Raw genomic sequence first — 60,039 nt, 5'->3', positions numbered from 1 at the left:
GCCGCAGTGGAGGGGTATAAAGTGTTACCCTTATCCGTCAGTGCGTCTGTATTTCTGTTCGTACTTACGATCTAAAATTACTTTCCGTTCTCTCACTTTAGCCAAATGTTATGAAACTTACATTTAATGCTCAATTCCACAAAACACAGAACAACTGTCAAACAAGTCCTAACATGATTTAATTCAAACGAAAAAACAAAACAAAACAAACAAAAAACCAACCACCGATTTTTTTGTAGTGTTTTCTTAAAGACTGGTCTGTGGGTGTTATTTGGACTCACGAAATCGACTTTAACAGTCACAATTCGAACAGAACATTGACATTAACAGTGCTTATTTGTTTCGAACCCCCCTGGCTACGGGTATGGTCCATCTACATCACAAATCTTCAGAAATATACGTTTACAGTTTACCGTGAAGTAACATGAATATTCGACATGAATCCAAAACACACCGTTTTGGCTAAATTGTTCTCATACGGCACATTTAGTTTACCGACATACAGTACAGGGTTAGTTTAAAAAAGCACAATGCAATTCCATGGAAGTTTTATATTGACAATATAATATTTCCATGGCAATTTCTTGTCCTAGTAGCATATTTTATTTTGAAACTAGAGTAGTTTGGCCATGATCAATACCGGTGTATGCTCTTTAATATAACATGTATAAATTTTGCAGTTGACTGAAACTTTTATCTTTCATTCTAACACTTCAAAATAACCACATGGAAACATCCCACTTTCATCATTTGTTTCTGTAGCTTATGTTCAGCATGTTCTGTAGACAGAGAATCTGAAAATGATCATATATACGAACTAATCATTATGAATAATTTTATGTATACCTATCCCTTGTGATTTTTTTTTCGAAAATGGTATTGGCCAATCATATAATAATTTAGATTTTTTTTTTTTTTTTATCAAAAATCAAGTTTAAAAAAAAAACGATACTTAGAAATATTATATTTTTTGTTTGTTTCAGTTACACATTATCTAACATACTGTCCACAATTTGACAATTTCGGTCGGATAAACATTTTCCCGAGTGGTCTCAAAGACGAACAAATGTGCCCATTTGATCTTACTCTTGCTTAATATTAAATTTTCTATATCAAATAAAAAAAAACAGCCGTAGCCTAAACCTGTGAAAATAATCTTATTAATTTGCGCCTGCAGCTTAAAATCATACTTTTTCAATACTTCACTTTTAAGATAAATTATAATAAGACATTAGATAGGGTTTATATACACACTACATTCTTGTTCATGTACTTTTTTTTTAAATTATAAGAAAAGTGTTCCTACCTTGTCCACGGTGGGTATGGTTGTCCTGCGAGAGAACGTACTGTGCTGGTGATTTGGTCCTGACGGGTGCTGGTGGGTCCTGATTCTGTGCTGGTGGGTTTGTTTACATTGTATCAGAACGGCAATAAAACGACTGTTTTGTTGCTAAATTTTTCTCTGATGTGTCATAAGTACCATGCAAAGTATATTACAACAATATTATATTGCAAAAGTCGTGCAAGTTCGTTAAACGGAATTGTCCTGACGCTGTGCTGGTGATAAGAAAAACGGTCCTGGTTCTGTGCTCCTATGTCCTGGTTCTGTGCTTTAATATTTTAGTTAAAAGTGGCATATATTCAAGATCATTGATGCTGTACTGTTATTGACTAATTAGCTGTTGTCTGCTTTCTTGAAATTGACATTGTTGTGAATCTGTTTACTGTTATTATGAGAGAAAAAATACCCCTATTTTTTTTATTTTTTTTTTAAATTAACTGTAATCTTATTTATTGGCCTGTTAATGGAACCCTTCTTGCCCCCTTTTAAGATAAGAAAATATGTTTACGATTTTCGGGATTACGATCATTTTGCAAGATCACCAAAATACGTTGTAATTTATACAATACTTAATATGAAGTAGATGATGTGGTATGTTTGTTGTCAATGGACAAATTTCCATAAAAAACCAAAGGAAGTATGTGTTAACAACAATACGTCATCGTACGACCTTCAACAATAACCCATAAAATAAAAATGTGAAAGGTTTTGCATAAAAATGGAGAGCAAAATATAGAACAAAGGACTTTCTGAGCGTTTGAATCATGTCTTTAGCAGCTTAAAACACATTTGTTTGTGAACAATTGAGTGCTGACTATAAGAATGACAATAGTATTGCGGGTTTGTTTGTTTGGTGTTTTTTTGGGAGGGTGGGGGAGGGAGGGGGATAAGTTAGAGCGAGGTTACAGTGAAAGCTTGGAATATTTTCCCGTAAGATTTAAAAGTTGTACTGTAAAAGAAAAATGTATCTTATAAGCCTCGGTCACACCTTACCGGATAGCTTGAACGGACGCCTAACGGATAACTTTTTCTCAATCCGTTAATGTCCGTAAGACGTCCGTTCTTATCCGTTAGGCGTCCGTCCATATCCGTTGCATGTCCGTTAAGCGTCCGTTTTATCCGTTGACGTCCGTTCTGTCCGGTGGAAAATTTTGAGCATGTTCAAAACTTTGAACGGACATCCAACGGATAAAATGTCCGTTGAACGTCCGTTATGCATCCGTTTTCTACGGTACTCGTCCGTTTTGTATCCGTTACGTATCCGTTATGCATCCGTTGGAGATCCGGTAGACAAATTCACCAACGGATGTCTACCGGACGCTCAACGGATAAAACGGATGTAAAACGGACATTAACGGAAGGATAACGGATAAAACGGATGCCTACCGGATGTAAAATGGACAAATGCCAGTTGAAATTTCTCATGGTTTATTGCCTTTAATTTTTAGATGGTTTATTGCCTTTAATTTTCAGATTATTCTGTTCATCCGTTTTATCCGTTACGATTCCGTTAGGTGTCCGTTTTATCCGGTACTCGTCCGTTGGATGTACGTTCGACGTCCGTTCTGTCCGGTACGTATCCGTTTCACGTACGTTCAGTGTCCGTTTTGTGTCCGTTTGGCATTCGTTACATGTTCGTTAGTACACCAACGGACTCCCAACAGATAAAAATTTTGTCAACGGATAACTTTTTTTTTATCTGTTAGTCGTCCGTTCGAGCTATCCGGTAGGGTGTGACCGAGGCTAAAGCTATTAAGAATCACTTGCTGTAAGATTTTTCCAACATATTTTTTTTTTTTTTTGTCTAAGCGGTTATCAGGTATTTGTTTTTCGAAAATTCGATAGAACACTAAAAAAATCACTATTTTATGAAAGGGCAGGCTAGAATATGTCAGAGAATGAAGACGAGATAACCTAGAAAACACTAAAAAAACTAAGATTTCTTAGCTTTTTCATTTCAAAATAAATATTTTTGATAAAGAATTACGGGGGAGGAAGTGAACAATGTGTCCTACTTTTCTATATTTAAATATTTTTCATGAATAAAAATCAAATGTGCCTTGATTATACTGATTGAAAATGAGTAAATGGAAAAAATACCCAACTAAAATACACTTTTATTTTAATATTGGTAATATCACTAAGCTTTTAAGTTTTGTGTGTCAAACACACCATCTCTGTAGTAATGACTCCTTACTAAGATATTTCACTTCATTCATTTTTTTCTGCATTTTTTTTATATTGTGAATTCATAGAATTATTATATTGAAATGTAGCTTTAATTTATATTTAAAAAAACTGAATCTAAAGCCAGATATATCAAACATTTTTGTTTCCATCTATCCGTTTTCAGGACTTTAACAATCAACATAAACACGCCTGGAAAGTAAAATGCGTACTCGGCTGTCTGTAATCGACGATTTTTAGACACCCAAGGCTCCTAAAAAAACAAGCCGTGGTGGGGGTTCAAAGATGTACTTATATCAATATTTTATCTTTTCGTGTACGGTTTATGACAATGTCAATTACGAAATGTGCAAACTGCAATAGTATCAAAACAGCACAGACAATGAATAATAGAGATATAATTTTGTACATATATCAAGGGGAAACTTCTTGCAAAGCATTATTATTTATAGTTCATTATTGTATTTAGTAGAAAAAAGAGAATTTAGTGAAAATAAAATCACTATTTTATAGAAAATTCAGACCTTTGTATAGAGATTTTTGTTATGTTTAGCATGGGATCAACACAAGGGTTCATTACCGAGTAAAAAAATCGAAATGCCTATCTACCTTGCACATTTCAGAAAATTCGGATCAGATAACGAAACTGGGTCCAGCAACATTTATAAGCAATTTAAGATTTTGACCCTCACAGTTTCCATTCACCACAAATATTCTTGTTACAACGAATCATTTTAAATACAAAAATACCAGTTGCAGCTTTTTGTTTATCTATTAATATATGTATACAGATAAAGTTATGAAAGGCAGCAGGGTCATCAGGGTGAGGAGTCCATGTCATCTGAAATAAATGCTAAGCATAGATCTAGAAAGCGATAGATAATCATGACATTAAAAAAACTCTCTTCATTTCGACTTTTTTCGAACAAATTGACACATTAAATGAATTATATAGTATTGTGGAATTTTTAACTTATTGTAGATACTATATATTGTTATCTGATATTGGACGAAAGATGTTGCCCTTTTATGTTATTATGTAATACAAGTTAAGATCATTTGAAAACACATATTAAACAGCCAAATGGATGCACAAGAGCTAAAATAGGAGTCATAGATCCTGTTGGCAACAATTATCTGCCCAATTTTATTGATTTTGTAACATTTGTTTCAAATATGAGCAACTTCTTATCCAAAATCACCAGCACCGTATCAGGACCCACCAGCACAATGACAGGACCCACCAGCACAGTATCAGGACATGAATAAATTGAGAAAATGCTAAACTTTAATAAATTGCAATGTTTTTTCACAAAATTGTTTTGTCGTGTGAATTGCGGTATAGAAAGCGGACTCTATGAGCATTTTTGTTTTATTTTTTTCATTTCGAGATTTTCTGAAAATGAGCATTTTTGTGTTACGCTTACTGAAACAGTTTAGAGGGTCAATTTTTAATGGTTTATATATGAACCCATAAGAAACGAAATTGAAAAATCTCAACTGTTTTCTTCCATTTTTTATGAGTGAAAACGTCAAAAATCATCATTTTCGTCTTTGTTTACATTTTTTCATTGATCACCAGCACCCGTCAGGACCGAATCACCAGCACAGCACGTTCTCTCGCAGGACAACCATACCCACCGTGTTGTCTCTCTTCGTCTCTACATCTGGTTCTGTAATGAGTAACCCCCTAACCGAGCCTAAGTATATATACCCACGTAAATAATCGTATGTAGTACGTTTAAATGTATTGCGTATAGATCAAAACGATGGCGAAACGTTTGTTATAAATATAGATATTACAGGTAATATGACAAATACTGAAATAGTACAAACATAGATATGATTTCGTCATTGTCTGTCATTGCGCAATATAGAATAAACACAAAAACCCAATAATCTTATATTTAAATTAGAAACGCTAGATATCTTTTTTAAATGAGACACTATAAAATATTATATATTTTTTTCGTATTAAATAAAGAAATCTGATGTAAATCTGAAAGAAAAGACGTATTGCATCCATTTAAGTTACTATTCAATAAATATGATTCATTATCATTCACACTAGTTTAACAAAATGTTTTAACAATAATAAGACAGTCAACCTACACATGCTATACATGATGTATGTACTAAACATGCTAAAGCCAGCATTAGTTGATAAACATTAAAACAAAGTTTAATGTATTTGTATGTAAAACATCATGACCAGTACGCAATGATTGTAGCTTTAATATCATTATCAAACGGTTAATAGCAGACATTTTTTTGAATACTTTATTTCTATTGTGTATACAACTGTTTCCTTGATTCCTTTGGAAAGAGATTCTTTTTTTCATGATCCAGCTAGTTAAATGTATTTTTTTTTTATTTCTTACCAAGTCAGAGTGGTCATCATCATCCACCCCCCTAAATAAAACACAAAAAAAACCCAACTAAAAACAACAGCAACAACAAATGATCGTTTTATTACAGGACAATACAAATATTACTCTTTTCAAGTGTGAAAGAAATATTTATTGAAAAGAAGATATTTTTGATACATACCGAAATTATACATAGAAGCTGTTCTAAAGTAATTTATCGGCATTTTTAAAAAGCTTATTTATACCTTTTAAACGATTGTTGAATGTATAAAGTTTAACATGATCAATAACCCACTTGGAGCCTCTTTATAATAACAATATCTTCCTACTACGTCACAAAATTATCATATATATTGACATTTACATTTTACACTCGGTAGTTAAGGTTAAAGTACAAAATCAATAAATACTATACATGTGTATTCACCCATTGTAAACAAACAGTAGTATTTATATACATACATAACACGCGTTCACATTCGTAAAATAACATGGATTTTCGTACAAATATAAAATGGAGATAGATATTATTGTATAAAATTGTGATTAAATGTAAGAAAATTGAGATACCAATCGATTTTCTCTTCTGATACCGGCTTTATTTTGCGATGGATAACGTTGAGTTGGATTCAAATATGAATTTTCATTAAGTGAAAATATTCGTAAATTGTCGTTTGGATGAAATGAGTAAGACATATAAAACCCGGACTCTTCCTGGTGGCATTAAAATTAGAACAAATATATTAGTAATTGTGGTAATTCTTGGAAGTGAAGGAAATATTTACAGGTAATACCGGAGATTAGCTCAGTTTATTAAAATGTCGCTATACGAAGATGATTCGGAAGTGGAACACGTTATCCCTGTCAGTTTACAAGTGGATGCGAGTGTTGAACATAGAGACGACGATAGTGAACAAAGTGAATCACAACAAACTGATTCGGAACCGAGCCAGTTCAAAACATGTGGGACACACCCCTTTTCTCGAGGAAATACGTTCGGAACACAATGGAATCCAGGAAGTCACGACCCACGATCGTTTGCTAGTCAATATGGTTGGTATACACCGATGCCCCCGACTATTAACATTTTTGCTTGTCCTCCACCACCGCCACCATCGCAATACAATATGAATGGTTACACCTCGGTCTTTCGACCTCGGGTTGTATCCGCGTATCCTAGGGAAGCGATACCTCAGCAGCAAGGTTACGCTGTGAATGTGCCACCGAATATTCCTCAACCACCGACATATTTTCAAGAAAATCAGCACCATCCACATATATCAGGGGTTCAAACACCTCCACCCCCTGATTTGTCGGAACCATTTCACTGTGAAGAATCGAAAGCCAACACAACTGCTCCTACATTGATACGGACAAAGACTGACCATGTTGACAGTAGATTTCATCCCTATAATCATGATAATCACGACACTTCATACCAGAGAGTAAAAAGGGAACCAGATCGTCCTATAGAAAAGAAAAGCTATCTGTTTGTTGATACACAGGATTTTGATGCTAACGAAATATCTATAAAAGTGAAAGATAAAACTCTTACAATAGAAGGAACAAAATCAACATCACAAAATCATGGAAGAATTGCAAGTATGAAACAAGAATTTACATTTACAAATAGCAAAGACGCGAAAAGTACATCATGTACATTTCATCCAAATGGAACATTAGTTTTGCAATTTAACCATGAAACTGACATTACCAAGGACAATTCTCATACTTGTAACACCACATCGTAAACATATTTAGCTTATTTAATCTGTACATGTCTCATTCAGTACTGTTTTACTCAGGGAATCGAAAATTGATTTCGTGTGCAATTTAATTTATTTACATATAAGATAAATTTACTCTTAAATCGAATAAGTCGAAGAGGTGGAGGTAGAGTTAAGTTCTACTTAAGAGGAATGGGTGGTTAATTTTTTTTATATTTGATGCGTTTTTTGTCATATTGTTTTTTTAATTTACATTTGCACTATTGTATGATTCTTTTTAACTTTGTATGCATATTTTATTATTGCTAGGTGTTGTCTAATTATATATATGCATGAGGAAGCTTATACAATTTTCTCTGACGAACCAACCAACTGATAAATTATGTGATCACACCCTGTTTATTTTCATTATTTATTATTTGTTATTAAATTGCTTTGTACTTGGAAGTTTGATTTATTGTTTGATCACTGTAATGTTTAGAACTCACGTTATTTCTTAAATTTCATCTTTTATTTATACATTTAGTAAGACCAAACTAACTGAATTTCAATGTTTTATGTAAGTTCTCTCCTATCTACTTTCATTTTCGGTCAAAATCGATTCACAGACACAAACATTTTTCACAGGCAACGAACATGAGGGTCTATATCGGGTTAACAAAATAGAAGACACAAATCTCTGTGTTTTCTCTGTCGTAATTTACAATGTTTTTGAAATGTTGTTTCTATTTTTTTTTAAACATCTCCAATCTCCTTTAGTTTTTTGGTTGAATTCCTGTTGTTCAGTTTACAGTTTTCTATCTACGGTTTTGTGTACTGTAACAGTTGATTATGTTTTGGTCTTTCTCTTTTTAGCTTAACACCTAGCCGAAATGGTTAATTAAGCTTTTTCATCACTTGGTGTCCGTAGTATGTAGTCCGTCGTCACCGTCCATCGTCGTCGTTCGTCGCCGTTAACTTTTACAAAGATCTTTTCCTCTAAAACTACACAGTCCAATTTATCAAAACTTGGCCACAATCATCTTCAAAAGGGTATAGAGTATAAACAAATGTGGATGATGACCCCCTTGCTAACCAATATTACCGACATGGATAGACTGAATAGAGCTTAGGGGTAAAATGCAAGTTTTGTCTTTTATAAAAAATGTAAGGTATAGAGAAAATTTGATCCCGACAGGGGCAAACATGTTCAGAATGATGAGACTTACATATTTCGCTATGAACGATTTAAAAAACAGCTTAATATCTGAAAATATATAATGGATGGAGAGGTTTTCTTTTTTAAGAAAAATCAACAAGACAAAAACTATTTCTTTTTTAAGAAAAATCAACAAGACAAAAACTATTTCTTTTTTAAGAAAAATCAACAAGACAAAAACTACAAAACTGCCCAATTGGTCGACATCAATTGCCCTTTCACAACAAAGTATTATTTGTTTTAGTTTTTGCCAAAGTTCTTAAAATACCCTGCTATAGATAGCAAAAGTGATTATGAAGACAAGATCTACAAACAAGTTTACGGTCTTAAAATCGTCGGGCGATCCCTTATTGAAATTATTGCCCTTTTGATAATGTTTTTTACATGTTTTTTCCCTTTTTGCCTTAGTTCTGAACAACTACAATAGCTAAATAGGAATATAAAAATAGATAGGAACATAATGAGAAAAATAGAAATGATCTACAAACATGAAAAACTGCCGAAATCATCGATCGACTCCTTGTAATCTTGAAAACTGTAAAATGTAGATCATATTAGACATTTCAAATAACAAAAATGATCAGCAAGACAAGGTCTACGAATAATAAGAATAATAAAAAATGTAGCGAACTTTGTGGTTTACTCTATAGAAAAAGATTTTTTTTGTCATATCTTTTATTATACTCCACAATATACGAGAGAGTCCATTTTTGAAGATTCTCTTGGACCTAGGTGAGCGACATAGGCTCTGTTGATCCTCAATGAGTCTATTAAGGCAGCATTATAAGAAATAAAAGGATAGCTTCAGAGAAAATATTTCAGGAGTAAACTGGAAATAAATCATTTAATCAAATTGAACCTTGATTCAAGGATACTATGATCTTTAAATTTGATCCGCCATTTTCTACATTTAAAAATGCCTGCAGTGCCAGGTCGGGATTGTGACAGTTGTCCATTCGTTTGATGTGTTTTATTAGTTGATTTTGCCTTTCGATTTGAATTTTCCTCGGAGTTCAGTGTTTACTTTATTTTTTTTTATGTCGTTTTGGTAATACATGGCGAACTTTGGACGTTGATAAAAGGGGGAAAATATTTGATCTTGATTTAAGCATGTTGCGTCAGATTGCTCTTCTGGTTTTCAGCCATATATTTCATATTGTATTTATAATGAATCAGAACTCATTAATTAAGCAACTAACTATATCTGCATGGAATATACATGGTCTTGGTGACAAATCAAATGATGATTTTTTTCTTAACAGTATAAAAAGTGACATAAATATCTTATTAGAAACCTGGAAAGGAGAATGTAAAGAATATAATATCCCTGGCTTTAATACCTTTTCTAAAATAAGAAAAAAGAAGAAGAAAGCAAAAAGACATAGTGGTGGGATACTAGTATACTATAAAAAAAATATACTCCAAAGGGATTTCCCATATTCAAGAAGGTACTAATTCACAAAACAGGCTATGGCTTAAATTAGACAAAAATTTCTTTGGCCTTACATATGACTTATACTTGTGTGCTGTTTATACCCCCTCTGTAAATTCCACTCATTATGAAAACGACTATACTCAGCTAGAAAAGGAAATAAGTACATATTCAAACAAAGGACACATTGCCTTAATAGGAGATTTTAACTCCCGCACTAGCAGTCACCCAGATTTTATAGAAAATGATGACCCAGATCTATTTAATATACATTCTCAAAATATATTACCTCAAAATTATGATGTGGATCAATTTTTAAAAAGAAATAACCAAGATAAAATACTAAATGCACAGGGTAATAATCTTTTAGAATTATGCTTGTCATCAAGACTACGTATACTTAACGGCAGATACATTGGTGATTCTTTGGGATATTTTACATGTTTCACGCCCAATGGCTTGAGTACAGTAGATTATGCTATTGTAAGTAAGAGTCTCCTGACCTCAGTAATATACTTTAAAACTAATGAAATCAACTACCTTTCAGATCATGCACAAATTGAAATATTTCTTAAATGTAATATAAGTGAAAAACAGTCTCTGTTTCCAGAAGACAAATGGAAAACAATGAAATCTTATAAGTGGAACGATAACTCCAAAAATATATTAATTCAAACCCTATCTTCTGAAAATTTTATAAACGAAATTATAAACTTTGAATCAAAGAAATATAGTGAAAATCAAAATGGGATAGATCAGGCAGCTAGTGAGCTTGATTTAATTTTATGCAACTTAACAGAAAAAACTTGTACACTAAGACATGTAAGAGGTATACCAAACTTTAAAAGAAACAAAAAAAAGAAACAAAAATGGTCAGATAATGAAGTATATGAATATAAAAAGTCAATAAATGCAGTTGGAAAAGAATTAAGACAAAATCCCTTTAACTGCTCACTGAAACATAAATATTTTTGTTTACTCAAATCATTTAGAAAGTTAACAAAACAGAAAAAAATAAAATATAAAAAGAAAATCTTTGATAAACTTTCAGATTCGATGAATAAAAATCCTCAGGAATACTGGAAAATACTAAAATCACTAGAAAACAAAAATACAGATGGAGATGATGATTTAAAAGAAATGTTAAAGGACAGTGAAAGCACAATTAAACATTTCCAAAATCAAGGAAAGTTTTCAAAAATAAATAATGATTTTCAAACCAAAATTGAGCAAAAGCTGAAAAATATTGAAGATACTATTTCTTTTAACCCGGAGACAGACAGGCCTATTACTTGCTCTGAAATTAAATGTATTTTAAAAAACTTAAAAAAATGGAAAAGCGAGCGGTCCAGATAGTGTGTTGAACGAGGTAATTAAATTTAGTAGTCCAGTAACTACCAAAGCATATGCCAAACTATTTAATCTTATGTTAAAAACAGGACACTATCCAACTTCATGGAATTCTGCATACATAACTTTAGTACATAAATCTGGTGACAAATGTAATCCAAGCAATTACAGAGGAATTTCTTTAATTAACTGTATATCCAAATTATTTAGTAGTATCTTAAATCAAAGAATGATTAAAACTATGGAAAAAAAATTAACTAATGCCCAGTTTGGATTTAGAGTTAATCATAGAACTGCAGACAGTGTATTTATCCTTAAAACTTTGATTAATAAATATATTCATAAAAATAAAAGAAAACTTTATGTCTGTTTTGTAGATCTTAAAAAGGCTTTTGATTCCCTTTGGAGAATTGGAATGCTTTATAAATTAGCTAAAATGGGTGTAGGGAAACATATGTTTGAAATAATAAAACAACAGTTTATTCATACTGAAGCATCTATAAAATATAATGATAAACATTCTAGATTCTTTCCCATTGACCGAGGAGTAAAACAAGGGGACAGTATTAGTCCCACACTCTTCAATTTATTTATTAATGATATAGTTGAAAATTTTGACCATAAAGGTTCAAAACCCTTGAGAATATTAAATTCTGATATAGGAAGTCTTTTGTTTGCCGATGACCTTATAATTTTATCCGAAAGTAAAGAAGGTCTTCAAAATAGCTTAAATAACTTATCAAATTACTGTGAAAAATGGCAGTTATGTCTAAATACTAAAAAAACAAAAACAATGATCATTGAACAAAGAACTACAAAACTGGAACCATACATTGTAAGGTTCAATAATGAAAAAATTGATAACGTTACTGAGTATAAATTTCTGGGCACTCTGATAAAAAATAATGGAAATCTAAATGCAAGTTTAACATATTTAGTCAAAAAAGCTAGGAAAGCTCTGTTTTCATTAAAAACACATGCAGCCTTTTTGGGAAATTTTCCTGTTAATGTATCCTGTAATCTTTTTGATTCTCTTATAAAACCAATTTTAACATATAATGCTGAAATATCATACATGGATACATATCAATCTTATTATAGAGCAAAAGGCAGATTAAAATCCCAAAACAAAGATATAGATAATTTCCAATATTTGGATAAGACTCCCTTCGAAAAGGTTCATGTTAATTTCTGTAAATATATTTTAGGTACTAAAAAAACATCTGCTAATTTAGGTGTTAAAGCTGAACTTGGTAGACAACCAATAGAAAAATATATAAAAACACAAGCAATTCTTTATTGGGCTAGATTAAATACTGAAAACATAAACCCATTGCTAAAAGAAAGTTATATATTAAGTAAACACATTGATTCACAAGGAGTTTATACTTGGTCCACTTTTATAAAAGATTCAACACAAGAAATGAATATTGATATACAAAAAGTAATGTCCTGTCAAAATATGGAACAAGTTAACAAACTAAAGACTTGGATTAAGAATATTACAAGTAAATTTTATTCAGAACTACTGGAAAATAAAATAAATAGTTTGAACGAAAATAACAAACTTTTTCTTTATAAAAATATTAAAGTCAAACAAGACCAAGAATTTTATCTAAAATATCACAATTTTGAAACTAGACGTTTATTTACAAAAATTAGAATTAGTGACCATAATTTGCTCATTGAGAAGGGCAGATATCTAAAAATACATCGAGACAATAGAACATGTCCAACTTGTAAAACCTTAGAAGATGAAAATCACTTTCTCCTCCACTGTCAAATTAATAATGTTTTACGTATAAAACTTTTTAATGACATGGCAATAGATAATCCTATGTTTCCAAATCTATCTGATACTGAAAAACTAGTAGTCCTACTAAATCCTTCTAATATAAACCAAGTGAAAAAAACAGGTTCCTTTATAAAACAGTCTTTAGAGCTGAGGACAGGGGACTCTTAGTTACTTTTACTTGTATATATATAGATATGTGTGTGTTTAACTCAGTTATTTTATTGTTGCTGTTACTTTTGTTTATGTCACAAGTATAATGTTACTTATATGACAAATAAAGATTATCTATAAGGTACCGATGCCAATAAGGTGGACGTCGATCCGAATCAAACATATATTTCAGTATATATAACGTAAGGCTTATACAAATATTTGCATAATGTAAACAATATAAAAAAGAAGATGTGGTATGATTGACAATGAGACAACTGTCCACAATAGACCAAAATGACACAGACATTAACAATCCGACCAAAGAGCAGAAAACAGCACAAGGCCACTATAAATGGATCTTCAACACAGCGAGCAATCATATAGTCTATATTCCAGTTCCGTAATTAACTCTGTTATTAGCGATACATTTGTTCGAGTTGTTTCCCTTAGAAGGGATATCTATAAACACTAGCAACTTTTATTTCTGTAATCTTTAAGCTTTTTTTCAAATTTTCAAAATTCTCTTCATCTGTTTTAGGCTTCAAAATTTTGATATCCCTAGTAATTTTTTTTATTAATATAATTAAAGGCATTAACATCGCTTCAACTTCAACTAATCTTGCTTTGCATGGTTACGCTAGCCAATATTATCCTGTCTAGAAACTGTCTACAAATTGTTCACTGATCTCTTTTCCCATATATTTAATGTTTCACTAGTTGTTTAATGAAATTATCTTCTAACTATAAATAAGTGACCAGAGTATTTAATACAGACTTCGATAATACACAGTGGCGGATCCAGAACTTTTCCTAAGGGGGGCGGGGGCCCTCTGACTGACCTAAGGGGGGCCCTCTCCAGTCATGCTTCAGTGATTCCCTATATAATCAACCAAATTTTTCACACGAAAGGGGGGGGCCCGGACCCCCAAGGCCCCCCCTGGATCCGCCTATGATACTGAATATGAATCATTTATACTAGCAAATATTAAAAAAAAGTTGTGTAAGCGAAGTTAAATCGTATGTTTTTGTCATTTCGCATTCACAACGCCTTTGTTCATCAGAGGTCCATTTTCATAAAGATACAGCGTAGGCCATCGCATGCTATCAACGTATCTTCCATCGCCTCCTTCGATCTCTACCTCGTCTAAATCTATTTGTTCACTCTTATTCCATTTGAATTTCAGAAACATCGGTGGCTCCGTAACACACATGAGCCAGCAGCACTCTATACTTTTCTCGATAAAGGAAGTGCAGACTGACAACTGAACATTAGCAATGTTGATCTTGTTTGACAATGTTTCTACGAATGATTTGATTAATCCTGGTAGATATTTCAAAGCATTTTTTCTTCTATACTCTATCAATGGTTTGACAACGTCCGACGGTAGGGACGTTTTTATATCATTTATCCCGACGGTCGGATGGAATAACTGTGTGATTGTGTTAATTTGAGCATAAGCTTGCTTTCTGCATTCATCATAAGCCTCGTGAAGGATATGTAGCAAAATCTCTTTAGATTTAGCATCGTCAAACTCATTTTCTTCAATAGCCGCCAAGCTATCGGTATACTCACTTTCATAGAGATCCTGCAGCTTTATAGCAATTTTGGAAGGACGTATTGGATCTGGTAAGAACGATAAATTTGTGTTATCGTCAATTACAACAGAAGTAGCTATGCTTGTTTTGGCAGCAGCTTTCTCGTTGAGTGAATCATCGACAGTTTCATCAGTAGTATCAATGCTTGCTTTGGCAGCAGCTTTCTTGCTGAGTAAATTATCGACAGTTACATAAGTGGTATCCATGTTGGCTTTTGCACCAGCTTCCTCACAGAGTGAATCATCGCCAGTTTCATCTGTAGTATTAATGATTGCTTTGGCAGCAGCTTTCTCACTGAGTAAATCGTCCAAACCTGATGGTGTACTCAGTAATTCAGGTTCAATATGCGACGTCCCAACAAATGACATTTTGGGAACATATTGTATATAACTATCATATTTATCAGATTGTATTTCATGTCCAGCTATGGTTGCTCCGATAGTCGCCGATATATATGAATTTAATGGTACAATGAATTCATATTGGGGAAAGCTATCTTGAAAAACTAGTTTTGTCATAATGTATCTCGAAAAATCCCCAACAAGAATAACTTTGTGGATGGTTGCTTTATTCAAAACAGTGATTTCCCTTTTAAAATGATTCAGCAAAGGTTCCAATGCGTTTTGAAACACCTCATGTATTACTGTGCTGTCAATGCACAGAAAATCATTCTGTAATCGAAATCCCTCTTTCCAGGAGTTTGTTATATGTTTCCTCATATGCCCTAATACAGATATCGGAAGTCTAATTTTAACAGAATCACATGGTTTCATTGAAAGACTTTTTAGTTTCTCCTCAATATCATAGATTAATTCGCACCTAGATTTGATATCAGTCAGATCATTAAAAATAGAACATCCTAATCGCTTTGTCATCACGGTTTCTATATCGGCGATAACTGAGGATATGCCAATTAAAATTGTAAGAACCTGGGGGTATATCTGAAGAGCTTTATTCGGTCTTACTTGTGTTAAGGTACAATTCAGTATGACCGTACATTTTGGTAGACTTCTATCTATTTCATCTTTTTTAAATGGTTCAATGTGGTGGGTAAAAGATTTGATGGCAAGGCTCTCTCCAATAAGAACGAAGTTTTCCTCACATATACCCGCGGTTAAACACGCTTCATGAAATGTAAAACGTAGATCAAACTCGTTTTTATCCGGATAAACTACCACCCATAGAATTTCATTTTCCTCAAAAATGATAGCATTTTTCATGACTTTTAAATCAAAGTGTTTTTTGAGGTAAGATACTGAATGCTTTATCAGGGTTTTTAACAAAACGGGATCAGAACGATTCGTAGGTTTCACGAACATTTTGCCATTTTTTCGATACCATTTTGTTTGACAAAGAAAATGTTGAAAAAAATACACATCAGATTCTTTCGTTTCCTCAGTTAATGACATGTACTGAACTTCTGCCTCGTAACCAAAACTCTCAAAGCCCTTTTCTGCATTGAGAAGTATAGACGTTGGTGTTTCTTCAGAAAGCTTTTTCAAATATTCCGATTTCCATCTACAAGTTTTGACATGGTTAGGGTTGTCGTCAAAATCTGATTTAGTAGAAAACGTGTATCCTGAATATAGTTTCCCTATGTTCACTCCAACAACTAAAATTGATCTGTTCATGTCTGAAAGTTAGATCAAAAATTGTCATTTTGTGGTTATATCTAATACATTTGTATCCAATCTGAAGAAACGTATACTTGTTATACTAACTTATAGCATACGCTATATTCATTGTATTATACAAGGAACGTCATTTTACTTTGAAACAGAACTATTAGATGTTTGGTGCATTATTCATACATGACTTTTGTTTTGATTATAATGACATGAGAAAGCGCTTTGACAAATAATGATAATAAACACAAATAACAATGAACAATAAAGGTAAAGTTATCAATCATGTAGAATCATCATTGTTTTCTTAATATAACACAAAACAGAGGAACAGAGGAACAGCGGGCTATACAGGCATTCTATGCAAAATTAAGTTATGATGTTACGGTCGATGTTTTAGAGACAGTTTAACTTACGCAAAACGTTAACGCTACTTTTACTGCCGTTTTCTTTTATCCATTGTTAACGTTTTTTTATTATGATATAATACGTTATTATATTGAGTTGAAATTATACAATCAAATGAAATAGACGTTGTTTACTGCCTCTCAAGACATTAAGTTTACCCGTCCGTCATAATTACTAATGACTAAGCAAACAAAATATCTACTGCATGTATGTGATACAGGGAAAGGTTACTATACATTATATGAACAAAGCTCGACCACGTCAAAGATGAAAAACAATTAAAGGAGTAGGTCCGGTAAGGGCCGATTTTGGCCTCAAATTTCAAGTTCATCTAACGAAAGATTTTGGACACTTTTTAAACACTTAAGTGTCTATTTCAATTGATTCAATAAGTTTTTTGGAAAGATTTTAAAAGATTTAGTCATTAAAAACACTCCAATTCAAGCTTAAATATGAAAAATCCATTAAATATGCCAAAAAAATTCACTTTTCAGATGGTTGTTGTCAAAAATGAAAGTGGCCGCATCCGTGTTCATCCTCAACCTTTATATATGTTATGTATTATCACCAAATACAACTTACATTTCAATATTATGAATGAACACGAATGCGGCCACTTTCATTTAAGACGGAAACCGTCTAAAATTTAACTAAAATGCTAAAATTGTGAAGATTTCAGTAATTTAGCATGACTTAATGGTGCTAGTACCCGATATATGTCCATTGTATTGTCAAAAACAGCCCATATTTATGTAGCAGAAGCATTCTACTGTCCAATAAATAACTAAAAGTTTATATTTTAACGATTTTGTAAAACTGCTATATTTTGAGGCCAAAATCGGCCCTTACCGGACCTACTCCTTTAATGATCTTGATCAAAAATACATTTTTCGAATTCAGTCTCTCATACTAGTACTCTAAATATTTGACAGAACGTTAATCGGATTGCCATATACATTATAATATGTTTTTTAATATAAATGATAGATATAAATGATCGTAAACATATATATTAGCCACTCCATGTGGAAAAGTACAAAAACTGTTAACTTTACTGTTATAGTTGGATAAAAAATTTTGTAAACGATTTTATCCGTAAAAATGGTATTTATAACTGAAAACATTCTTAGAATAGTAACCTATCTACCGAACATATCAGCTAACTACTATGCTGGTGATACCCTCGGGGAATTGAAACTCAACCAGCAGTGGCATCGAACCGGCGATTGTAAAAACACTCATCATAGATAAGAGGATTACATTTTGTATTTTCGCCAAACTCGCGCATCGTCTACAAAAGGACCATTAGTGACACCCGAATCCAAAAAAGTCCAAAAGGCCATTTATAGCACGAAGTTTAAGAGCACCGAGGACGAAAATTACAAAAAGCCTTGCCAAACACAGCCAAGGCAATCTACTCCCGAGGCAGAAAAGCCCCAGTGTCTCAAAAACTCAAAAGTCTTGTAAACAGCCAATTTATAAACATTACCATATCAATGACATCTGGTTTGTATTAAATAAATGAACAGTACTTAGACGAGTTTCTAACAATTGTACTTTATTCTGATTTGTACCCGATAGCAAGTTCATGCACTTAAGACATGGACAATGATCTGTTTACCTTTCCAAAGCCTTTCTGATTTGTACCCGATAGCAAGTTCATGCACTTAAGAAATGGACAATGATCTGTTTACCTTTCCGGAGCCCAGAACTCGGATTGCTAAGTCTTTAGTTTTCTATGTTGTGTTTTGTGTATTATTGTTAGTATTTTACAAAAGTAATATCGTATCAATTGGGAGATATATACCCCGTATGCAGGTGCTGCTGGAATGTTGCTACTTAGAAATGGAAAGTTCACAATTGGAAAGCTGAAATCATCTCTTTTGTCGTAAAGTTTTGTTTTCAACCGACCCTCATTGTCAATTTCTAGATGTAAGTCAAGATATGAAGCCGACTTAACTGTATCTGTAGTATCCTTTAAGTTAAGTTGTAAATAAACACATCATAGATACCAGGATTAAATTTTGTATGTACGCCAGACACGCGCTTCGTCTACAAAAGACCAATCAGTGACGCCCTAATCCAAAAAAGTCCAAAAGGCCAAACAAAGCACGAAGCTGAAGAGCACCGAGTACCAAAATTCCCAAAAGCCTTGCCAAACACAGCCAGGGCAATCTACTCCTGAGGCAGAAAAGCCCCAGCATTTCAAAAACGCAAAAGTCTTGTAAACAGCCAATTTATAAACATGACCATATCAATGACAATTCATGTCAGCTGTCTACTGGGCTTGTAATACCCTAGGGAAATTGAAACTCCACCAGCAGTGGCATCGACCCTGTGGTTGTAAATAAACGCATCATAGATAACAGGATTTAATTTTGTATTTACGCCAAATATGTTCTTCATCTACCAAAGGCCCATTATTGACGCCTGACTAAAAAAAAAAGTAAAAAAAGGCCAAACAAAGCACGAAGTTGAAGAGCACCGATGACCAAAATTCCAAAAAAGTCTTGCCAAACACAGCCAAGGCAATCTACTCCCGAGGCAGAAAAGCCCCATCATCTCAAAAACTCAAAAGTCTTGTAAACAGACAATTTATAAACATGACCATAGCAATGACAATTCATTTCAGCTCACTACTGGCGTGTATTACATAAATCAGCAATACTTAGACGGGTTTCTAACAATTGTACGTTATTCTGATTTTTACCCGATAGCAAGTTCATACACTTAGGACATGTACAATGATCTGTTTACCTTTCCGGAGCCCAGAACCCGGACTGCTAAGTCTTTAGTTTTCTATGTTGTGTTTTGTGTATTATTGTTAGTATTTTTGTCGTTTTTGTCTGGTTTTTGTTGTTGTCTTGGCTATGCCAGACAATAAAGTTTGAACACCCATTTTGTATATTTCGTCTTTCTTTTAAACTATACATAGACAAAATCTAAAGAAGAACTGGCGGTGGATTGAAGCATTTACATATGTATATAACATGTTTAAAATATTGCATTGAAAATTGTAAGTCTTAATAGTTTTGTATGTTAGATAAACTTTCACTAAACAGTACTTAAACCACAAACCTTATTTATTTCAAGCTTTGTTCCACCAAAATGTTTTTTTCGAAAGCCGTATTATCTGCCTATACAAATTTTAAATCTCGTGTTATAAACCGTTACGTGAATTGTTTCTTCGGTGAATTAAATAAATTATCAGCTAATAGGTCAAGTGACAAACATATGACAAATATATATGATAAAATGTAGGTATATTGTACCTGATCAAATATGCAGTTATCTTGATAATTGTATTAATTGTAGTTTGTAACAAGATTTTTCAATAATATAAAAAAATAAAAATAAATATAGATATCTCCTTTCTTGTTTTCAATCAATATAGCACACTAAAATTCGATTGTCTTATATACATGCACTTTTTTCAGAAAAAGAAGAAAGATCATACAAATTGTTTCCATGAAACTGATATGTAGAGAAAATATAGGTGTAAACGACAGAGATTTAATCACCAAATCAAAATTGGGTAATCTCGAGATGTTTCTTTTTTTAAAAAATAAATCTATTGAAATTGAATGGAATATGATCTTGTTAATTAAACGTTTGGGACGTTAATAACACATTGTTACATGTAGTGTACGTATTGTAGAATATTAGAATATTGGTGTATCTATAACGACAATAACTTCGACAAATTTAGATGAAATGAAAGTATCGTCTTGACCATGGGGATATTAATTAAACAATACCCTGTTTATAATTTCCAGTTCCCCCATACAAGAATACAAAAACTGTATCAATATACATGCATCTTGGAGATAGCATATTCCTTTATAATAGAAAGGGTGTTAAGGGACTGTATTGGGTTTACGAAATAGACGAAAAAAAGGAAAACAAGAGAACTATAAGTTATTGCTTAATCAGTCTTTCACACGAACTCGCTTGAAATACTCACAGTGACTTAATAAACAGGAAAACGAGATTCATTTATTATGAGTAAAGTTCTAAAATTTCAACCCATGATCAGAAGGTTGAAATCTAACATCCAAAGAAGAATATTACATGCATGTTAAATAAAAGCTTAGCCAAAATTAATACGCAATGAAAACTACTATAATACTCAAAATACGTTTAATCAAACATTGACGCTTCTAACTAACTCACAATCAACAGTTCATAAACGGTTTATAAGTAAATGTGTTCATGCATCTACTCATCTTTCAATGTGTTGTTATCTACACAGCTAAATACAGGTATAAACATAAATATAGACTCGGACTTCACTTAAACTGAATTTTAATGTGCGTATTGTTATGCGTTTACTTTTCTACATTGGTTAGAGGTATAGGGGGAGGGTTGAGATCTCACAAACATGTTTAACCCCGCCGCATTTTTACGCCTGTCCCAAGTAAGGATCCTCTGGCCTTTGTTAGTCTTGTATTATTTTAATTTTAGTTTCTTGTGTACAATTTGGAAATTAGTATGGCGTTCATTATCACTGGACTAGTATATATTTGTTTAGGGGCCAGCTGAAGGACGCCTCCGGGTGCGGGAATTTCTCGCTACATTGAAGACCTGTTGGTGACCCTCTGCTGTTGTTTTTTATTTGGTCGGGTTGTTATCTCTGTGACACATTCCCCATTTCCATTCTCAATTTTATCGTTTATTTAAACAAAAAGATTGCATTGAACTCTCAAACGAACTCTTTTGAAATACACACATTACCTAAATATACTGGGACACGTCATTCATTAAATTTGAGTAAACTTCAAAAATTTAAGCTCAGGATAAGCTGATGGAAATCTAACATTCAAAGAAGAATATTACATGCATGTTAAAGGGAAAGTCTGCGATTTTTTACTTATCATCTAAATATGTTCATCTTAAAATAAAAACACATTCACAAAGTTTTAAATCTATATTCCTTCTAATAACGGAGAAAATCAAGTATTTGTAACATTTTTGGTTGACCTACGTGAGTGGGTTGTGACGTTTTAGCCCGATTTGTTAAATTTTTGGAAAAAATAATATCTGTTAAAGTCTTATTGCTTATCGACAATTAACGTAAGTAAAAGCGTACAGAAGACGGATGGTCGTAGTTATTAATCACACTTTAAGAATGAAAGAAAATAAATATGCGCGTTCCGTTTTGTATTGATTGAATGAAACTTCCTATATGAAATTATCAAATGTAAATGTTTTCGATTTAATTTCATAAATTATTGTTGAGATTTTTGATAAAATATTTATTGAACATTTTTGCTGATATTGAACTGAAAATTATTCATATTTTTTTTTATACCATTATAGTTTTGATAACAATTTCAATGCAAATATATTATGTGTGAACAGAGTGTGTTTATTATTTTGTAAAGTCATTGCATATTTCTCGGTTTGAGGCCAATTTGTTTACCTTGGAGCAATTTAGCCACAGGTGTGAATTCAAGCGTACACATGTATGAATGTTGTTATTTGGAAAGGATAAACAGAAAGAGTATGCCGTATTCAATACACTAAGATTGAACAAACGATGAGCATAATGATACTACATGTATATTTAAATTGTGTAAATTAATTGAAAATAAAATTCAGATTCGTAATTCCAAAAGTGTATAAAATTTTTGATCACTTTTTTTTGCACCAAATAGCGTAAAGAAATGAAATAGGAAGTAAAAAATAGTACTTTTAATCTTTAATAAAAAATAAATGTAATATTTTCCAATTTGATAAGGATATACCATTGCACATCTGTTTGATATACTTTACCAGAATTTCTGAAACTTGTATTCAAATTTGGCTGTTTTTAAATGCTAACAATCATAAAACTGTCGCAATTTTAAAGTTTTTAATTGAAAAAAAAATACAACATACAACATGCATGATTTTTTAAAGTTTCTTTTTAACATTTCATTCTTACATAATTGAATTCATTGGACAATCATTAACACGAATTATTTGTGAAATGAATACCAATTATCGTTTATTTTATTAATGGATAAACATACAATATAATAAATCTATTTTGTTTTGAGGATTTTTTAACATTTAAAAAAAAAATTTCTATGATAATATTTGTGTAATTCTGAACAGGATAGCCATCTTTAATCCAAAAAAAGTAATACTGTAGTTGTAATAAAACTTATATTTTAGTCGTGTATAACTGATTCTGACGAATTTATAATAGTTCGTCCCTACATCGTTGTTCTTGAAACAATCTTTACTAGTATAGATGTAAGTTTCTTGACGTATAAGCGCCATTGAGGAAGAGCTCCAGAGAAAGCAGACTAGAGGCGTTTCGTTAGTTTGTTTGTTGGGAAAGGAGAGGACATGCAACCACTTGTACAGATAAACGACAGAATCATCATACAAGCTTTTATAGTCAACACAATCAGAAAGAGTTCCCATCGTCGGACGGGGAATATGAAGGCTTTCAAGAATGAACAAGTGACATGTCTGACTGTGAACAGTTAGTAAACGGACTTAACAATGATCTATAGACATCGACCGCTTGTTCTTGATATTTGAAACTGCATGCATATACGTATACGTTTATGAGAGTGATCAGTTCTTGTGTCTGACGAAAACTCAATTCCTGCATGGTTATATCTTGCCATATGTTTATATTAGTTTGGTAGGTGATCACTCAAAATCGTTATTTAAAAATCTTTTTTGTGAGATGTAGATTCCCTTCAATACCGAAATGTCGTCTATATATTTCACAAGTGTATAACACGGAGAAGCTCTGCAGGTACATTACTCCCATTTTGTTTGGATGTGAACCATCGATGTTTACAGCAATATCAAAGAATAAGATGATGAAAGAACTATGGGCGTCTTGTGGCAAATATTACATTCATATCGGACCATGAGTTGTCAATCTGTATGAAAAGATTTCAAATACAACCATATTAAGAAGAAACGTATGTAAGGTTGTTTACATGCTATGCTCTCGTATTACAGGGTTCTTGTTTCGTTTACCTTAGACACATCTTTTTAACGATTTTAACGTTTAAAAAACCCAGAACCAATTTAATGTCATCTGTCCCTATATTTTAATATGACTATAAGTCTGTTATCTGGCAAGAATACCCCTAAAGCGGACAAGCAGTTTATTTTTTTTTCTGTTATTAAATACCAAGAAAGAAAATAAATCCCGAAATTAATTTGAAACTTTGATACTCAATAGTTTTCCAGCAAAATATTCACATCCCTTGGGATATTTAGTGTACGTCCAGTGGCATACATAACATGCAGGTCGGAACAGGAAATGTGGCATACAATACTTTCAAAACCATGTTCACATTATTATACATTATACCCAACAATTGTGATGATGACGAATTCCTTCCTTTGTTCGAGAACAATCTTATTGAAATATAAATCTGTGATTTTACTATGTCCATAACTTTGATGAACCAAAGCAAGTTAAATATCGACCTGTATTTAATTCAAATTGGTTCTCTTCTTCTTCTTCTTTTGGTATACAATAGTCCATCGACATCGCATGATAACATACTGTTGACATACGTGGACTAGTCTATTCACAAAACGTTTACCCCAAATTAAACAAAATGTATGTTTCTTTCTTATGTTCAATGTAAAAATGTATATAATTTTAAATTGCAACTATCTATAGTTCAACAACTTTTATCCAGGCGTATAAACGAATGGTCGACAAGTGTGTACATTTTTGTTAAACCAATATTTCTTGTATGTTTCAAACTGTCCTTCACTTTTGACAACGAGTACTTACATTTTTCCAAATGTACCCTTGGAAAAAATGTGTAAACAGATTTTTATTTAATCAAATCTTTTTTTTTGGAATTATTCAGATTTTTATAAATAATATTCTTTACACCAGAAATGTTATTTATAAACAAGCGTATGAGTTTTAGTAAGGACTAGTATATCACTATCGGACACGCAAGAAAGAGATGTATATTATACACCTGATAGTTCAAAATGGAAAGTTTCAAGTTTACACTGATCAATACCCTCAGAAGTGAAACGATGCATGAACTTACAAGCCCGACAGGAAATCGTTTGAATACCTGGACGTGTCACCTCACAATACCTTTTGGAGTAATACCTTTAGGCATGCTGGTGATCAGATAAGGGAAGGTCCGAATTTATTTGAATCAGTTTATTACATAAAAGTATTATGAACAAATTAGATTTTCGAAAGCAGGTGTAAGAATAGATTTAGTTTCCAAGTATACTGCATATAAAATAAGCAAGCGATCATCTTTGATTCCAGCGTCACTAATCGAAGACGAAATGCGCGTCTGGCGTAAATATAAAATTTCAATCCTAGTATCTATGATTAGTTTATTTACAACCACTGGGTCGATGCCACTACTGGTGGAGTTTTAATTCACAGAGGGTATCACCAGCCCAGTAGTCAACACTGATATGTTCATAATTATAAATAAAATGTTAACAAAACATGGAACAGTCGCTTTATGTTTTTTGCCATGGCGGTGTCAGTTTGTCATCAACATATAAGTTTGAATATCCCTTTCGCCTTTTTTTTTTATCATCACTTGATCAATTTCACTGCTCGTGGTATCTTCAGTCTAGTAGTGAACACATTCGAGTTGGTTTAAAATATTGGTACATGTATTTTTTGTAAATTAAGTGTTTAAAACATGTTTAATTATAAATTTAGTGTTTAAAACATGTTTAATTATAAATTTAGTGTTTAAAACATGTTGAATTCAACTTGAGCGTTTAAAAGATGTTGAATTATTTGAAAGATTTTTCTACCCTATAGTATATAAAAAAGAAGATGTGGTATGATTGCCAGTGAGACATCTGTCCACAAGAGACCAAAATGACACAGACATTAACAACTATAGGTCACCGTACGGCCTTCAACAATGAACAAAGCCCATACCGCATAGTCAGCTATAAAAGGCCCCGATAAGACATTGTAAAACAATTCAAACGAGAAAACTAACGGCCTTATTTATATAAAAAAATGAACGAAAAACAATTATGTAACACATAAATAAATAAACAATAACCACTGAATTACAGGCTCCTTACTTGGGACAGGCACATACATAAATAATGTGACGGGGTTAAACATGTTAGCGGGATCCCAACCATCCCCTAACCTGGGACAGTGGTATAACAGTACACCATAAGAACGAACTATAAAAATCAGTTGAAAAAGGCTTAACTCATCAGATAGACAAAAATACAAGTGGACGTGGCCGGGTACTTATACATTCCGACACAAAAAGACACAATGAACAGATCTGAGAGTACTCGCAGTTATCTGACATAGCATACATTGCTTCAGTTTTATATGTATTTGATCTACTGTTTGGGCCTTTGCATGTTAAAAATGGTCTTTAAATCTGTCTTCCAACTGATTTCGATGCAAGAGCAACTGATAAGCTTTTAATCGGCCAAAACGGGTTTCTCGTTTATTAAATTATATGATTATTATCTTAGATTTAATTTTACAAATTACATGATTGTAAATCACCTTGTTGTTTATATCTGAATTCAGATGTATTACTTACGAACAAAATCAAAGTGACTATTATTTGAGGGTTTCATAAATACGTGTACGCACCATTTAAAGTCATATGACACTTCAAATTGTGCCAGAACAGGAAAGGCTTAACCATTTAGAGAATCTGGGTTCATATAACTTGTTGTGAGTATTTATACTGACGATTCGTGTTCACACTAAACAACATTTTTCATGCTGATCTTTGTTAAAAGAGTATTTAACTATAAATATGGATTTTGTACGACAATAAATCATAGATCCTTAAGAAGGTAACTGGTTTTTAATAAAACAAGAGGACGAATTCAAATATCTCAAAATTAACAAACAAACACACATATTTGATTCTTGTGTACTTGTCTGCAAAGATTTTGTAAGATTAGTATCAGGTAATGTCTGGCCCTTGAACATCTGCTGTCGTTGCCTTCAACAATTTATACAATTCTAATTGATTTAATAGTATTTGTTGTTCAAAAATTATACTGACAGAAATTTGTAACACATATTTTGCTGATTTAAAAAAAACCATGATTGATCTCATATTACTGCTTTTGATGTTTGCCGTACTTCTTTCTGTTTAGAGAAAAGCAATACCTGACTTACTGGGGTCATTTCACTTACCGGATTTTTTTAAGTCGCACAATTGAAAAATTTTATTTTTCTTATTTGGCCATGGCGCTGTCAATTTATTTTAAATCTATGCATTTGAATGTTCTTCTGGTATCGTTGGCCCCTCTTTTAGAACATATCATTTAATTTAAAAAAAAACCAAACGTATCCCACGCTTAAATCAGCTAAAAAATTGTAGGCATGAATATATGAACATGCTGTTGCGAGACAAATTCACGTCAAAAACTCCTCTCGTTGTTCTTAAAACAACGGTTAAGACATACGAAATTTATTGGTGAACGACTATGACAAGATCTAACGGTTATTACATCACCACGTCATTGATAACGCAACTTTATTTGCGAGACATTTTTACTACCACAACGTTAACTAAAAATTAAGTCATCGAATACCATGGCAGACATATATCAGGCAACATTTTGTCACATACAAGTATTATCGCAATGCCAAAGAATCGACTGCAGAAAAACATTTTTAAGTCCTAAAGTTTAAACAACATCATTGTAAAAACACGATGTAATAGATGGATAGAGGCCAAATTAGAAGGTACAAAACAGATCTCAAAACATGCCCATTAGAACTGGTTGACTTTTATGTCATTCATTTAGGCGTTGGTTTCTGGCAGTCGTTACCTTTGAAAATGAAACATCCATTGATAGTGGAAAACCAGATTTAACGTGCATACCACATGAAATGTCAAATTGAATATAAAGCATTGCATAATCAATCTGACATTCAAACTGCGATTTTTTTTAGACAATGTAGTTATGAATGAAATTGATGGTTATACATTATTTTACTAAAAATGTATATTTGAAAATGAGAATTCAGAATAATAATAATCTAGAGGTGCGTGTTTATGTTTGACAGTATATATCATGCACCAAAAATTACAGAAAGCAACCCACAAGAAATCAAATTTCTTCTCCATATAAAAATAAGGAGTTGAGGTATGATTGCCAATGAGACGACACCTACCCACCAAAGTTCACATAGAGTAGATGTAAGCAACTATAGGCAACAGAACGGCTTTCATCAATACGACATTCCCCTATCGTAAAGTGGGTTATAAAAGGCCCGACATTAAATATATGAAATTAATCAAGTAAACATCAGTATGTTGATGGTTTTCTGAAACTAAAAAAAAAAAAATTAGAAAAATAACTGCAGAATTTATAGCAAATCAATTAACGAAAAACATATATGACAGACATGAACCAACGACAACCATTGAATTACAGGCTCCTCACTTCGGAAAGGCACATAAATGATGTGTCGGTGTTTATCATGTTTTTGAGCGCCCAAGCCTCCCTATCCTGGTGTGTCATCTATCTTTGTAGTTGTGCTATCGATATTTATATTAAAAATGCAATTTATTTCTGTGTGAACGCAGATGGTTAAAAAGCCTGATATTTTTCGGTGCACAAAGCACATACGTCTTTATTTATTTTTTGTTCATCAATGATGTTTGAGACTAAGATATTTCGAAATATAAATCCCGCCCTTTTTCTTCTAGTCTTACTACACAAAATGCGATGCATCCCTGTTATTTCTCAAATGATGAAATCTTTACTCTTTGAGCGCGGTTCATTTCACAAGCAGGGTTTTGATAATTCGCTTGTATGTGTATCTTTCAAATCATTGTTTATTGACTGTTGTTTGACTTTTCGTCCGTCTTTTAATAATAGAGCAATGGAGCTACTTTTTTTGCATTCGACTTAATTTTTATTTTATTAACCCTTAGTGTTTTCACTGGCAGTTTATCCTACATACTTTCCCCTAACCTTGCCAATGTGACGTAATACTGTCGCGGGTCGATACAGCATATAAACATCTAATTTATCGTTCAGGGATTTATCTATTTACACTTGTCAAAATATTCACAGTCATTAATCATTTTTATTTTGTTTATCATTCCTTATTTTTGGACCATGAAAGATATATACATAAAGTTTGGTGCCTTCTATTTTACATTATGTCAGCTGATATGTCACCTAATGATGTTGCAGATTACCAAGGATATGGCCTAATTGTCTACAACAATCCTGTCTTTCTTTTCCTCGAACATGAGATTCATCACTGAAATTTGTATTTTCATGATCATTGATCAGCATTTTCTAAACCTCCCGTCATATGATCCTATGTTTTTGGAGTTATTCAGGCGTAGTATATTGTGGACCTGTTCCCTTTAAATCGTTTTTGGATTTTGTCATGGCATAATCAGTACACTAGTGTTCTGAGAGTAGAGTGTTGAATATCCCTTTTTCATAATAGGAAACAGAAGCGTAATGACTTTAAAACTTGTTATTGCATTTGGATATGAAAACAAAACTAAAAATTGATGAGCTAAAATAGTCATACCGGTTACATAGACAGCGAAAACGTCTCCAGCTATACACGATCTCAAAACTGTCAAATATATTTTGCATCGTAAAAATTATAAAACTATTCAAATTAGATAATGATTTACTTATTGACTGTAAAGGACAGATAATTATTTAATATTAAAAACAATCAGTGCTAATTTAATTTCAATTATATACGCTTACAAATACAATTACGATGTGCTTCTAATCTTCAATAAAAGATTTTTCGCAGACAGTTTAAACTTCAATATAAGTTACGTTAAAATTCTCCCTCATAAATTCGTCCTAATTTAAAACATTTCTAATCTATCTACATGGCTAAATAAGAGACAAGTCAAAATGTAGGCTTAGTTTGCTTGCAGTAATTTATTATTTTCTGTGCAATGTAACATTTAATAAAAATAATAAAACCCTAACAAAATCTCTCAACAAACACACAGCTACAGTACTGTAGCTATTCTACACTTAATCATTATGATACGATGCAAATAATATACTGTGCAGAACGTGTTGTACTTAGAAGTTAAACATGCGTATTGTATCATTTATTAACAATTTGTGTGTGTTGCCATCTCTCTGACGGATATTTAATAAAGATATATAAATCATATATTTGTTCCATGTTTAATATAGCAAATCCAATGACGATGTACATGATGAGAACCAATCTTGTAATCCTTATCCCGTTGATGATTGTGAGCCAGTATATAAAACAAGCAAACAGTAGGACTGATATTGACGTTGTCATTTGAAATCCCATCGATTTTAATACTGTAAAAGATATAATATACAACTTGTTATGCTGCTAAAATTGTGTTTGGTTTAACGCTCATCATTATGCCATACACATTCGTCAATTGTGGTGTTTTTAATCCGTGGCTGCCATATGTCATGCAATAAATTTTAAATGAAAAAATATATCTCAAAACCACTAAGACAAGACTTTTTCCTTAGTCCTAACGCTGAGAATAAATTTATGTCCAATCTTCTAGTGAAATTAAAAAACACAAGTTATGTTCATGACAATTTTGCACTTTATTAACAAGTTTCGAATGCAAAATAAATTTCAAATAGAACAAATACAATGAAGATAAATATTTGAATTGTATGGCAGTAAACGCATTATTTCTACAAAACTGAATATGCTCTCGCTGCTATTAAGTTCTTTGTGTTAAAGAGGGACGAAAGATACCAGAGGGGCAGTCAAACTCATAAATCGAAAATAAACTGACAACGGCATGGCTAAAAATGAAAAGGACAAACAGACAAACAATAGTACACATGACACAACATAGAAAACTAAAGAATAAACAACACGAACCCCACCAAAAACTAGGGGTGATAGCAGGTGCTCCGGAAGGGTAAGCAGATCCTGCTCCACATGTGGCACCCGTCGTGTTGCTTATGAGAATTTTACCAACTTAATTTCTTCATCTGACCTTTGTTTGTAATCTTACAGTTCGGCATGAATATGCATGTTATTTTTTACCAATAATCAAAAAGCAAAAACCTTAAAAAGATTCAAAATCTTTCTTTTCGCATTCTTAAAAAAGCCTATCGTAACCAAAACTACTTTAGTGTTATAAAAACGAAATAAAGAGAGTAGTCCATGTCCCAATATGCATACATGACTTGCGTTTTTGATATAACTTAAATTTACAATGGCATATAAATCACAGATCTTATATTTTGCCATTGTCAACATTTGTAAAACAAATCACTTGTAGGAACTGCCAATGTTTGGACTTGAGTTGTGTCTCTTTTTGACTCATAATTGTGATAGCTCAATGGTATTATCTAAGTTGTAAACATTTTTACACACGTATTCCAGTCACTGAATACTGTAATTATAATTTGGTGTCATTAAACGAGCAAACTGTTCATAGAACGTACTTTCCTGCAACCGAACATTTTTAACATAATCTTTGGTAAAGTTTTCACTCGTTTTTTTCCTAAAGATCGAGATGGAAAGACTGTTGTATGAAAAATTACCTGCTTAATATTAGCCAACGTAAAATGGAAAGAAGATGCGGATAATGAAACAGTAAACAAAGGACAAAAACAGACGTAATATATATCTTCTATAAAGTATGATATTCAACAAGATAAATATATATTTACTACAGAGTTTATAAGAAGTAGTTGGTTTGTAAATGATAGATATAATCAAATATTTAATACATATTGGACACATACTTCTACAATTGTTCCGAAGGTTTGTTGAATCATGGCTTTTGGGCAAATATCAATTCAATGATAAATTAAAGTATAACCTATTATGAAACCAAATTTAATTATAGAAATATAAAGTTTTTGATGTATGAATATATAACTGATAGCTATGTTCGTATGATTGTAAGATTCAATAGCACATAAATCTAAAAACATAGGTAAACGTTTGCTACGATACAAACAATAATCGATGGTCCTTGTTTATAACACGCAACAAGTTCCATATGTATATGTATGCTTTTTCTACAGTTTTATAACTATGGTTTAAAGTCGTATAATGATCCTGTTTAACACATCACAAAAGCAAAAGACATCATATTTAAACTTAATTTTTGGAAGAAAAGTACGTATGCTTTCGTTGAGATGTTTCTTCTCGCCATTCCAGTTTTGTTACTCTTAATTTTTGTATTACTTTATAGTTATGACGCTCCATTTTTCCATAAATTGTATCATATTGATCTTATTTGTTCACCGAAAAAAAGCGTATGTTGAACGTTACATTCCATGGGTTAACAAAAAAAACCATTTTAAAAAACCCCAAAAAAAACTCAAAAATGAAAACAAAAAATAATATAAACAATTAGACGTGATACGTATTGGAGAAAAATAAAAGAAGCTCATTATCAATAATACAGCTACATAATTGGTGTGCATATGTACGAAGAAGAATTCTAAACAAAGTGAATTTAAAGTATAAACTATTATTAGTTGTATTCCAGCCATCGTGGTTTAGTAGGATAAAAAGTAAAATAAAAAAATACCTTACTGCGAGTAAAGTTCTAACGGAAAGTCCTTAAGAAAATGGTAAATGAAAAGCTCAAACACATCATGGTACAGGCATTTTCGTAGTAAATGGTTGATTAAACCTTGTTTTATAGCTAGCTAAACCTCTCACTTGTATGACAGTCGCATAAAATTCCATTATATTGACAACGATGTGTGAAAAAAAACCAGACATAATAGGTAAAGATGTCAAAAATAGTATCCTACAGGGACCGAATTTTACTGTGTTTATCGGAGAAAACGCTCGCACGTTCTAACCAAAAATGTATGATACGTTTTTGAGAGGATCTAAAAACTAAAAATTATAAGTTTATTTTGGTAGACATTGAAATCTTGAAAATTGATATACAGTGTAAAAAGGTTTAACATTAGCACAGTCAAGAACAAAATACAATATAATTTGGCACTTAAAACAAGAAATCAATGATGACAAAAATATTAAGATGATGAGGGTGATTTTTAACTACACATGGGGGGTCTTGCACGTTCGTCAGTATAATAAGATACTTATGACCAAGGACAGCCACATGCGATTTTTCAAAATTAGAAAAAGACGGCGTAAAATACTCACTTTGCATATCTTCACGTTCCTTGTCTTCACATGCGCAACAGGCACCATTGTTACAGCAACAACCTGTAGAATGAAAACACGTTCTAACAACAAACGAAACAATAAAATGAAGAAAAAAATAAGATGACGCAAAGCATTAGAATAACAGTTACTCATATACTTGTGATACGTTTTCTGTCACTGAATAAAATTTTTCAGGTATCTAGAATTACGATTTGCACTTAGGATGTGTATGTGCACTCACATTTTGCATTTTAATTTAAGAAACATGTTTTATGGTATTTATCTTTTTTTTGTAGATAAAATTTCCTGTCTTTTAAATTCAAATTTGCATGATACATTACAGTTTCAGCTTTGTTGTTTCTGCATGCATGCGCAGTGGAGTAAGACGTTTCCTTTTCTCCGATCGCTTTGTTTTATTTTGTATTAATTCTAAATATGATTCCTTTTATGATGAATTATGAACTTATGACAATAAACAGATGTCATTCAACACTAAAACATCATGTACATAGGACTTGAAAATCACTGAATTAGACTGATTACCGGGTTTGTATTTAAATGATCAACAGACGGGTGTCACATGCTAAGCAGGATTTGCTTAGCTTATCATTTTTGAACACTGTGTTTTGCTAGGGTTTGTGTGGCTCCGTTTTCTTTGTTGTATTTGGTATTCACATTAATTTTGCAATGACGTTGACAGTTTTCGTTCGACTTATGAGTACAAAAGTCCATTTGTAGTCTTTTAACTCACTTGTAAAGTGCATCTATAAAAAAAAGGCTTTCCAGATGTTCCCTTTCAGTTTCTGATCGAGAAGTTGGAAATGAAAAATACGAATGTTTACATTTAACAGTTGTTATTTAACACTGGTAAGGTAGATATTAAAATCACTGTTATGAATTAAAGCATAACATACTAATACAAATTGATATCAACAAGCTTTAATCTAGTGTCCGCTTAAGGTAATTACTTTTTGCGGATAACTGTTTTTGACAGGCACATGAACACATATGTGACTTGATTAAAATGTTACACTTTCCAATTAAACGTCTGATGTTAAAACAAGGTATTAATATGTGATTAATGTATCATATTTAACAAGTAACTCACCACCTTCGGAACATATTTCATATACACAAACATTTTGCACCATTGGTTTTGGCCTATATGGATTATCGTCTTCATCGGGATTGTCAGGTTCTTTCTGGCAAAAGAAATAAATTCAAAGTAAGAATTTAATTGACAGTGATCATTTTTTGATGGACAAGTGATCAAATTATAAGTTGAGAGGTTTGGTATTTTTCGCAGATTCCTTAGGCAAACACTGTAGGGTATTCATGTCCGTTGGAAAGGGTACATCTGACCATGAACTCATTTTCATGTTTCATCGAGCAATATACGTTTTCGTGGTTCGGTCTGTTCGATATTTTTATATAAGCAAACAGTCAACTATATTTCATGAATACAATTATTGTGAGGTGATGTGTTTTTGCAGAGCACGTTTGACCGTGAAACCATTCAAATGTCTTATTGGTCAAGTTCAGTTTCTATATTAGTTCGTTTCTCAGATACTGTAATCAATAGTGTCAACTTTCATTTGTGTACGAACTTATTGTGAGTTGTATTTGTCTGTGTAGCAGGACTAATTTATCTTCACTTCAATTTTTAATTGGAAAATATTCAGTTTTCCTGATTATTCAGATTATCAAATAATATCTGCGATAATTCACCTATAGTTTTGCTGTATAATATGATCACAAGGTGTACATATAGTCATATATTTATAAATAAAAACAATTTATGAAATACCAATGAAAATTCAAGATAATCTAATAGACATAGATATTTTTAATGATATCAATATTATATTAAGCAGTAACCTTGATGATTTGATTTAATAGGTTGATACATTGGAATGAGATATGAGATAGTGATGACTCGTCTATAAATATAGTGATATGCAGAGGTCTGAGGAACATATCTGTTATTGTTTTTAATTTGCCATTTGACAGTACCCGTATGTATGCTACTATGCAGCTAATATTAGTTACACATATTTTAAAAAATGTTTCTTACTCCTTAAGTTTATATATTTCAAATATTGACTAGTTTATTGTTTAACGTGCAGTCCGTCGGTAAAGGGAATTTTAAACATTCATATGGATCATTGACTTTATAAATGTAATAAATGTTACGATTCTTGTAGTAAACCTTTTATCTTTAATACTTTCAACTTGATCAGTTGATACATGTCAATCTTTCATAGAAAGGTCTCTAAATCATATCTTTTTCAGCATCAAGTCGGGTACACTTGATATATGAAATGAGTGTATGCTGTACATAATTTATTGTAGAGTTCGTTCGACCTTGAACTCATACACATGGTTCATCGGTCAATGTTAATTAGTGTAGGTGGTTAGGTCTGGTTAAAGGATAATATAAGCACTAGGTTAGTTACTAGAATTTCAGGGGTAAGGAATGATTGTGACCCTCACAGGTAGACATGTACATCTTGCATAAATTCCATACACATATTATTATACTTGATTAATGCCATATTGTACTATAGCAAACAACATTAGTAGGAAACTATGGAGAGAGAGAGAGAGAGAGAGAGAGAGAGAGAGAGAGAGAGAGAGAGAGAGAGAATGAGGAAAGATTTTGATAGTTATAAATTCAAATTGTTGTTTCTATGGTTAGTTCTTAATATTATTTATTTGTATATCGGTATTTATAACTTTCATCAATTGTTTGTTTTAGTAGAAATAAGTTAACACTTCGCTAATAACAAACCATTGCGTTAATCATAAAAAGGTTAAAACAGCGCTTTTCTGGATTTACCTTCACCAGGAACGCTCAAATCAAAATATATTCGAACTGAACCATTGAAGAGCTATATGACAAAAATAACATAATAAAATGGCAAAATCAATCGAAGCCAACTATGCCTGCGGGAATTTTATTTGACACATTTATTTTAACAGGCAAATAATCTCCCAGTTGATACAATATTCCAGGGAATGCATTTCCTAGTATGATTTCTTCAATCTACCCGTCTAGAACACCTGAGATCATCCAGAAACTTTTAGAGGGATTCGTGTTACTCAGTCTTGTGTACTTATGTTGGTCTGTTTGTCTTTTTCCTATTTAGCCTTTTCGTTGTCTTTTTATTTTTTCAATTTGAAGATCCCTTGTCTTTTCGTAAACTGTTAAAACTTAAAAATAATCGGTTTTAAATTATTTTCCTCAGTTCTTACCAATTACATTTGGTTTTGCAACACTTGACCTTAATTAGAAATGTTCTAAGTAACCGAATAACCCGGATTATACTAAATATGAATAAGGTCTATTAAGGGGATGGGATACCAATCATTGATGTGTTATTAATTCTAGTAGTAGAATATTTCAGTATTGATTTTCTGAGCATTCATGCATAAAGAAAAAAAATTAATTGTGTAAGTTAGATGCATATGATATGATCATAAAAGTAAAACTGTAGTTAATGTATTTACGAAATTTTCCGTTCGTGTAGTTTTAATTTTTACCATGCAAGCAGAGGATAGAATCTTTCAAATTCGGTAAACGTTCTTTGGAAAGACACAAAATTAAAAGTAAACATCATTAATTGAGAAAAAATTGAGAAAATAGACCATATAAGTATTCATTGTCTGTAAACTATTTTCATGAATATGTAGATACATTACACAATGCATATAGAATACAACACACATTTATGAGTGTTCAGTATGATTTACGGAAGCTATAATGAAAACAAAAGCTGACAAATAAGTTCCCGTCTTTGTACATGATGTATTAGATGTCTTGTCTAGAAAACAAACCTTCAAATTCCGTTTCACATACGCTTCTCGTAAGTCAAAGTGATTCTCCCTAGGGATTCCGGCTTACTACACGGATAAAACTTGTGGCATCCAATCTATTGAAAGATGGCATAGCACACGAAGAAAATCAATCAATTAAACAATCATTAATGCAGATTTATTCATTACAACATTTATGTACGATTTTGCGATACAGTTTATAATATGCTGTAGATGTTCCTATACGCACACATTGCTCCTTTTTAATGGAAAAGTGTTCTTGTATTGTTATGAATCAAACTTTGTGATCAAACTCAGAAATGATACTTATAAAACCACATAACATTGGTAAATCTAAAAACTCCGATATCTTCAAGTGTACATAATTGCGCAATAGCAAGAAATATTCAATTGCACAATATTATACAATAGCAAGAAATCTTCAATTGCACAGATTTGCACAATAGCAAGAAACCTTCAATTGCACAGTATTGTGCAATTGCAAGACACATCCAATTGTACAGTATTGCGCAATAGCAAGAAATCTTCAATTGCACCGTATTGCAAAATAGTAAGAAATATCCAATTGCACAGTATTGCACATTAGCAAGAAATTTACAATTGCACAGTATTCACAATAGCAAGAACTCTATTGCATAGTTTTGCGCAGTAGCACCGTATCACAATATTGCACAATATCACAGTATTGTGCAATAGCAACAAATCTTCAATTGAAAATTAATACAAATATTCTAACCCATTTTAAATTTTAAAGATCTTTCACCACATTTGTTTTGTATCAAAATCCTATATGTTGTCAAAAATTTTATCACAATCCAAATTCAGACAGTATCAAGGTTGAATATTGTGTCTCAACTTGCACCAACAGTTAGGGTTCGACATCTGCAGTCGTATCAGGCTGCTCTTGGTGAAGCATTTGATTTGTTCTTATTGTCGATCTATTCATTCAAGTCATATGTAACTAATATTTGCGTGTGTTTGTTTGTGGGGTTGTTTCATGACTCTCCGTGTTTAGGGAAAGAATGCAATGGTTGTCATAGGTTCATGTCCTATGATTTTTGGGGTAAATTTTTATTGATATAAACTAGATCTTAAGGCGCAATTGAATTGTTTTATATTATGTCATTTTGTAACTTTATGACCTTTTAGATCTGATCTATAATTCCTTACATCCACGTCATTTGACCTGATGGACAATTGTCCCATGCGCTAACATACCACATTTTCGCGGTTTGTAATTTGATTTATTTCAAGCTTAAATTCTTAAAATGATTACTACCAACAGTAAATAATTTAATTTTGGATGTTACGCGTCTTCTGATTGGCTGACAATGTTTTATCATGAACATAATTTTGTAATGTAATAGTTATCAACGTTTTTTCATGATTTACTCCGGCTTAAAATAGAATTAGGAATAAAAGTATAAGGAATGACTGTAAGGTTTATTCAAAATAACATACAAAATGTGGTGCACCTTTAAAAAAAACGTAATTCTATAACAGTTGTTCCTTAAATATCTTAAAAAAAAAATAAACGTCAACAAAACTGATTTAACACATATTTACAAATTTTAATTGCAATTATTTCATCGACCAATTGGCCTAATTAAAAAAATTACAAACCTTATCAGTGTTTAACCAGACAACCGCTACTGCGACCATTGTACATGCAATCAAAACATTAATCAGACTCATTTTAAAAAGAAATTTGCACTAAATGTTTTTACATTATCTAAAATGAATAATATGATATCTGATATAATAAAAGTAATGATCAGATCTATTATTATGAAGGTTATCATGGTATAAATGCATCGTTATACATTACACCCTGTCAACAAAAAAACCCCTATGATATGTGATTAGATACCTTATTACTTCATTTAGGATGGACTTTTAACATTGTTGATATATATAGCCTTTGAATGATCACAAATATAAGAATGGTCATTCAAGCAAATTTAAATTTAAACTAAACTGTTCATAATTAGAAGTTATATGTGCTGTCTGTCAAAAAGTTGTATTAACAATTTGGCGTTCCTTTGGTATCTTCTGCCACGGAGTTTTTCCAATAAATTATTCTAATATGTTTATTAACAGCTAGTTCATTATTTTATTATTATCATTCATTGGGGGTGGGGATGGGAGGAAACATTATAATTTCTCTTTTGAAGTCCCCAACTTTATTAAGGAAAAGAAATTCAAAACCCCCTTCTGAAGACATGTAAATTTCAACCCCCGACATTTCTCAATACCTTTATTTTCTATAACAAAAGTATCATGCAAACAATTTTGATTCCCCTCCGTAGATGATGAGGGCGTTACGTGCTACCCTTGAACGTCCATCAGTCCATCTTACCGTTTTTCCTACCTTCCGAATCTCTGTCCCTCCGTCTTCCGTATTTCCGTCAGTCTGTCCGTCTTATTTTCGTTTCTTTAAGGCTTGATCAGTTTTTATGTAACACGATTTTGTTATAATTTCAAACCTTGCATTTACTTATAAATACTTATGAAGATGATCCTCATTACTGATATTCATATAGCATTGAAAAAAAGTGTCCATTTTATTTTGTTCTAACTATGAAGCTTTCCTATAGTCATTTATCGATTTAACTGAAACAAATCTGGGTCACAAACCAAAACAGAAAAATGGCGGTTATCTATGTGATTAAATTTTTGACAAAATGGTTATTATAAAAGAATATTCACATATATATATATATATATATATGATGCAGTAATAGAAAAATTATCAGTTTGTTTAATACGTACTCTTACCCATCAATATAAGTTAACACATGGTTAATCTTTCTATTTGCCTGCTGGTCTCTAGCTAACTCGTGTATACCCAAAACATTCAAACCGATGTTGGCATTAGATATGAATACATCACGTGCATTCATTATTAAATTAGCAAATATATATTCATAAGCAGGTGCAAAATTTCCTTAAAATAAAGTTTGGTCTTACAGTGAATCAGAAAAAAAAACCAATTTTCTCTTTGAGAATAAATCTATGATTTCTAAATGAAAAAGGGGGTATTAAAACACAAAGATGAAATTACCGTTTGATTTTTATAGTTCGTTCTTATGTTATACTGGTACACCACTGTCCAAGTTTAGGGGAAGTGTTGGGATAACGTTAACATGTTTAACCCTGCAACATTCTGTGTGTAAGTGTCTGTCCCATGTCAGGAGCCTGTAATTCAGTGGTTGTCGTTTGTTGATGTGTTACATATTTGTGTTTCGTACATTTGTTTTGTACATAAATTTGGCCGTTAGTTTTCTCGTTTGAATTGTTTTACATTTGTCATTTTTTTATAGCTGACTATGAGGTATGGGCTTTGATCATTGTTGAAGGCCATACGTTGACCTATAGTTGTTAATTGCGCAGTCATTAAGTCCCTTGTGGAGAGTTATCGCATTGGTAATCATACCACGTCTTCTTTATAATATATTTCTATGTTATTGTATTTAAACAACCACGGCTGTTTCATGGTGATTATTTTTCAATTGTTTTAAAAAAACCAAGCAAATCAAGCCACTCTTATCATCTTCGTAATGAAATAAAACGTCGGGAATTTCTAGATTTTAGTTTTGACTTATTATACTTTTGCTTCATTCATTGATTTCAAGATGTTTTGATTTCTGAGAATTAAATGCCAACTATTTGTTAATTTTTTCATTGCTGTTGGGATTGAAAATATCCTTGTCCTTAGAACTTATATCAGTTAAGACTGCATGGATACAGGTTATTCATAATAAGTCATTTTAAACATCGACTAGAAAGTAATAGGTATACGCATTACAAAGTAATGAAATGAATTGCTATCAAAATCGTAATTGTTTAATATATAGGTACATTTTCTTAGTATAAAATGTATATATACTTATAAAAAGGACATGTTGTATAATAATTACGTATGGTGTGATATATAAATATGATTATTTATTTTTCGTTTGCATTTAGCAGGATAATGACTTCCCTGGACAATTAAGGGATCATGTAACAGGTGATTATATATGTAATGTGTATGTTGTATATTAGAACAAAAAGCCGTGGATTTTTCATGTTGATTTTAGGGTGATATTTGTCTTTTCGCCATGCTGTCTGTCTTTCTTCGATCAATTGTTTTTGATCGCCCTCTTAGGCACTCTTTTGTTTGTATCATGCGATAGTATCAACTTCCCTATTGTACAATAAACGCAACAGTAGTATACCGCTGTTCAAACTCATAAATCCATGGATAAAAAACAAAATCAGGGTAAAAAACTAAAACTGAGGAAAACGCATTAATATAAGAGGAGAACAACGACACAAAACTACAATGTAACACACACAGAAACGGACCAAGCATCAGACAAAATCCCACGAGAACAGATAAAAGGTAATTCATAAGAGAACATATTGTAGCGTTATCATATCGTTTGCACAAGGACTATACATCATGGTGTTTACATTACTTGTTTTGATATGCTTCATGGTCCATTCTTGTGCTTTCCTTTTGAATACAAATACCCAAGCTCTTAATACCGATAACCATTACGATTACCTTTTGAAGTTGTTTATGGATGAAAGGATTCCTTATACTTAAATCTGCAAAAAGTGTACAAATTGCTTCTTCTGGTTAATACGGAGTCATTTCCGTTGACCTATATCAAGCTAACAAGTCATTCAATCTCTCGTTTTCTTCAAGATAAGTGGGGAAACGATGTCTTTATCAGTCTGCCACAAACTCCGAAAACGATATAGCAAGCATGTATTGACAGGGATGGTAAAAAGAGCAAAATACCTATACGCACTTGAATATTGAAATGACAGAAGATAATGAACAGCTCTCTCTCTGTGTTTTTTTCAATTTGGCAGAGAAAGAGCAACATGGAGGAAACGTCACAGTTTACTTTAGAAACAAAAGCAGGTCTAGCAACTGTTTTTTGCAAATTATAGATCACGCTTCAATTGTATCGTATTGGGAAAAGGAATCAGTACATAAAATGTCAAACTTACTGGATGAATCAAAAATAAAACAACTTAGTCAACGACCGGACGTACTATGGTTTAATACGTGAGAGGAAACAATGAACAATAAAAGTAGATGGTTTGCTTCAAACGTTTGATAAACAAACCTGCTGAAAGAGAGAAAGCTACGAAGTTAACATAAAAAGTATCTTCATAACAAATACGCCAAAGTTTCTGAAATATGGAAGCATTCATTTTCATATCTTGTGCTTGTGCAACTCAATATATATTATCATATCATATTTCAGTTGGACTTACTAAATATGGTACCACAGTCGAAGACAAGCCTGAAGGGACCATCTTAAAATGTCCAGATATCAAACCATGTTACGGAGTGTCAAACCTAACAGCATTTATAAAGACTGGATAATTCACCTTTGAGAAACAGGGAATCTATCTTATAATTGTTGCGGCAACTACAGCGACCCGATCCTCAACAGACAGTGAGATTTATATCTGTGAAATGATTATCAAATACTGTTTATATTGGCAACACAGATTCACCATCTTTCCCTATAAATTCAGGTTCCGGTTCGCTATTGCTACAAGTAAAAGTTAACGACACTCTACAAGTCAAGACATCTTATTCTGTTGTGAATTTCTATGGTCATCTTTCTTCTTTCTCTCTGATAAAATACAATTTATCTTATTCTCAAAAGACATATGTCTACAAATGTGCGTATGAAATTATAATTTTTCTATTATGATCAATGTTGCTTAGTCTTTAGTTTTCTATGTTGTGTTTTTTGAAGTATCATATGTCTGTTTGTCTTTTTAGCTCACCAAACCCAAAGGGTCGAGTGAGGTTTTTTCATCAGTCGGCGTCCGTCGTCCGTTGTCCGGCGTCGTCGTTAACTTTCAAAAAAATAATTCTCCCTTGAAATTACTAGGCCAAATTTAACAAAACTTAGCCACAATCATCATTGGGGTATTTAGTTTTAAAAATGTGACCCGGCCAACCAAACAAGATGGCTGTCGTGGCTAAAAATAGAACATAGGGGTAAAATGTAGATTTTGGCTTATATCTGTGAAACCGAAGCATTTAGAGCAAATCTGACATGATGCAAAATTGTTTACCAGGTCAAGATCTAACTGCCCTGAAATTTGCAGATGAATCAGACAACCTGTTGTTCGGTTTCTGCACCTGAATTCGTAGTTTTAAGGACATTTTGCTGTTTTTGGTTATTATTAAATAATATTATAGATAGAGATAAAATGTAAACAGCAATAATGTACAACAAAGTAAGACCTAAAAGAAAGGCATGACCAAAATTGTCAATTTACCCCTTTAGGATTTATTGCACTTTATAATCAAATTTTAACAAATTTTATAAATTTTGTAAATTTTACAAAATATTTTCCAATGTAACTACTAGGCCAAGTTCATCATTAGATAGAGATAATTGGAAGCAGCAAGAATGTTCAGTAAAGTAAGATCTACAAACACATCACCATCACCAAAACACAATTTTGTCATGAAACCATCTGTGTCCTTTGTTTAATATGCACATAGACCAAGGTGTGAGACACAGGCTCTTTAGCGCCTCTAGAGTTAATTTTTAGCCATGGCGTTGTCAGTTTGGTTCATATTTATGAGTTTGACTGTCCCTCTGGAATCTTTCGCCCTACCTTTTGTATTGCTATACTTAAAAAAAAAAGAAATTGTGTATCAATTCCATCGAATTCGATAGATATATCAAAGAACACCACATCACTTTGATTCGAAATGTATATATTTATTTATACAAATTTGAAGAATTAAAGGGGAATGACCATTGGCACACATTTTGTTCAACATGAAATTTGATATGTTGATTTTTATTTTGAAGTTTACCACCCCCACTCCCCCCACCAAAAAAAAATTATTAGTCTTGTCTCGTTTTTCAAAACGTAAACTCACAAAAAAACTGAACGCCGAGGAAAATTCATTACGGGAACTCCCTAACTAAATGGCAAAATCACAAGCCATCACAAAAATTTGAAACAATGTTAGTATAAACATTTGAAAAATACAATTTGAGAATGTCCAAATCAAATCTACCAAACTCTGAACGTTCAACGATAAAACCGGCAACATAACATCCTCTCTAGTGTTAAATACATTTTAAATTGTTTAGTTGTTAAGATTTGGGGACATGATAAATATTAACTTGACACTTTTATCAGTAAACATGCACGAAAAGTATGTTATATAAAATTGAGAATGGAATTTGTTTTTGAATAGTTTACATTTTTAATCGGTTTTAGATAAAATATATGGGAACGACAAATCATGGAGTCCACGTTATATATATTTTTATGTCTCTGCTTTAGTTCGAGTGCTTTCCTTTTGGATACAAATACACCTGCACAGGTAGGAAACCTTATGACCGATAACCATTACGATTACCTACTGAAGTTATTTATGGACGAAAGAAGTGCTCGCTTACAACTTCAGCAGTATGTTGTCAATCAGCAACAGCAAATAACCATACTATCTGGACTGAAGTCTAGACTTGAAAAGGTAGAAAATGCAACTATTTCCCTGGGCCGGGCGAGTGTAACGTCTGGTATTGATAGAAAGTACGAGGAACTAGAGAAAAAATACGAGGCTTTACAAAATAATCAGATGAAATTGAAGGACGAACTTAATATTTCGAAAAACCGAACACGAGATCTTGAAAAAGAAGTAGAGATTCTGAAACAAGCCAAGACGATAAACCAACTGCAAACACTCTCCACTTTACAACAAAACGTGCAATCAATTCAAGGAAATCTAAATTCATTAATTTCTAACAGCCAGGCAAGAGGCCAAGACATTGTTTCAATTCATAGCGAAATGATCGAAAACAAGCAAAAAATTCAGTCATTGGAGCATACCACTGTGAAGAATATTTCTAATTTAGAACTATCAATGAATCAAAAAGAGACTGTGTTAGAAATAAACTACACATCGTTGTTTAAGGAATTCAGCAGTTTCAAAAATTCGCAAAGCCTGGTATCGAATAACCTGACATTAGCAACAGAAGGCCTTATGAAAACACAGAAATCAATGAGGACGCAAATGCAGAATCTAACAAATGAAGTATACGAAGACAGAACATTAGGTATATTTGTGAAAAAGATAAATTAATGAAGTTTTTAGTGGTAAATCGCGCTCCCTATCTGACCTCAGGTCATCCTCCCTTGATATATAGGTTAAAAGAGAACGAAGAGGCTATCCCTATTTGTTTTTTGTTAATTTAGATACAAGGAGCATAATTTATCTTCCTTAGTATATGAAAATCTAATGTATTAACGACAGTGATAGCTTTCTCAGATCATTAACACAATGAAGTCGACAAGAGCAGCTTTCACAAAACAACTTAGATTTTTCGATTTCGTAAGTATAATGATTTGTTCATTGCTAATGATCAACCTTAAATTCTTAATATATTTATTTTGTGAAACCGACTCATGTGACATAGTGGCTGAGTATGAGTTCTTATGGCTGATGAGGCATGCATAATACGGAACAATAACCCTGTCGAAATTCCCGGAATCAGAAGTTCATGCGATCCCATACTTTTACTATAACCTGGATTTGTCCTTTCTTATTCAATTTACGAAATTTTAACTGCTGTCACCTTATTTCAAACATCATTGTTTATCAATATATATACCTCAAAATGAAATTTTTTCAAAACATCCTTTGTCTGATTTTCTTTAATTATTCTTTACTATGTCACCAATATCATCTAGTGCGGTCATTTGGCTTTGAACAAACACACCAGGAATGACCTCTGTGTTTCACCTTTAGTTAGCAAGGAGGTGACAAGCGTCATTGTGTACAGCATTATAATACAAAATATACTGGTTTCCTTTACAAATCACATCAGAAATGTTATGTATTCTTCTTCCACTCTAAATCTAAATATTTCTAACACCATCAATATCAATCGATTGTCATACTCCTAAATTGAGGATATCGAAATCATCTAATGTTTTGTTTGAACGGTCATACCACTCTTATGCATTCGTCTCAACTCGGCCGATTCCGTACCCTCATCTAAGGAGAGTAGCGGATTCTACCGAGGATTGCTGAATGCACTCTTATGCTTTGTTTAAAATAAATCGTAATGTTAGACATGGTTCTCAGGTGCAAACATCTATCATCTTTATATGAATATGACGGAGACTTTTTTGTTGCTAATGTTCTTAGTCATGAATGACAAAATCAAAAGCGAGTTTTAACTTTACGATTATCAACACGATCGATGCCACTTGTAACGCATATAATACATTGACAACAGTAGCCCTAGTATGATAAGTGGGGCTCAATGTCTTAGGTTTCAGTGTATTGTACTGTATTGATTTTGATATTTGCCTTTTAGTTGTCCTTATTTTGACTAGTTTGTTGTATTTTCTTTTTAATTATGATTTTCGATTGCACCTTGTAACTTACTCACAATATTTTCTCTTTTTTCTTTTTTATTTATATCTTTTTGTTACATTTTAGTTTTCTATAGAAATATCCAACATTTCATTTTGTATTGAAGGCAAATTAGTGCGACAGTAAAACGTTCCTCTACATGTATATTAAGAATGTCTTACAATACATTTTTTACTTTATTTCAGTTGGATTCACAGCAAATGGTATATCAAGTCGTGTTATGTCTTCAGGGACCACTCTAAAGTTTCCAACTATCTTATTTTCATATGGTTTATTGAATCTTTCTACATTCAAGAATTCTGGAATATTCACTTGTGAAAGAGATGGGTATTATCTTCTCATCGGATCTGTGACAGCAGGATCTTCTAGTGACGCAGGGTTTTCCATGTACAAAAACAATAAAAAAACAACCGGTCAGATTTATATTGGCCAGTCTTCTGACTCAACCAGGGAATATAATGCAGGAACAGGTTCTTTACTGTTAGAACTGAAGGTCAACGACACAGTGTATATCAAAACAATTCAAAACGCTATGTCCGTTTATGAAAGTTTATCTTCATTTACTGTAATCAAAATTAAATGAAATGACAAAATCTTAATCAAACTGTCAATTTGCAGATATATGTATTATTTAATTCTATTAATAAAAGGTAGAATAAATAAATCAAGGAATATAAAGAACGAAAACATGAATTTATTAAGTGCAAGGCATAGTTTATTTCAATTTAAGACTTCCACAAAAACCTGACATTTAAGGAATGTTACTACATTGTGTAATACCTTCTTACTGAGAATAAAAGAATAGTAAGTGAGGTATTAAGATTTAGTTTTAATGAATTGTGGCTTCATGATTTGTCTGATCTCAGACGTTAACTGATATGAATAAGATTATAAGAGAATAGTTTGAGAAATTGTTTTCACTGTCAAAGGGGAATTTTTATAGGTTCAAATCATAAAAACAAAACGGGATCTGTTCAAGAAAATCAATTTTAGAGCTTGCACTTCTTATTTCTTTACCATAATTGGAAGGTGTGTTTCATGCACGGAAGAAAACGCACACACGTGCCTGTGAACCAAACATCTCGGATTATAATCCCCTTAACATTTTTTTTATATTATTATTATGTATTGTAATGATAGAAGTCAACTGAGTACTAAGCAATAATGTATAGTTGTCTAGTTAATTGAAAATTGACGGCATAATTAACTCCGAAACACAAAAACGATCCAAAATCAACAAGTGGTTTTAGACTTCGGACCATCCCGATATCTTTAGCAACTTTGAAAGAAATAAACACACAGCAATAAGCACAGTGAAACATAGGTTAAAGAAGTATGAGTCTGTTGTTAGAATAAGAAATTCAGAACATTGACAATGATCAACATGAACGATCAAAAGCCTCTTAGCAATTACTGCTATGCAATCTCCATACTTATGTTTATAATCGTATGGATTTCTAAATAGTGGTGTTCATAAACATACATGCGTTTGTAAATAGGACTGTTATGATCAGTTATATTTCATGTAAATTAAAAAGTAAAATCACAAAAATACTCAACTCAGAGGAAAATCAAATCGGAAAGTTCCTAATCACATGGCTAATTCAAATGACAAAACACATAAAAAACGAATGGACAACAACAGTCATATTCCTGACTTGGTACAGGCATTTTCAAATCTTTAAAATTGTGGATTAAACCTGGTTTTTATAGCGCTTAAACCTCTCACTTTGTACGACAGTCTCATCAAATTCCGTTATATTTACAATGATGAGTGAACTAAACAGACATAATAAATAAAATAGTCAAAATATATGTACAGCAGTCATCATCGTGTTAAAATTTAAAAAGAAACAATTTCGTGTGTCTGACGTCAGAAAATTTATACGTCACATATTTTGGTCGCTCAAAGTTTATACAAACAATTTTAAAATTTCACATGGGCAACGTTAGCATACAGGGTTAAAAAAATCAAAAGTGTGTAAGAATTAATTTCAGAAATAGACCCAGTTTTAAAATAGTCCAAAAATTCTATAGAATTTATAAAAATCCACAAATGGTTCATTCCACTACGTGATTAAATAATTTTGACGTATGCGGTTCCACGTATTTTCTGATTTATAATAGAAATATAACATGATGACATATTATAGAACAATAACATACTGACAGGATCTGTCACGTTATAAGAACCAACGAAACACAAAAAGTCGCATATATAAAAAAAAACACGAACAAAAATGAAAGATAATACAAATACATTGAAGGGATGTATAAGTACCGAGCTACGTTAAATGGATATCACAGAAAACAATCTAACAGTAAAAGTAAAATTAATAATAGAACAAAATCAAATGAAAAATTATAACATGTTGTTAAGATGATAAACAACGTCAGTACGCATAATCTACACATCAAGACCATCATGTATTATTTGTGAAGTTGATACGGAATATTTATCAACAAACTCTTGGTACCTTCCTATGAACTTATTTTTAGAAAAAAAGACGAGACGTTCTTTGACATACCCCTGGTTCATCAACTTTCGGTTTAGACAATGATGACGTTTTAAAAAGTCTGAGTAGGAGCTGCAAGCTCTTGAATATCGAATAAGTTGGCAAATGTATATCCCCTATGCATGTGAAGTTGGTATATTGCTACTATGGTGAGGGAAATTTGTAATTTCCAAATTAAAATTGTCTCGTTTGTCATAGATTCTGGTACTTAGATGACTGTGTAAGTCAAATTCGAGATATAAGTCTAGAAATGAGGCAAGGAAGCCGTGTCTGTTGTTTCTTTACTTTCTTGTTCTGCGGAATATATTTATGGAACCCAATCAGAAAAGTTCGAATTGTTTATGGAAAGAACATCATCAGTATATCTGAAAGTGAAATTAAATAATCTGGCTTCTTTGATTCTCTTGTTTTTGACAAGTGTCTGAAGAAACTCCGATTCATATGAAAATAAGAAAAGGTCGGTAAGGAGAGGCGAACAGTTTGATCCCATAGGGATGCCGACAATTTGTTTAAAAGTCTACCTCCAAACTCAACAAAGATGTTGTCGAAAAGAAACTCCAGCATACTGATCACTTGTTCTTCTGGTTAGCATGTTTTACCTTTTTGTTTTTCACTATTAACAAAATGTGCCTTATTATATCCCAAAGTAATAAATTTATTGCGTATGCAACCATTTTTATGTTGGAAGGCATTGTGGATTATTTCTTTCAGGCGATTTTTCAATTTCACATGGGGATTGGTGGTGTACAGGGTTGAAAAATCTTAAGTTTTGAAAGAACTAATTTCCGAAAAAGACCGAGATTTAAAATTATCATGATTATCTAGAAGTTCTATAGAATATTTAAGATCCACATATGGTTAATACCACTACGCGAGTAAACAGTTTCACAGTATTTCTGAAGACCCTCTTTCATTGCGGACGGAATTTGAGGAAATCTAATGGACAATTCTTTAGTGGAGCATGAAGATGAGCCAGCGATATACCGTTGTTTGTACGGAATTTTATGAAGCTGACGTATCCAATACAAACATGGTAAGTCCTCCGATTTGGTGTTCAACGTAATGTCCATTGAAGCCATGCAGGACTTATGATTTGCTAAAATCTCATCCTTGTCAAATGATATGTCTTTGTATGTGCGACTACCTGAGTGCTTATTTATAACGATACGGAATATCCGTTTCACAGATGACAACGGATATTTTCACGAAAAGCATTACCGAAATAGACTAATCACCGGTTTGTACCTAAATGGGCAACACGAAGGATGTCATACGTGCAACAAAATATGCTTAACGTTCTAAAACAGCTGAGAGTAACCCTAGTATTTTTTTGTGGTGTGCGTTTTACTTTCGTTTCTATGGATTTTTTTGTGTAGTGTTGTATGTTTGTCGTTTTCTTTATAGCCATGGCGTTGTCAGTTATTTTCGACATCAGAGTTTGAATGTCTTTTTGGTATTCTTGGCCTCCTTCCCGGCATACAGATGAATGTTTCGAATAAAAATGATAATAATAGGTTGAATAGTTCATAGTTATCAAAGGTACCAGGATTATAATTTAGTACGCCAGACGCGCGTTTCGTCTACATAAGACTCATCAGAGACGCTCAAATCGAAATATTGATAAAGCCAAACATGTACAAAATTGAAGAGCATTGAGGATCCAAACATAAGTTATCACAAGAAGTATTTTTATTGAACTCCTTAGGGCCAGCAGTGAAAAGGACTGTAACAAACTAGACTTCTATTTTGTGTCTAGTTATAATTGATAAAGTTTTGAAAAACATAAATTGAATTTTTATTTAGGATATTGCATAAAAAACAAATAGAGCTTTCCGACAAATATTGATCGTACAGCCGTCACACCTCAAATGCAAATCAATAATCAAAAACAATATAAATAAAGCATGAACAAACGACTATGCTGTATACATTTAAACTGTTATCTATCTATTCATTTACATAGCAACATATATACTTGTAATACAACGTTCAAGATTTAAGTTAAATTTAATGTTCAATAGATAAATTTAACAAACTAAGAGTAATATTATCATACTAGTATCTGAAGAAGTAAAGCGGATATTATGATTAGCTGGTTATTTTATGTGTTTTCGTTTTGTTCCTTTTGCAATGGCTTTCTTTTGGATACGAATACACAAGGGCTATCCGGAAATTTACTGAACGAAGATCGGTATGATGCGCTACTAAAGTTATTCATGGATGAACGCAAGGCGAGATTGCAAATTCAGAATTATATTATTAAACAACAGCAAAAGATGGATACACTCGGCAGTTTACCGAACAGAATGGAAAAAGTCGAAAATTTAACGGACAAGATTTCTAATTTAGAGAACTCGACAGCGTATATTGATGAAAAGTACAGCAAACTTGAACGAAAGTGCGAATCGCTGCAGCATAAACAAAATCAATTGGAGAGTAAACTAAAAGCTGCTGAAAACCGTACTTTGCAGCTAGAGGAAGAACTGTCCAGTCTTAGACAGGTCAAAGCAGTAAATCAGCTTCAAAATATTGCCAATTTACAACAACAAATGCAAACTGTTCAAAACAACGTTAATTCTCTTATCGTTACCAGTCAAGCTAGAGGTCAGGATATGATTTCGATGTATAAGGATCTGACAGTAAATAAACAAAAAATAGTTATGTTCGAAAACGACCAACAACAAATGAACATTAACATTTCAGTGATAGAACAGACTTTTAAGGACAATATGACATTAATTGAAAGCAGTGTTAATGCGTTAGAGAATCAGAACTCAGTGGTAAACAGCACATTAGAAGATATCATTAAACATAACAGACATGGTTAGTATAACTCTTGATAAATATATGTACTACTTTGACATAGTATTATAGTAAGTATGTTGTGCAACCGGTCTACCTTCTTCAAGAGCTCATGCACTTTCCTCAGTTGTTTTATCTTCATTTATATCAGAAGTCATGATATTTGAAGATTGGTAACGTCTTTTGAATGTGAATATACAAAGTTACTTGCCACACTTAAAAAAGATTATTCATTATATTTTTCTTAAAGAAAGCTGCAAAATGCAACAGCAGAAAAAATTGTGTCAATGAAATATTTAAAGAAACGTTTGATTATTAGAAAATAGATCGCAATTATATTATTAATGGTTAAGTAATCACCTTACCTGGTGTTTTATAGCTGTTAAGTTTGTTGATATAGCCGGTGTTTGATGTTGTATGGCGTTACTATTGTTAATTTCTGTTGTTTACCAACCAATACAATTACATCTTTGACCATTATTTCAGAGTTTCTGCTGTACACAATATGAATTAGCATAGTTAGTTAACAGATGTTCTATTATACAGTTTTTTCTTGCAGTTCAATCAGTCCCTTTTGATACCGACAAAAAGCGTCTTTCAGTTAAATTTTAACAAGTGAAGCCTATTTACTACAATCCCATCGACTTTTCCCAAATTGTGACATAAGCGACGCTTAATGCGATTCGTACTTGGGTAACTATAGGAGCCGGATATTCTTACCTTTCATGAACACATGAGATCATTAAGTTTAAAAGAAAACTTATATACTTTCGCAATATTCGATGCAAATGCGTGTGTTTTTGAAAAAAAAACTGACAATGAAATAAAAAAACAGAATCAGAGAATATTCTTTGTTCCTCTATCCAATATTGTACTGTCAGCTTTAAAAAAGTTTTAATACCGTCTTTGTGAGATTAATTTGAATTTTTACACTATACACTGGGTGTCTACTTTTAAGTGCATTTTTAGTGCATTTTTTCATATTTTTACGATTGAATTTAGAATATGAAAAATAAGTTGTGGTATGATTGTCAATGAAACAAGAGACAAAAATAACAAAACTTTTTGACATGGTAAGGCCGCCTGTGTTTTATTGATAAATCCTTATCATGTTCTCATCGTGATGTTGTTGTCTTCTAGACGGATGCTATATCTCGTATATCTTTCATAATCATACATAAATTCAAAAGGTTTAAATTTAGTTGTCATATGGCAGTAAAATCACACAAAGGCTCATCTAGTTTAATTAACTAATAACTTTCATAGATAGTGAGAAAATGGTAGCATTGGTTACGCATCGTTAAATAAATAATAAACTAACATCCGTAACAGAACTATCATGTTCCTTTTTACAAATTAAATTAACTACATGTATATTAATTACAAAAATAAAAGACATTCTCATTTTATATTTCAGTCGGAATTAGAGCGTTTGGAAAGTCAAGCGGGACAAGACCATCTGGATATATTTTGAGGTTTCCAGTAATAAAGACGTCATTTGGACTTTCAGACCTTTCAAATTTTGTCAGTTCTGGTAAATTTACCTGTGAAAAGTGTGGACTGTATTTAGTAGGCGTCACTGTTATGTCTTTTTCAAGATACGATGCTCAGTACGATATTTATAACAACGATTTATCCTTGATGCTATACTTTGTTACACAAAGCAATGTTTGTGGATCTGTATCGGGAACAGTATTTATTCGTTTAAATGTAAATGATACGGTTTGTACTAAAACAACAACCTCTGATATGAATGTCCACGACCTTTGGTCCTCCTTCTCTATATTTAAGGTTTAATGAAAATTTGTACATAAACTAATTCACCAACAGAATAAAAGTAGAAATACTCAAAACGACTTTTTTTTCTTTATCAAAAGAGATTAGTTATTTGGGGTCTTATTTGGCACATCCATATCACAGATTTAAGATACGTAGAAACGTAAGGTAAGATTTATAATGACTTTGAAACCTTCAGAAATGGTAAAAGTGTATTTCTTTCTGGTGTTTTCAGGGTTATTGTGGCTAAAAAAATGTTAACATGAAAGATCATCGGGTTCTTGTTCCTTAGCCTAAGTTTTCCATGTTGGTTTTTTACTTTTTTTTCCTATCGTGTTTGTAATTTTTTGGCCATCAATGTTTTAATGACTTTAAAGAATGTTATATTTTTGGGCCAAAAAGGGTCTAACCGGGTCTACTCCTTTGAATAATTGAACGAAAGTGTGAAAAATATACTTCATGCAATTCTGTCGTGTTTGCAGACACTAAGGACAAACTCATAAAACAGCAATAAGAAAAACTGTAATACAAGTGCTTAGACCTTTATCCAATTAAAATGATGTGTAATTAAGATTAATGATTATGTTAAATGAATGCTATTTATCAAAAAGTCCCAACATTGTTTTATCATAGACAAATGCATATTTATAAGTTATAAATGTAAAGTGTTTACCTTATTCTGTAGTTGGTGTAAATAGAGTGAGAGAAAACGACAGGGATATTTGATTGGAAACTAAACTTTACTTCTACCTTTCAAGTTTAATGCAGCACTATTTTAAAAACCTTACATATCAATAATACTTTGCTTTATTCATATTGTATTTGAGGTTTTAAATCAATGAAGGCAACAGTTGTATACCGATGTTCGAAATTCATAAATCGATTGAGAAAAAAACCAAATCCGGATACAAACTAAAACTGTGGGAAACACATCAAATATAAGAGGAGAACTACGACACAACAGAAACACTACATTAAAATGTAACACACACAGAAATGAACTATAATATAACAATGGCCATTTTTCTGACTTGGTACTGGACATTGTAGGAAAAATAATGGTGGGTTGAATCTGGTTTTGTGTCATGCCAAACCTCCCGCTTTTATGGCAATGTTTAATATAACATTAAAATGACAAAATTACATGACAGGACTACAATACAGATAAATGGGTGAACATATAGGACAGAGAAACACGAATTATAGCAAACACAAGGTTATAAATTGCATACGCCAGACGCGCGTTTCGTCCACACAAAAAAAAGCCAAAAACAAGTACAAAGTTGAAGAGCATTAAGGACCAAAAGTTTCAAAAAGTTGTGCCTAATGCGGCTAGGATTTTCTGCTTCGGATAGTAGAATAATACATACTTTTGCAAACAGTTCATTTTTATAGAATGACTATTATAATGAATATACATGAAAAAACCGAAGTGGTGACTAACTACAGAAAACAAACCCGGATACATTAAACAACTTAAACCAGCACATAAAATTTTACAGCCGAGTTAACCAAAGCGATAAACGCACAACGTGACGTCGAATTTGAATTTCTAATAATTTCCCAAAAATAGGATAGAGTCAGGATAGAATTCCAGATTAGGTTTGTAATACTGTTACCTGAAATTTACCTGACACAGAATATATCTTATTTTGTTACACTAAACAACAGATAATTTTGCAACCAATATGCTATCTCCTTTTAACAAAAAATTAATAATATAAACGGTCTGTGAATTGATGCTATGAAAATTAGTTACGTTATCCAATCAAACAGAACGTTACAAACGAAGTTGCATTATAATTAGTGTTGACTTGCATATACTGTTCAATCGTATCGATAGAGACAATAGAGCATAGAATATCATCGATAGACACAAAAGAGCATTGAATAGTAAAATCCATTCTACTAATTTAAACAGATACACTTATTAATCTTTAAAACGTTCGTATCATAAAAAGATTATACATGTATAATAATTTATAACAGAAAATAAGAGAATTATTTCGTTACGGAACATGTTAAGAGCCTTAAACATTATATTGCTATTTAAAGTAAAATTGTCAATTGCTGCCGAAACCTTGCCAATTGATATATTGGCCTCAAAAACAATTTTTTATTGTACCTAAAGACGAATTATACTGGAATGCTATAGTACGTCTACTTTAATATTATAGAAACTTGACAGTTGGCTTTGCAATCATTGGGTCTCGTACTAACAAAGAGGCGTTGCAAGCAAATTTTTTTATTAACGATAAATGTAAAAAATATGTCGTCAAAGTAGCCCACACTTTAGTATATCGAATACTTGTGTGACTTTCACCACTCGCTTTGCTAAGATCATTCCAGTAATCACATTAAATCATATGGTTAAAAAATGACATTCGGATATCGTTATTTTTCCTTAATTGCCCCTGATCTTAGACAAGTGATCCCAATATCAACATTGGTCTTTTAAATTTCATATGGTTTAGCAATCAAAGTTTGATTAGTTATATATGGTTCCAAACATTCAAATGTATTTTAATACTCTTTTTATTATGTTATGCATTCAATGTTGACATCGATAAGCGATATTTTGACAATAATAATACACAAAGATAAGTGAAATGTAAATATTGTATTCATTACGTTATCAATGAAAATTCGATATATAGAACGACTTTGATTGTGAGTTGTCAGATTACTAGTTAGCCTATGTAAATATTTTTGTAATATAATTTATTTATCCAACTCACAAATCAAAGATAATCTGACATAGGGTGATACTAATCTTGCACTCCACTTGAGATGTATGCATCGTATTTCAATATTGTAAGCGAACATGATCTGAATTATTGCAGTTTTGATGTTTTCGTTACTTTTTTATTTTGAAGTAAAGATGTAACTTGAACTGTAAAATAGATCTGTCATCTGTAAAACCGATGTTTTAGATGGTTCATCAACATATCATATTGATATATGTTTATGTGCAATGCATGTGTTCATCATATGATTCGGTTTGTTGTTATTGTACGTTTCAACGCTTACCGCGAACATAGCGAAATTTAAAAAAAAAGATACACGAAAATGTCTTTGCTAACAGTATGCGACAATAAATGACGTATTTTATAAAGAAAGATGAAATTATTTAAAAAAAAAAAAGATGTGGTATGTTTGAAAATGAAACAACTCTTCATAAGATACCAAAATGACAAAGAAATAAGTAACTATAGGTCACCGAACATCCTTCAACAATGAACAAATCCAATTTCGCAGTCAGATATAGACTTAGTAAAAGTTACGTAAATCCTGTTTCGTACATATAAATAAATAAATCTTACACCTACTTTATAGATCAGTCGTATATGATGAATTCATTATTATTTCTGTAGAAGCATGCATATCATCAAGAGAAATGAAATCCAGGATCAAGGGCAGATAAGTTATAAATGTACTAATATGGAATATTTTCCTCTTTCCGAGAACACCATAGCTAATATTTGTCTTGCATTCACTGATGTTCAAAGAACAAACCTCAAAACATACAATTGATAAGATTGATCGGAGAAATACATGGTGTAAACCAAACAAGATTCCTTAAAAAAGAAAGTATTTTTTTTCTTTAAAAGTTTTGTCAAAAAAACAACAAAAAAAAACAAACAAACAAACAGACAATTTTCAAAAAGGAACCATGTGTCCTAACAAACAAACATGTGTATTTAATGTAATAATGTGTTTAGATTCATAAAAAAATATTTTACCTTAATACGCGGTAGACATTCTCTATGTCATTTTTGGTTAAACATACAATAATTAACAGAACTTTTGATAAAGTGATTACGAGGGTTTCCTTAACCCAGTCATGCCAGATAACAAAAGGTTAAATGTCAGGATGATGAATATTTTCAAATATCGACTTTGTTATCAGTAACCTATGATATTAATTGTGTATGAATTTTACAAGATAATGCATTTTATAGATACTATACACCATATCATATGACTTTCAATCATGGCGTTCATGTCGTTCATGTTGTATGTCTACTTGTGTTTATGCCTAAGTTCTTCTGCCTTCCTTCTGGATACTTCTTCTCCTGCACGTGTGGGACATATTATGACCGATGATCATTATGAGAACTTGCTAAAATTATTCATGGAGGAACACAATGCCAGAATACAGCTTCAACAGGAAGTAGTGTTACAACAGCAACAGATAGCCGCAATGACAGGGCTCCAGTCGAGAATAGAAAGATTGGAATCTACAACAGTATCAATAGACAAGAAGACGAACTCAACTGTCGATATCTATGAAAAGTATTTGAACCTTGAGAAAAAGTATGAAGTTGTCTTGCGGAAACAAGTACAATTGCAAGATGATTTGAATATTTCGCGAAACCGAACGACAGAACTGGAAAAGGAAATAGAAAGTTTAAAGCATATGCAAACTATTAACCAGTTACAAACTCTTTCTATTTTGCAACAGGATGTAAAAACATTATACCAGGACATTAACTCATTAACTACTACTAGCCAAGCCAGAGGTCAAGACCTTACTGCGATTTACAGTGATATGGTACAAAACAAACAGAAAATTACTTCGTTAGTGAATGAAACGACCACGATTCATCATAAACTAGCCAATTCAGACAGCAGACATATGTCTCTAATGACAGATTTCCACATTTTTAGGAAAATACAAAACAATGTAACTAGCGACTTGATAAGCAAGCAACAGGAACTGCTCATGCAGATGAAGAACGTGACAAGTGAACTATCCGAAGAAAAGGAATACGGTATGAAAAATAATAATGATAATTATAATAATAATGTTAATAATAATAATAATAATAATAATAATAATAATAATTGTGTCTCTATCATGAAAAGCAACTCACAAATAAGGCTTTTACATGTTAATCGTTGGCATGCTGTTATTTTTTTACAGTCAAAATTGACACAAAAACTGCAGCGTAGAAACGTGTAAAGAAAGTAAAATTTATCTGAATACAAATATAAATGAAGATGGGCAATTTTAAAATGCACATACATATGACATTTGTTTTCACTTCAATAAAGATTTTGTTTGCAATAGAGAAAAAAGGCAAAGGACATGGGGTATCTATGCATGACACAATAACAGCAAATGAACCGCAATAAGCACACACAAAGCAAAGGAAAAGCGGTTTTATTGGTTTGTCGTCTCAATTAGCATATTTCACAATCGTTCTTCTACGTGTGTTTAGAGCAGTCTGAGTTCATGGCACAATATTCTCATAATCGTAATTAGACTTATACTTTAAATGAAGACTAAGATATTTTTCTTTAACATGTTTAATACGTTAGTGAAACGGATTGTCGAATTCATAGAGTTATAATTCTTAGCGTCAAACCTTGTTATTAGACTTACATCTTAACCTCTGCTTTAAGAATTCAGTTGAACCATTCCCCTGTCAGTCAATTTGTTCCTGGATCCCTGGAAAAGATACTTTCAAAGTTTAATTTGATAAGACATTTGTATCAACATTAAAAAAAAATCCACATTAAACTCGATATAAATGTTATTTGATCGAATAATATAGAAAATTAAGTTTGAATAAAATAGTCTTTCCTTGGCCACGTGTATTGCGTGAAAATATATAAAAAAGAATGTGTAAAAGTCCTTTTAAGATATATTGTCACGATAAAAAGGTATAAGGTTGGTGCACAAGTACTGGTCCTTGAACATGATATGTGGTAAACACACAATATTTCACAAATTGGTATTTTTAGAAAAATAAAGGCGAGTAAAGTATGCCATTGTTCAATTGTCATAAATCAATTGAGAGAAAACAAATCCGGGTTAAAAAACAAGAACCGAATAAACATGTCAACTTAGGACAGTTGCAAAAAAAAAACAAATGCAGCGGGTTTAGTAGTTCATTATAAAAAAGACGATGTGGTATGATTGCCAATGAGACAACTGTCAACAAGAGACCAAAATGACACAGACATTAACAACTATATAATCCTGGTACCTTTGATAACTATCGGTCACCGTACGACCTTCAACAATGACCAAAGTCCCTACCGCATAGTCAGCTTTAAATGGCCCCGATATGACAATGTAAAACAATTCAAACGAAAAAACTAACGGTCTTATTTATATAAAAAAAACTCCTGACTTGGGACAGGCACATACATAAATAATGTGACGGGTTAAACATGTTAGCGAGATCCCAACGTTCCCCCTAAGCTTGGATAGTTCAAATTTGTTTCAACCTAGAAATTAAGGCATAAAGAAGATATGTTTTGTTAAAAAAAACCGATATTAGTCAAAGACGCTGATGGATGTTTATAGATGGATGAATACAGAAAATAAAACGTCGTACGGCTATAGCATAAGGCAAACTGATCTGTC

The 60,039-nt window shown here is 32.2% G+C and overlaps 1 protein-coding gene and 2 long non-coding RNA genes across 3 annotated transcripts; 1 reads left to right on the top strand and 2 right to left on the bottom strand.

Annotated features, from left to right (window-relative positions):
* Window positions 1-14,495: 14,495 nt before the first annotated feature.
* On the bottom strand, window positions 14,496-20,368 carry LOC143051163 (uncharacterized). The gene is made up of 2 exons (XM_076224162.1): window positions 20,261-20,368; window positions 14,496-16,782 (listed from the first exon to the last, which is right to left on the bottom strand). Exon 2 carries the CDS (start codon window positions 16,778-16,780, stop codon window positions 14,582-14,584), a length of 2,199 nt encoding a protein of 732 aa, XP_076080277.1. The 5' UTR covers window positions 16,781-16,782; window positions 20,261-20,368; the 3' UTR covers window positions 14,496-14,581.
* A 9,952-nt stretch (window positions 20,369-30,320) lies between these two features.
* Window positions 30,321-38,860, bottom strand: LOC143051162 (uncharacterized). Its single transcript, XR_012970625.1, has 4 exons — window positions 38,760-38,860; window positions 34,408-34,501; window positions 33,297-33,359; window positions 30,321-30,481 (listed from the first exon to the last, which is right to left on the bottom strand). It is a non-coding gene; the product is annotated as an uncharacterized LOC143051162 (long non-coding RNA).
* Window positions 38,861-44,324: 5,464 nt separating this feature from the next.
* On the top strand, window positions 44,325-47,253 carry LOC143051161 (uncharacterized). The gene is made up of 2 exons (XR_012970624.1): window positions 44,325-45,241; window positions 46,752-47,253. It is a non-coding gene; the product is annotated as an uncharacterized LOC143051161 (long non-coding RNA).
* The last annotated feature ends 12,786 nt before the right edge of the window (window positions 47,254-60,039 follow it).

The sequence above is a fragment of the Mytilus galloprovincialis genome, chromosome 11 (genome assembly GCF_965363235.1).
Source record: "Mytilus galloprovincialis chromosome 11, xbMytGall1.hap1.1, whole genome shotgun sequence".
Taxonomy (NCBI): Eukaryota; Metazoa; Mollusca; class Bivalvia; order Mytilida; family Mytilidae; genus Mytilus; species Mytilus galloprovincialis.
This window is presented reverse-complemented; position numbering and strand designations above follow the sequence as displayed.

Excerpts from the sequence above, each read along its gene's own strand:
- LOC143051163 (XM_076224162.1), bottom strand. The coding sequence starts at position 16,780 with ATGAACAGATCAATTTTAGTTGTTGGAGTGAACATAGGGAAACTATAT.